General features: G+C 45.3%; 1 protein-coding gene across 1 annotated transcript; it reads right to left on the bottom strand.

Moving 5' to 3' along the window:
* Positions 1 to 24,990: 24,990 nt before the first annotated feature.
* Positions 24,991 to 55,080, bottom strand: LOC145403305 (uncharacterized). Its single transcript, XM_080275107.1, has 12 exons — positions 54,297 to 55,080; positions 53,895 to 53,957; positions 46,489 to 46,609; positions 44,046 to 44,170; positions 42,590 to 43,399; positions 40,000 to 40,266; positions 38,389 to 38,575; positions 37,785 to 37,909; positions 36,383 to 37,192; positions 31,831 to 31,952; positions 29,699 to 30,629; positions 24,991 to 25,082 (listed from the first exon to the last, which is right to left on the bottom strand). The coding sequence occupies exons 1-12, from the start codon at positions 55,078 to 55,080 to the stop codon at positions 24,991 to 24,993; spliced, it is 4,437 nt and encodes a 1,478-aa protein (XP_080131233.1).
* Between the last annotated feature and the right edge of the window lie 17,009 nt (positions 55,081 to 72,089).

Raw genomic sequence — 72,089 nt, 5'->3', positions numbered from 1 at the left:
GACGAGGGAAGCTTTGGTAACTGAATGAGCCCACCTTCTGGCAAATTGAGCGCAACTTATTGGCACCTACAACATCCCAGTGCTCCTGCCAACAGCACCAAACTCTGAAGGCAATAATTTAGCACATATCTGCAGCAGGCAGACGATACAGAGGGGACTGTGCAAGAGGGGGACGAGCCGCTGCCGCCTTGGCCAGCTGATCAGCTCGTTCATTCCCTGCCACTCCTACATGAGCTGGAACCCAACAGAAATCTACGCGACGTCCACGACGCCCTAAAAGGAAAAGCCACTCTAAAATGGATAAAACCAAAGGATGAGAGGGATTAAAAGACTCCATTGCAGAAAGAGCACTTCGTGAGTCACTAAAAACAGTAAAAGCAGTGTGGGGGAGAGTGAAGAGAATCTGAAGGGCAAATAAAATAGCAGTCAGCTCAGTCGTAAAAACAGAAGCAGTCACAGGGAGGCTCCCACCTCGATAGAAGGTGGGAAACACCACACCAAAGCCCACACCCGCATCAGACTTAGATACATCAGTATAAACTGGTATGGAGTCCCCATGAGAAGAGGCATGCTCTAAAAACAGAGAAAATAAAACCTGAGAAGGAAAAGAGGCCTTACTGGATGAGAAGAAACGACAAAATGTCACCCTGGGGAGAAGCCAGTTGCCCACCCTTGGGACACGGTGGGGAGTGATCGGCACAGAAGGAACAGAGAAGCTAGACATAATTGACTGCACCCTGAAACCAAAGGTCTTTGGGAAGGATGGCCGAGTGACAAAAATAGGTGACCGAGAATCTTAAGAGACCTTGAGAAAGGGCACGGAGTCTGCGAGACGAGATAAGCGATACCAACATCTCATCAAAAGGGAAGAGCGGAGCAAGTCTAGAGGAAGGACATCGGCATCAGCCAACAAACTCGAAATCGGGGAAGATCGGAATGCCCCAGTGGCGAGACGAACACCAGCATGATGTATGGAATCTAAAACACGAAGCCGGGCTTCTGAGGCAGAGGAATAAATTTCACATCCATAATGAAGTTTGGATAAAATAAGAGACTGATGCAAGAGGAGGAGGGTCTTGCGATCAGCTCCCCAGTATGTGTGCGCTAAAACTTTCAAGAGACCCAATGCTCTGAGACACTCAACTTTTACGTACCTCAAGTGAGGGACCCAATTCAATCGGCTGTCAAAAATCAGCCCTAAAAACCGGGTTTCCTTTAAACACGAAATACGACGCCCATCTAAAAAAAGGTTTGGGTCAGGGTGGACTCCAAGAATGCGGCAAAAATGCATGGCAACGGTCTTCTTGAAGGAAAATCGAAAACCTCGTTCATCAGCCCATCTAGAGACACGGTTGAGAGCCATCTGCATCCTCCTTTCTGCCATTGACATCCGTGAGGCAGTGACAGAGATTGATAAATCGTCAACATATAGGGAGCCACGAACACCATCAAGGAGCCCAGAAATAACGCTGTTAATTGCCACTGCGAAAAGGGTAACACTTAGTATGCTCCCTTGTGGCACACCATCCTCAAGGGGACGTGCAGTAGACAGGTCACTCCCAACCCAGACCCGAATAAAACGATTAGATAAAAACTCCCTGATAAAAGTGGGGAGTTGCCCACGGAGACCAAACTCATAAAGAGATTGCAATATACCATGACGCCAGGAAGTGTCGTACGCCTTCTCCAAATCAAAGAACACTGTGATATGATGCTGGTTAGTTGCAAAAGCCTGGCAGATGGAAGATTCTAAAGAAAGGAGAGCATCTGTGGTCGACCGCATCTTCCGAAACCCACACTGGACTGGAGACAAGTAACCACCCTTCTCTAAGTACCACACGAGCCGACTATTCACCATCTTTTCGAGGACCTTACAAAGGCAAGATGTCAGCGAGATAGGGCGATAATTAGTGGCCTGCAAGTGATCCTTACCCGGCTTAGGGATAGGGAGAACCACAGCAACACCCCATGAGGTCGGAAACCCACCATTGCACCAAATTCTGTTATACAGTGACAACAGAAAATGAAGGGCTGCATCAGGCAAGTGGTGTAACAAGGCATATGGGACATCATCCAAGGCTGGAGACGAGTCGCGACACTGCGACAATGCCGTCTGAAGTTCAGAAGTAGAAAAAGCAACATTATACGACTCCTCCGCAGTAGATGGAAAACTAATGCCCAAAGATTCCAGGTGCCGTCATCGGCGCGCCGATGGGGATGAGGTATCCTTCCTAGAGACATTAGCAAAATGAGCTGCAAATATCTCTGCAACAGATGAAGAATGAGCCACCACCACACCTGCATGACATAAAACAGGAGGAGAGGGAACAGGAAATTTCCCTGAAATCTTCCTCACCAGTTTCCACACTTTTGTGAGAGGAGTCTGTGAAGAAATTGAAGAAACAAATGATGCCCAAGACTTCCTCCTAGCCTCCTTCATAACCCGCCGGGCGTGAGCTCGGGCCCTCCTATATGCCGCTAAGTAACCAGGGTCACCTCGGTAACGACGAAGTCGGGAGAAAGCAGCACGTTTAGCCCAAACAGCAGAAGCACACTCATCAGTCCACCAGGGAACTGGACGGCAAGGAAAGTGACCAGCTGTTCTCGGAATACTCTGCAGTGCCGCCGAGTGTAGTAAGTCTGTGAAATACTCAACAGCAGCGTCAGTGCTGACAAAATCCTCGACACATCGGTTCGGGGAACACAGCTCCTCAAAAACCGGCCAGACAGCCCTATCCAAGCGCCAGCGGGGAAGACGACGCCGAGGCACACTCTGTGTCGATCTTAATAAAATAGGGAAGTGGTCACTGCCATGTAAGTCTGGTAACACAGCCCATGTAAAATTCAGGGCTATCCCTGCAGAGCACAGAGACAAATCAATAGAAGTAAAAATACCCGTTTGACTATGGAAGTAAGTAACTTCACCAGAATTTAAAATGTACAGGTCCACATCCTCCACAATGGAGGCTAACATAGTACCTCTAGCATCAGCTGTGGAGCCACCCCACAGGGGATGATGACTGTTCATGTCAGCCAGCAAGAAACAGGGTGAGGGAAGTGCCCGAATAAGATTTTCAAGATCAACCCTCTCAATAGTGGCACTAGGAGGGAGGTGCAAGGAGCACACAGTATAACGACGGGGAAGGAAAATCTGGAGAGCAACAGCCTGCAGTGGAGTGTTAAGATTCACAGCATTGAAAAGTATGTCACTGCATACTAGAATAGCCACACCCCCACCATGACCCTGTCCAGGAAGAGGATCTGAATAAAAAACCTGGTAACCAGGTGGACTGGGAGGCGCAGCATCTCCAACTATTGTCTCTTGTAGGCAAACACACACAGGTGAATACTCAGCCAGAAGCCAACGGAGTTCCTCCCAGTTGGCTCATAAACCACAGCAGTTCCATTGAATAATATTAGCCATTAAAACTATTGAAAAAAAAAAGGGCAGGGGAGAGGGACAAACAGAAAACCAAAAAAAAAATACTAAAAATATTAAAATGGAGGAACTATATACACAAAAGAAAGGGTCACTTAGTGGAAACCACTGAGCGACCCTGGGAGACAATCTTCTTGGGAATGCGGATACGCCCACTAACGGGCTTGCCACGGGCAGCAGCATGGCTAGAACGAGGGCCTGGGGTCTGCGAAGTGTTGGGAGACTTCACAGACACCTATCGCTGCCCAGCAGGAGAGGAAGAGCTACTCCGAACCCTGCCCGGGGCCCCCAGTGAACCAAGAGGTCGAGCAGGAGGGATTGGGGTCCTGGCCTCCAAACGTGGAGGGGGCAGGACAGGATCCTCAGAGGTAACCGGAGGAGGAACATCCGATTCCCCGGAGGAAGAGGTGCCAGACTGACCTGACACCCCAGAAGCCCCCGAAGACCCAGAAGCAGGGTCCGAGGGCTGTTGCACAGATGGACTAACTACAGAGGATGTGGACTCCACGACCGACACCTTGCTTGGAGGATCTTCAAGACTCAAAGACTCGAGGAACCACGATGACGTTTAGCAAATGAAGAATGTGCACCATGACTACTAGGGGATACCATAGATGTAGAGGTCGAGTCTTGAACTGTAGCGGCAACCGTCGCAAGTGCGGGAGATTGTTGCACTGGCATGGGATCGACAGATGAAGGCATAGGAGCTGAAACAACAGGAGGAACTCGAGTCTGCTTCTGGACAGGACGATGAGGACGGCTATGACCGGACAAAACTGAAGCATAAGACACTCCGTTACGGAAAACAGATGACATGGCTCTACTCCTGGCCTCAGGAAAGCTTATTTTATCCCTATTACGGATGAGGAGGATCTCTTTCTCTAAGCAAAACCGGGCACAGTCTTTAGATGAAGCAGGATGTGCCTCGCCACAGTGCAAACAACAAACAGGTCCAGGACAGTCCTGTCCTGCATGAGTGGATGCTCCACAACTGACACACACCACTGGGAGGCCCTGTTGCTAACGACGACAGGCTCGCCCAACATGCCCGTACATCTGACAGTGGTAGCAGCGTCGTGGGTTTGGTACAAAGGGTTTGACCCTAAGGGACAACCAAGCCACCTTGATGGATGAAGGGAGAACAGCACAGTCGAACGTCAGCAACAAGGATGGAGTTGGGGTAAGTACACCATCAACCTTCTTCCGAAACCTCTCCACTTTGACAACCCTGTGGACCTGTAGTTCTTCAAGAAGCTTCTCTTCACTGTAGCGAAGTAAGTCTTTGGAGAAAACAACACCTCGACACTGATTGGAAAAAGCATGAGGGACACAAGAAAACAGCGCATCCGGGTCCTTACACTGGGCAGCCAGCCGGGAACCCTCTTCAGGGGATGTAACCTCCACTAGTAGGCTACCATCCCCCTGAGGTGAAATCTTCGGCTCCCTCCCACAGATTGACATAATGCGCCGATGAACCGTAAAAATATCCAAATTCCCAATAGGTTGACCATCCAAAGTACGAATGGTGTAGTACCTTGTAAAATCAACCCTCTCAAAGACACCCGGCAGGACCTCACGGGCATGTCCACAAGATCTTGTTGTCTGTTGCCGGTTCTTCTTCTTTGTAGTAGCCACTGACCGGAAACCACTGGAACCAGGCAGGTATGGTTCCAGGGTGGCAATATGGGCCTCACCAGCCAGAGGCACATGAGGCGCACAGGAAGGAGACTCTGCAGGATGGTCAGGGGCGGAACCAGGGTCGTCAGCTGCAAAAATATTACAAGCCATAATAAAAAAGAACCACCTTCATTCCCCCACCCCTCCACCCACCATGGAGCCCAACAAGGGGAAGCCATATGCCAGGGAAAGCACCACTGGCGACCCCAGAGGTAGTGGGGAAATATACGCAGGTAACCACCAAGGGACCCTGACAAGGGTGACTCCAGGACGATAGGAGCCACCAGGTCCCCCAGTGCCCGCTTGACCCTAAAGCCACTAGGTGACTAGCCTGGATGGCTAGCCAGTGACCAGCCGATTGACCTGGTCGGGCCCAAACAGGCCACCCGTCTAGCCAGATTAAGGGACCAAAGAGGTGTATTGCTACCTGCAGGGCGCACCATGCAGCATCGCTCAACCACCAGAACTCCCGTCTCCCAGCATTACGGGATGCAACGCACGGCAAACACGTGGGGAGGCAACAGTCCCGCTTTAGATGACAGATGGGCAGGGACTGACATCACCGGAAGGCCTCCTCTACCAGTGATGTAGGGGGTGCTTGGTCCACAAGGCCGACAAATGCCAAACCCTACAAAAGTAGGCTTGCCTCCAAAGTAGGTGGCACTGCCAACCATGCTTCAAGCCCCACCACCACGTCAAGGTGACCCCCTACAGTGGGGTAACGTCATGTAATGTATGGCTACCATAACCAGGAATATCAGCAACTACACTGCTATAACCAAGTAAGATTGAAATAACATCAAGTTTAATAGACTCTGGCAAGTAACTTAGATGACTATGTTAGACCAAATTTCATAATTAAGAGGATTACAAGGAGACGGAATGTCTGCAGCTTCTCCATCCTCTACAGAACATTCTGCAGACATGCCAGAAGAATCCCCTTCAGGTACCACACAAGAAACAGGTTGACCATTGGTCGAGTCCTCCTGTAGTTTCCTGCAAACATATGGCTTCATTAAATTAATATGAACCAATTGAGTGTTCTAACGTCTGTCTGGAGTTTGAACAACATAATTACAGACACTTTATGGGAAACAATGTAGGGTCCTGTAAACTGACTCTTAAAAGGGTTTCCAGGTATTGGGAGGAACAACAGGACTTTTTCCCTAGGACTAAATCTACAGACTTTGGTTGTGGCATCATAGAATGATTTCATTTTCTGCTGACTAGCCGAAAGATCAGCCAGCGCTACTTTTCTTACTTCACCTAATTTAGATTTAAGGTTGTCCATGTACTGGGATACTGTACGCTGTGGATGAGATGATCTGTCTGCAAACCATTGCTCTGTTAATACCTTGAGAGGGCCCAGTATCTGTGCCATAAAGCAACTCGTAAGGGGAGTATCCCAGTGATTCTTGTGGACATTCCCTTAGAGCAAATAGTAAAAAGTTTATACTTTCATCCCAGTCTGACCCAGTTTCAAAGCAGTATTTCTTAATCATGGATTTGAATGTTTGGTGAAATCGTTCCAGACATCCCTGGGAATGCGGGTGGTAAGCCGATGACCACTGCTGAGTAATCCCCAGTCCCTTAACAACCTCCTCAAACAGATCACTTGTAAAGTTAGTACCCTGATCACACTGAATTTCTTTTGGAATCCCTACAGATGTGAACAAGTGGAGCAAGTGGATTTAGCAGAAATATTCTTAAGAGGGTATACTTCTGGATAACGTGTAGCTGTACACATCACCGTGAGAAGATACTGATTACTCTTTTTTGTTTTTGGTAAGGGTCCCACACAGTCGATTACAATTCTCTCGAATGGCACCGAATCTACAGTGATAGGTTGTAAAGGAGATGGGGGAATGGTTTGGTTTGGCTTGAATGTTTTGGTTTAGCTTGCCTACGATCTGCCAGACATGACAGGATTTTACAAAATTACTGACATCCTTCTTCATCCCTGGCCAAAGGAAATGCTGCAAAAGTCTTTTATAGGTCTTCTGAATTCCAAGATGCCCTGCTAAACCATCATGGGCTAACTCCATTAGGGAATGACGAACAGAACAAGGTATAACAACCTGGTGCACTTCTGCCCAGCTGTCCAAATCAGTAAGCTCTGGAGGACGATACATTCTCATCAGGAGCCCATCCTGATAATAAAAACAAGGCACCTTCTTACCCAAGAAGCTATCCCCGGCTATATGTCTGCACTTTGATGGTGAGACATCACAATCCTGAGCTATAATTAGATTATCTTCAGTTATCTTCCGCGAGATAAGGCTATCAAGAGGAAGAGCACTTGGAGTTTGCACAGAACTGTCTTTGTGATTCTGAGAACGGGTGACTGCACAAAGGGGAAAGATATGTGTATGCTCCTCATCTATCTCAGAGGTGGGACTAGACGACAGGGAAGTGTTAACCAAATGCAAGTCTGGCCAAACTACCTTTCCAGCCAAATCGTTCCCAAGGATTAAACCAACTCCTTCCACAGGAAGAGGTTTCTCTGTAACTCTCACAGTCACCTCTTCCGAATAAAAATCACATTTAAGGAATATCTAGGCAGGTAAGAAGACAGATCTTTAAGGAGCAAGGTCATTCACATGTACTTCTTGATGCCTGGTAGACAGGGCTCATATAAAATGCTTTGAGCAGCTCCTGTATCCCTAAAAACATTAACTGGATAGAATTTACCATTGACATCCAGTGAAACTGCACCCTTAAAAATAAAATCCTTGAAAGGATCATCCTGAGAGCCTGGACGGATCAGACTGGTAACAGGTTTCCCAGATTTTACACGAGAGGAGCTCACTGATGGTTTTGCAAACAGTTGATTTAAACTTGGTTTCTGATTTACACTGGATTTCTTACACTTTGGATCCTTACAACAATCTATACTGTGACCCGATTGTTTGCAATAGCTACAAGAGACTGGTTGCATATATTTGCTGGCGTTACCCCCGCTAGAACCAGGGCTTTGACTAGAGGAGGATTTTACAAAATTTGACCTGCCTCCACTTTCACCACTCAGCTGTGACCTCCTTAGAAGTGCAAATGAGTCTGCAATCTGTGCTGCTTTAGTTCAATCTTTTTCACCCATTTATTCAATATGTGTCAGAATGTCAAAGGGCAACTTTCGCTTAAACTCTTCAAATACAATCAGATTCTTCACTTGAGAAAAGGTCTTAGTTTCGGTTGCATCCAACCACTTATTAAACAACCTTCGTTTCTCTGTGGCAAATTCCAGGTAAGTGCTCTGGGTAGATTTAGTGAGGGATCTAAATTTCTGGCGATATCCATCAGGTGTAATTGCATAGGCGTCAAGGATCGACCGTTTGACTAGGTCATAATCACTGATGCAATCTAAATTAGAAAAAGTTATAGCAGCCTTACCGGTTAGCTTTGGTTGTAGAAGCCAAGTCCACTCAGAGCGGGGCCATTGTAAATGGTCAGCAGTCTTTTCAAAGGTACCGAAAAAGTTATCAGGGTCTTTTTCATTGAACTAGGGAACAAGGGACATAGTTTTAGCCAAGTTGAATGGTTTAACTGTAGCTTCATTCTTAGATTCTTTTTGTTGTTCAAGTTTAAACTTGGTCACCTCCAACTCATGTTTTAGTTTCTCAGTCTCTAACTCTCTCTCTCTCTCTCTCTCTCTCTCTCTCTCTCTCTCTCTCTCTCTCTCTCTCTCTCTCTCTCTCTTATAGCCAGTTCCCTCTCTTTTGTCTCTTTCATGAGTAATAGTTTCTCTCTCTCGAACTCAAGTCTTTCTGCTGACCACGAATCATCGACTGGTGATTTTATTCCAGCAGCATGGTTATCGTAATTAGAGCTTACTTCGCCGTTAGTGTCATTACGATCTTTGTCTTCTACTCCCAAGTTACATGAAGTCATAGGTGTTAGAGTGTCAATGGCTTCCGGAGGCAAAAGCATTGTTGGTGACTAAGGCTTCCACAACAGCACTTCTTTAGTGGCAGAGCTTGGATCTGAGATTTCAAACTACTGAGCTATAAAACGCCAGTTGTCTTTAGTTACTAGTCTAGTTAATTTATCAAGAGAAGGATTTTCACAGAAATCTCTGACATTAAATGATTCCATCTTAATCCACGTTAAAGTTACTCTTGAGAGAAAGTTACCATTCGACCTGCACCAAGTTCAGTTCCATATGGACACCATAGGCTATTTATTGCAGGTAATCAAAGTTAATGTTTGTCTTGGTTCTCTGGGACTAATGGCAAAATAATTTTGCCAGGTGAAGTAAACTTGGTCAGGTAAACATGAATTATTGAAGCAGACTATTGACAGCGAGATCAAACCCTCAGCACTTTGAGTCGCTTAATCCAACCAAGTTTACAGCACAACGATAATTCCTGCGGTTTATGAGTAATGAAAGAAAATGGGTATGGATCCATATAATCCCTTCACTTTCCCACAAACACGACTGCAGTAATTATGGGCTACCAATGAACATTAAAAAGGTAGATAATGAATGGTAGACTTTAAACTAACACAGGATAATCCGGATTAAGTTTAAATTCAGAAAAGAGTTTGGTATACTGACTAAGTGTATGCAGGGATACGGCATTAGTTTAACTCAGTAAGTAGGTCCGGGTAGCTCACTTAAACAGCAAGGGTACGGTACTGGTTAACTCACTAGGTAGATCCGGTCTCTCCCTCTGCATAATAGTACCGATATGACGCCGCCTGCCAGGGCGTAAACAATAAATGGGTCCCGACTGTATGGTTCACCCTGAAAAGATCCATTCCCATTACCTCAAGCTAACCAGGAGGCAAACTGCTTAATCACCTAACGGGAATACCGATCAGAATACACACGATAAAGTAGGCTGTAGTAAACCATTTAAGCAAGGTTAAGATAAACAGTTGCACAATCCTGATCAACCTACAATATTTATACACACCTCATGCACACAGTCAAACTATACTCCAGTGGTGTATTACTCACTAGAGCAGCAAGAAAATCCCGGACAGGCCCTCATTTTACGGTTTGTAGTTGGTAGTAATTATTAAGCTGTCTCTTTGGTCTAGGGATACGGAACTACAATACCGCAAAAGCAGTTCACTCCAATCATTGTACTTATTTCCCAGGTATGAAAGATTTCCTTGCGGATCTAAATAGCTTTTTCAGTTAAGTAAACACAAAAAAATACCTAAGTTTTAATTTACAAAAATATTACATAACTTTACATATTACACAAAACCAACCCATTAAATATCCCCAAAATTTGTACAGAACAAAAGCGGAACAAATCAAAGTTTCACACCACTGAATGAAGTTAACCTTTCTACATGATCAGTGTTCACGTCATATACATATCCGTATGGTGGTCCAGACGGAATCTCACACGAGATAAGCAGCACAGAATCAGTCCTAGTCTCTCCATACACAATACAAGGGGTACTTCAGGGTAATCACAGCTGAAGAGCATAGTAGAGTAAGGGCAGTCCAGACATCACTGATCAACTGCCCCCGGCAGGTTTCCCTGCTAATTTATGTCCCAAGCTACAGCTTCAAAGACGTTTTAATGAACCTTTGGATCACTTCAGAAAACCAGGTTTGAAGCACTCGAAAAGTTGATCAGGCTTCTTCTGAACTGTTTCAAACAGCTGTGAGGGATCTGAATTATTTCATAAGATTAAAACCAAATAAATAGCATGGAGGACAACAACAGACGTTACACCTCCCTCTCTAAGTCCTCCGTAGTACAGATAGGAGGACTACTGCTGGCCGACGTCCGTAGAGCTCTAGAAAGGGCATCAGCAACTAAGTTGTCCACCCCTTTGATGTGTTTCACCACAAGGGGGTATTGATGAATCAGAAGTGCCCATCTGAGAATTCGATGGTTCTGGTTACGCATCCGCCGAATAAAAATCAGGGGGTTGTGATCGGTGTAGACTGTCACAGGGTGACTATGCCCGTATAGGTAACAGTCAAATTTTCGCAGAGCCAGGATTAAGGAAAGAGTCTTCTTCTCCACAGTTGAATAATGTTGTTGATGACTTTTGAGCTTAGCTGAGAAGTACGAGAATGGATGCAACACCCCATCACCCGCATTCTCTTGGAGGAGAACCGCTGCTACCCCACTTCCACTTGCATCTATATGTAAAGTGAAAGGACGGGAATAGTTAGGAGTGCAAAGAACTAGTTTGGAGCATAGGAGCAGTTTGAGCTGGTGAAAGACCGCATCACAAGCAGAAATCCATCGATAGGGGCGTTTAGAACTTGTCAGGTCTGTAAGAGGTGCCGTGATGGCAGAGAAGTTGCTACAATACCGTCTGTAGAACGCAGCCATGCCCAGAAACCTCATGAGTGACTTCCTTTTAGTAGGGGTTGGGTATTCTAAGATGGCTTCAATGTTGCCTCGCTTGGGCCGAGTTCTTCTTTGTCCAACGACATGGCCCAGATAGGTCACGGTGGCACTGCCGAATGTAGACTTAGCAAGGTTGATTGTGAAGCCAGTCTCCCCTAGACATGAGAACAATGATTGAAGTCTGGTTACATGGTCTTCCCAGTTGTCTGCAACGACAAGTAAGTCATCTAAATAAGAAGACACACCTTCTAATCCCTGGATGGTATAGTTGATTGCCCTTTGAAAGGTTGATGGGACATTAGAAATGCCAAATGGCATAACATTGTACTGAAACACACCAAAAGGGGTTATAAATGCCGAAATAAGTTTGGCTTCATCAGTCAGTCCAGTTTGATAATAACCCTTTTGTAGATCTATCTTAGATAGGTACTGAGATTGGCCCACAGCATCAATCAAGTCATCAGTTAATGGAAGGGGGTAGGAATCTGGAATGGTTACATCATTAACTCTCCTATAGTCTGTGCAAAATCTACTGCTTCCATCAGGTTTTGGAATTAACAAACAAGGTGAAGCCCAAGGAGAGTTGGTTCAGCCAAACCATGTTCCAGCAGGAAGTCTACCTCTTTTTTCTCAATTGCCCTCTTCTCAGGACTTACTCTATAAGCACGTTGCCTAATTGGGCGTACATCAGAGCCAAGCAATTTAACGTCATAGTAAAGTATGGCTACCATAACCAGTAATATCAGCAACTACACTGCTATAACCAAGTAAGATTGAAATAACATCAAGTTTATTAGACTCTGGCAAGTAACTTAGATGACTCTCTATGTTAGACCAAATTTCATGATTAAGAGGATTACAAGGAGACGGATTGTCTGCAGCTTCTCCATCCTCTATAGAACATTCTGCAGACATGCCAGAAGAATCCCCTTCAGGTACCACACAAGAAACAGGTTGACCATTGGTCGAGTCCTCCTGTAGTTTCCTGCAAACATATGTCTTCATTAAATTAATATGAACCAATTGAGTGTTCTACCGTCTGTCTGTAGTTTGAACAACATAATTACAGACACTTTATGGGAAACAATGTAGGGTCCTGTAAACTGACTCTTAAGAGGGTTTCCAGGTATTGGGAGGAACAACAGGACTTTTTCCCTGGGAGTAAAGCTACGGACTTTGGTTGTGGCATCATAGAGGGATTTCATTTTCTGCTGACTAGCCGAAAGATCAGCCAGCGCTACTTTTCTTACTTCACCTAATTTTGATTTAAGGTTCTCCATGTACTGGGACACTGTACGCTGTGGATGAGATGATCTGTCTGCAAACCATTGCTCTGTTAATACCTTGAGAAGGCCCCGTATCTGTGCCATAAAGCAACTCGTAAGGGGAGTATCCCAGTGATTCTTGTGGACATTCCCTTAGAGCAAATAGTAAAAAGTTTATACTTTCATCCCAGTCTGACCCAGTTTCAAAGCAGTATTTCTTAATCATGGATTTGAATGTTTGGTGAAATCGTTCCAGACATCCCTGGGAATGCGGGTGGTAAGCCGATGACCACTGCTGAGTAATCCCCAGTCCCTTAACAACCTCCTCAAACAGATCACTTGTAAAGTTAGTACCCTGATCACACTGAATTTCTTTTGGAATCCCTACAGATGTGAACAAGTGGAGCAAACATCCAACTATGGATTTAGCAGAAATATTCTTAAGAGGGTATACTTCTGGATAACGTGTAGCTGTACACATCACCGTAAGAAGATACTGATTACTCTTTTTTTTTTTGGTAAGGGCCCCACACCGTCGATTACTATTCTCTCGAATGGCACCGAATCTACAGTGATAGGTTGTAAAGGAGATGGGGGAATGGTTTGGTTTGGCTTGAATGTTTTGGTTTAGCTTGCCTACGATCTGTGAGACATGATAGGATTTTACAAAATTACTGACATCCTTCTTCATCTCTGGCCAAAAGAAATGCTGCAAAAGTCTTTTATAGGTCTTCTGAATTCCAAGATGCCCTGCTAAATCATCATGGGCTAACTCCATTAGGGAATGACGAACAGAACAAGGTATAACAACCTGGTGCACTTCTACCCAGCTGTCCTAATCAGTAAGCTCTGGATCACGATACATTCTCATCAGGAGTCCATCCTGATAATAAAAACAAGGCACCTTTTGACCCAAGAAGCTATCCCCGGCTATATGTCTGCACTTTGCTGGTGAGACATCACAATCCTGAGCTATAATTAGATTATCTTCATTTATCTTCCGCGAGATAAGGCTATCAAGAGAAAGAGCACTTGGAGTTTGCACAGAACTGTCTTTGTGATTCTGTGAACGGGTGACTGCACAAAGGGGAAAGATATGTGGATGCTCCTCATCTATCTCAGAGGTGGGACTAGACGACAGGGGAGTGTTAACCAAATGCAAGACTTGCCAAACTACCTTTGCAGCCAAATCGTTCCCAAGGATTAAGCCAACTCCTTCCACAGGAAGAGGTTTCTCTGTAACTCTCACAGTCACTTCTTCCGAAAAAAAATCACATTTAAGGAATATCTAGGCAGGTAAGAAGACAGATCTTTAAGGAGCAAGGTCATTCACATGTACTTCTTGATGCCTGGTAGACAGGGCTCATATAAAATGCTTTGAACAGCTCCTGTATCCCTAAAAACATTAACTGGATAGAATTTACCATTGGCATCCAGTGAAACTGCACCCTTAAATTTAAAATCTTTGAAAGGATCATCCTGAGAGCCTGGATGGATCAGACTGGTAACAGGTTTCCCAGATTTTACACAAGAGGAGCTCACTGATGGTTTAGCAAACAGTTGATTTAAACTTGATTTCTGATTTACACTGGATTTCTTACACTTTGGATCCTTACAACAATCTATACTGTGACCCGATTGTTTGCAATAGCTACAAGAGACTGGTTGCATATATTTGCTGGCGTTACCCCCGCTAGAACCAGGGCTTTGACTAGAGGAGGATTTTACAAAATTTGACCTGCCCCCACTTTCACCACTCAGCTGTGACCTCCTTAGAAGTGCAAATGAGTCTGCAATCTGTGCTGCTTTAGTTCAATCTTTTTCACCCCTTTCTTCAATATGTGTCAGAATGTCAAAGGGCAACTTTCGCTTAAACTCTTCAAATTCAATCAGATTCTTCACTTGAGAAAAGGTCTTAGTTTCGGTTGCATCCAACCACTTACTAAACAACCTTCGTTTCTCTGTGGCAAATTCCAGGTAAGTGCTCTGGGTAGATTTAGTGAGGGATCTAAATTTCTGGCGATATCCATCAGGTGTAATTGCATAGGCGTCAAGGATCGACCGTTTGACTAGGTCATAATCACTGACGCAATCTAAATTAGAAAAAGTTATAGCAGCCTTACCGGTTAGCTTTGGTTGTAGAAGCCAAGTCCACTCAGAGCGGGGCCATTGTAAATGGTCAGCAGTCTTTTCAAAGGTACCGAAAAAGTTATCAGGGTCTTTCTCATTGAACTGGGGAACAAGGGACACAGTTTTAGCCAAGTTGAATGGTTTAACTGTAGCTTCATTCTTAGATTCTTCTTGTTGTTCAAGTTTAAACTTGGTCAGCTCCAACTCATGTTTTAGTTTCTCAGTCTCTAACTCTCTCTCTCTCTCTCTCTCTCTCTCTCTCTCTCTCTCTCTCTCTCTCTCTCTCTCTTATAGCCAGTTCCCTCTCTTTTGTCTCTTTCATGAGTAATAGTTTCTCTCTCTCGAACTCAAGTCTTTCTGCTGACCACGAATCATCGACTGGTGATTTTATTCCACCAGCATGGTTATCGTTATCAGAGCTTACTTCGCCGTTAGTGTCATCACGATCTTTGTCTTCTACTCCCAAGTTACATGAAGTCATAGGTGTTAGAGTGTCAATGGCTTCCGGAGGCAAAAGCATTGTTGGTGACTAAGGCTTCCACAACAGCACTTCTTTAGTGGCAGAGCTTGGATATGAGATTTCAAACTACTGAGCTATGAAACGCCAGTTGTCTTTAGGTACTAGTCTAGTTAATTTATCAAGAGAACGATTTTCACAGAATTCTCTGACATTAAATGATTCCATCTTAATCCACGTTAAAGTTACTCTTGAGAGAAAGTTACCATTCGACCTGCACCAAGTTCAGTTCCATATGGACACCATAGGCTATTTATTGCAGGTAATCAAAGTTAATGTTTGTCTTGGTTGTCTGGGACTAATAGCAAAATAATTTTGCCAGGTGAAGTAAACTTGGTCAGGTAAACATGAATTATTGAAGCAGACTATTGACAGCGAGATCAAACCCTCAGCACTTTCAGTCGCTTAATCCAACCAAGTTTACAGCACAACGATAATTCCTGCGGTTTATGAGTAATGAAAGAAAATGAGTATGGATCCATATAATCCCTTCACTTTCCCACAAACACGACTGCAGTAATTATGGGCTACCAATGAACATTAAAAAGGTAGATAATGAATGGTAGACTTTAAACTAACACAGGATAATCCGGATTAAGTTTAAATTCAGAAAAGAGTTTGGTATACTGACTAAGTGTAGGCAGGGATACGGCATTAGTTTAACTCAGTAAGTAGGTCCGGGTAGCTCTCTTAAATAGCAAGGGTACGGTACTGGTTAACTCACTAGGTAGATCCGGTCTCTCCCTCTGCATAATAGTACCGATATGACGCCGGCTGCCAGGGCGTAAACAATAAATGGGTCCCGACTGTATGGTTCACCCTGAAAAGATCCATTCCCATTACCTCAAGCTAACTAGGAGGCAAACTGCTTAATCACCTAACGGGAATACCGATGAGAATACACACGATAAAGTGGGCTGTAGTAAACCATTTAAGCAAGGTTAAGATAAACAGTTGCACAATCCTGATCAACCTACAATAATTATACACACCTCATGCACACAGTCAAACTATACTCCAGTGGTGTATTACTCACTAGAGCAGCAAGAAAATCCCGGACAGGCCCTCATTTTACGGTTTGTAGTTGGTAGTAATTATTAAGCTGTCTCTTTGGTCTAGGGATACGGAACTACAATACCGCAAAAGCAGTTCACTCCAATCATTGTACTTATTTCCCAGGTATGAAAGATTTCCTTGCGGATCTAAATAGCTTTTCCAGTTAAGTAAACACAAAAAAATATCTAAGTTTTAATTTACAAAAATATTACATAACTTTACATATTACACAAAACCAACCCATTAAATATCCCCAAAAGTTGTACAGAACAAAAGCGGAACAAATCAAAGTTTCACACCACTGAATGAAGTTAACCTGTCTACATGATCAGTGTTCACATCATATACATATCCGTATGGTGGTCCAGACGGAATCTCACACGAGATAAGCAGCACAGAATCAGTCCCAGTCTCTCCATACACAATACAAGTGGTACTTCAGGGTAATCACAGCTGAGGAGCAAAGTAGAGTAAGGGCAGTCCAGACATCACTGATCAACTGCCCCCGGCAGGTTTCCCGGCAAATTTATGTCCCAAGCTGTAGCTTCAAAGACGTATTAATGAAGCTTTGGATCCCTTCAGAAAACCAGATTTGAAGCACTCGAAAAGTTGATCAGGCTTCTTCTGAACTGTTTCAAACAGCTGTGAGGCATCTGAATTATTTCATAAGATTAAAACCAAATAAATAGCATGGAGGACAACAACAGCCGTTACACATCCCCCTCTAAGTCCTCCATAGTACAGATAGGAGGACTACTGCTGGCCGACGTCCGTAGAGCTCTAGAAAGGGCATCAGCAACTAAGTTGTCCACCCCTTTGATGTGTTTCACCACAAGGGGGTATTGCTGAATCAGAAGTGCCCATCTGAGAATTCGCTGGTTCTGGTTACGCATCCGCCGAATAAAAATCCGTTGGTTGTGATCGGTGTAGACTATCACAGGGTGACTATGCCCGTGTAGGTAACAGTCAAATTTTCGCAGAGCCAGGATTAAGGAAAGAGTCTCCTTCTCCACAGTTGAATAATGTTGTTGATGACTTTTGAGCTTAGCTGAGAAGTACGAGACTGGATGCAACACCCCATCACCCGCATTCTCTTGGAGGAGAACTGCTCCTACACCACTTCCACTTGCATCTATATGTAAAGTGAAAGGACGAGAATAGTTAGGAGTGCAAAGAACTAGTTTGGAGGACAGGAGCAGTTTCAGCTGATAAAAGGCCGCATCACAAGCAGAAATCCACCGATAGGGGCGTTTAGAACTTGTCAGGTCTGTAAGAGGTGCCGCGATGGCAGAGATGTTGCTACAAAACCGTCTGTAGAGCCTAGCCATGCCCAGAAACCTCATGAGTGACTTCCTTTTAGTAGGGGTTGGGTATTCTAAGATGGCTTCAATGTTGGCTTGCTTGGGCCGAGTTCTTCTTTGTCCAACGACATGGCCCAGATAGGTCACGGTAGCACTGCAGAATGTAGACTTAGCAAGGTTGATTGTGAAGCCAGACTCGCCTAGACATGAGAACAATGATCGAAGTCGGGTTACATGGTCTTCCCAGTTGTCTTCAACGACAAGTAAGTCATCTAAATAAGAAGACACACCTTCTAATCCCTGGATGGTATTGTTGATTGCCCTTTGAAAGGTTGCTGGGACGTTAGACATGCCAAATGGCATAACATTGTACTGAAACAAACCAAAAGGGGTTATAAATACCGAAATAAAGTTTGGCTTCATCAGTCAGTCCAATTTGATGATAACCCTTTTGTAGATCTATCTTAGATATGTACTGAGATTGGCCCACAGCATCAATCAAGTCATCAGTTAATGGAAGGGGGTAGGAATCTGGAATGGTTACATCATTAACTCTCCTATAGTCCGTGCAAAATCTACTGCTTCCATCATGTTTTGGAATTAACAAACAAGGTGAAGCCCAAGGATTGATTGATTGACTGAAAGTAATTAAAAACTGGCGGCGCAACTGCCAGGGTCATATGCCGCCGGACACCAAAGTAAAAGGTGCAGCTAAATAAAAAAAAATGCATTTTCAAAATAAAGTTAAAATTTGTTAGTTGAAATAAAACACTGAAAATAATAAAAGCATAATTTATAAAATGTAAAATATCAATTACTTATAAAAGTGGAAGGAGGCCCGCCTCTTGAAGAAAACTAAAAACATCACTAAAATTGCTAGAGGCTTCACCGAGCATTGAGGACAAACAGTAGGCACCATCTGCCCCCTTATGCCTTTGGAGGAATCTCTGACGCAGGTCCCCCAGACTCGGACACTCGACCAGCAAGTGACGGACAGTAAGGGGAACAAGGCAGTCATCACAGTATGGTTGAGTCTCACCATCCATGAGGAACCCATGTGTAAGCCGAGAATGCCCAATGCGAAGTCTAGCAAGAGCCACCTCCAATCGCCGAGACATGGAAGGAAGAGCTCTTGGCACAACCACTCTCTGAAAGATTTTTTTCAGTTTATTATGAGAAACAAAATCCCAGTGCCTCTGCCAACACGTACCAACTGCGTACCGCAGGTAAGGTGTTACATCTGAAGCAGGAAGGGGGTAGTCGGTTGGGGGCTGTTGAGAAGACGCAGCTTTAGCTAAAATATCTGCCCTCTCATTGCCCACCACACCTACATGTGCGGGAACCCAACAGAAGTTCACATGGCGGCCACGACGGCCAAGAAGAAAAAGCCACTCTAAAATTGATAAAATCAATGGATGGGATGCATTAAAAGACTCCAGTGCAGACAGAGCACTACGTGAGTCACTATAAATCACAAAAGCGGATTCGGGGAGAGTAAAAATGATTTTAAGAGCATATAAAATTGCAGTCAGCTCTACCGTATACACTGAAGTAATGCCAGGAAGACTACCGCCCCTACTAAAGGAGGGGAAAACAACACCAAATCCTACTCCAGTATCAGTCTTAGACCTGTCAGTATAGACGGGGACAGAACCCTCATGAATAGAGGCATGTTCTAAAAAGAGAGAGAGGGACACCTGAGAGGGAAGCGAGTCCTTTTTTTCCACAACAGACCTACAAAACGTCACACGAGGGAGTAGCCAGGAACCCACCCTAGGGATCCGATGTGGACAAATTGCCAGTCTCGGGACAGAGAGGGCTTGCATAACAGACCGGACCCTGTAACCAAATGGCTTCGGGAGATTAGGACGGGTGTCATAAGCAGAAGATTGGGAATCCTGGGAGACAATGGCACAAGAAATTGAGTCTGGAATGCGGTGAAGACGATACCAGCACCTCATCATTAGCAACTGGCGTCGCAAATCCAAGGGGAGTACACCAGCGTCTACTAACAAACTTGTAATCAGGGATGATCTGAATGCCCCAGTTGCCAGACGTACACCAGCATGATGCACGGAATTTAACAACTGGAGACGGGCATCTGTTGCAGAGGAGTAAACCTCACATCCATATTCAAGTTTAGCAAGAATAAGAGACCTATGCAAGAGGAGCAGGGTCTGACGGTCAGCACCCCAAGAGGTATGAGCTAAAACCTTCAAAAGATTCATAGCTTTAAGACAAGCCACCTTAACAGAGCGAATATGAGAAACCCAGGTTAGTCGTCTATCAAATAAAAGGCCCAGAAACCGTGTCTCTTCCACACAGGATATTCTCCTACCATAGAGATACAAGTCTGGGTCTGGGTGAACCCCACGAAGACGACAAAAATGCATAGCCACTTTCTTTGTTAAAGAAAACCGGAAACCGCAAGACTCTGCCCAGTCAGAAATTCTATTAAGAGCAAGCTGCAACTTCCTCTCTATCAGAGACATTCTAGATGCGGTGAAGGATATTGAGAGGTCATCGACATATAATGATCCTCGTACACCGTCAGGAAGTACACTGATTACACTGTTAACGGCTACAGCAAACAGAGTAACACTTAGGATACTCCCTTGTGGTACTCCATCTTCTAGTTCACGGGCATTAGAAAGCACTCCTCCCACTCTCACCCTTAAAAAACGGTTAGATAAAAACTGTTGGATAAAAATAGGCAAGCGCCCACGAAAACCAAACTCATGAAGGGAAAGTAAAATGCCATGATGCCAAGCAGTGTCATATGCCTTCTCCAGATCAAAGAAAACTGTGACCTGGTGTTGGTTAGTGGAGAAAGCCTCACAAACAGAAGATTCCAAGGTCAGCAGTGCATCAGAGGTAGATCGCATTTTTCGAAAACCATATTGGGCAGGGGATAATAAGTCACCTCTCTCCAAAAACCACACAAGCCTAACATTGACCATCTTTTCCAAAACTTTACATATACATGACGTTAGAGAAATAGGCCGATAATTCGTTGCCTGTAGGTGGTCCTTACCTGGTTTGGGGATGGGGATAACCACAGCAACATTCCAACAAGCCGGAAACTCCCCAGAACACCAGATCTTATTACACAGTGAAAGCAAAAACAAAAGGGACTCATCAGACAGGTGATGTAGAAAGGCATAAGGAATATCATCATAACCAGGAGAAGAATCATGGCACTGCGACAGAGCTGTCTGGAGTTCAGAAATTGAAAATGGAACATTGTAAGGTTCTCCCCCAGCAGAGGCAAAACTGAGACCACGAGACTCTAGGCGCCGACGGTGGCAAGCCGAAGACGTATCTGCATTCCTCTGTGACACACTGGCAAAATGTTCAGCAAGCAACTCTGCAACAGCAAAAGGATCAGCAACAGTTCCACCTGCTCCAGATAAAACGGGAGGAGATGGAACAGTAAATTTCCCTGAAATTTTCCTTACCCGGTTCCACACCTGGGTGATGGAAGTCCTTGAATTGATGGAGGAAACATATCTCTTCCAGGATGAACGCCTGGCCGCCTTCAAAACCCGCCTCATATGAGCTCGTGCCCTCCGATACGCTATCATATACTGAAGATCCCCACGGTGATGACGAAGTCGAGAGAAGGCGACTCGTTTGGCTCTCACTGCGGAACTGCACTCAAGAGTTCCACCAAGGAACCGGGCGTTTAGGAAACTGACCCTTCGTTTTTGGAATAGATAATCGGGCTGCTGAGTGCAACACTTTATTGAAGTATGACACTGCCTCAGTAAGACAGCCATATTCATTCACAGAAAGGGAAATGGAACTTAATTCCCTGAAACGTGGCCAGTCAGCCTTATCCAGAAGCCAGCGAGGAAGACGTGGCTGAGGTCCACCTGCACTAGCAGTTAAAAGTAAAGGAAAATGGTCGCTGCCATACAGGTCTGGCAACACATCCCAGTTAAAATCTAAAACGGCATCAGCTGAACATAAGGACAAATCAATGGCAGTAAAAGTTCCTGTCTGGCTATGGAAATAAGTCATTTTATTGGAGTTTAAAATGCCCAACTCCTCATGTTCCACTACAGAGGCCAGCATTACACCCCGTGGGTTGGCCTCACTGTTACCCCATAGTGGATGGTGTCCATTCATATCTCCTAGTAATAGAAAGGGAGAAGGAAGGCCATGAATAAGGCATTCCAGATCTGCCCTTTCAACAGTAGCGCTGGGAGGAAGATAAAGACTTCAAACTGTATACTGCCGACGTAAAAACATCCGGACAGCAACTGCCTGCAGGGGACCAGAAATATCCAGATGACTATGTGGAATATCCTGGCGGAGGAAGATAGCAGTCCCTCCATGACGACCTTGGCTTGGCACAGGATCAGAATAAAATGCATTGTACCCAGAAGGACCGGGAGGAACAGCCTCACCAACCATGGTCTCCTGGATACACATGCATAAAGGAGTAAATTGAGAAACTAGATGACACAGTTCCTCATAGCTGGCACGTAAACCTCGACAATTCCACTGGATGATAGAACCCATTGTGAAAGGGAAAATTATGATCAAGTGCGGGACTGTACACCTCCTGACATACGAGCGGGTTTGGAATGATGCTTAGGAGGGCCCTTGGGAAGAGACTGCCCAGCACCAGGAACCTGCACCTTATGTTGAGCATCCGTGGACAAACGTGAGGACGAGGAAGAGGGAAATTTTCCAACACTCTTCCTCTGAGGTGGAGTGGGCATACCAGTTTGTTTGGAAAGTGGCTTGGAGGCCGCCTTGGGTGATATGGGACGGCCAGTGCCTCTGTTAGAAGCCTCAGAAGTGGAATGAGTGTCAACGGGATTCGAACCCTGTGAGGATGACTTTGTACTTTTCAGAACTAAAGCACCAACGGTTTCTCCAACACCATCTCCAGGCGGGGACTTGACCACAGGTGAACCACCAGCTGCATCTTCCACCTGGCTAGACCCCTCAGCCTCTGAGGCAGAGGGAACAAGAGAGAGGGCAATACAAGGTTCGACAACAGAGACCTTGGGTGGCCGGTTGTCAAGCTCTGAGGACTCTGACGAGTTACGGTGACGTTTACTGGGTACAGAAGGAGCCTTGTGAATACTGGACAAGACAGGAGAAGGAGTTACATCAGCGTGTACATCCGCCACCACCACAGAAGTGTGCAAACTGTCAGCTTCTGAAGTGGAGGTAGGAACTGCAAGTTTAGCAGTGGGTGGGCGTGAAACATTCTCACATATACTAGTAATTTCAGGAGTAATATCCGTCAAGTCAGTAGTTGGGAAAGTGGTCACTGTAAAGGGTCGTGGCAACTTCTGGGTCACAGTACGATGTACAGGTGCCCCTGAAAGGGCAGAAGCATAAGTAACTCCAGGCTGAAAGAAGAGAGTCTGGGCCCTCCTCTTTGCTTCTGGAAAAGAAACCTTCTCACGTGTGCGAATGCTCAGAACCTCCTTTTCCAGGCAGTAGCGAGGACAGTTTTTTGAGGATACAGCATGAGGACCCCCACAGTGATAGCATTTAAGGGGTCCTGGACAATCACCGATATGACTCGATTCACCACAGGAGATACAGACACCAGGAAGACCAGCCAGTGCACGCCGACAAAATTTGCTTACATGTCCATACCCCTGACAGTGGAAACACCGCCTTGGGTTCGGAACATAAGGCTTCAGAGGCAGAGAAAGCCAAGCAAGTTTCACGGAAGCAGGCAAAGTCAAGCGTTCAAAAATCAGAAACAGTGTCGGAGTTGGGGTCAGAACACCATCGATCTTCTTCTGTACCCGGTCAACCTTAATGACACCATAAGACCGTAGTTCTTCATGTAACTGTGATTCAGGGTATCGGAGGAGGTCCCGGGAGTAAATGACCCCCTTACACTGGTTAAAAGTGCCGTGAGGTGTACAGGATACACTATGACCAGAAACGGAGGTCAGAGTCTGGAGACGTGAGCTCTCTTCTGGGGAGGAAACCTCAATTAGGAGGCTACCATCCCCTTGGGTGGATATCACTGGTTCACGGCCACAGGCAGATACAATGGCACGGTACAGGTTAAATATGTCCATATTCAGCACTGAGCCACCTGCAGAGGATTTCAGCACTAGATACTTCTTGAAATTTTCCTTTACTGCTTCCTCTGGGCCAAATCTTGGAGTCCAAGCAACCCTACGAGACCTCCTCCCAGTCCCAGTTGAACGCTGGGGCAGAGGACGGAACGTCCCCAGGGGCCTGAAAAGGCTCCAGAGTGGCAATAAGGGGCGCAGAGTCTGAGAAATGGCCGGGGACATATCCATCGTCGTCAACAGTTTGATTTAACTGTGCCATGTGATATAAAAAGACTTCATTCCCCCACCCCTCCACCCACCATGGAGCCCAACAAGGGGAGGTCGTATGCCAGGAACAACACCACAGGCAACCCCAGAGGTAGTGGGAGAGTATACGCAGGTAACCACCCGGGGGCCTGGACAAGGGTGACTCCAGGACGATAGGAGCCACCAGGCCTCCCAGTGCCCACTTGACCATAGCCAACGCATGACCAGCCGATTGACCTGGTCGGGCCCAACCAGGCCGCCCGTCTAGCCAGAATAAGGGACCAAAGAGGTGTATTGCTAGCTGGAGGGCGCACCGTGCAGCATCGCTCAACCTCCAGGACTCCCGTCTCCCAGCATTACGGGACGCCACGCACGGCAAACACGTGGGGAGGCAACAGTCCCGCCCAAATGGCAAGTGAGCAGGGACTAGCATCACCAGCAAGCCCCCTCCACCAGTGATGTAGGGGGTGCTTGGTCCACGACACTGACAAATGCCGAACCCTACAAAGGTAGGCATGCCTCCAAAGTAGGTGGCACGGCCAGCCACGCTTCAAGCCCCGCCACCACGTCAAGGTGACCCCCCTCAGCGGGGCTAGTCCGTGCAAAATCTACTGCTTCCATCAGGTTTTGGAATTAACAAACAAGGTGAAGCCCAAGGAGAGTTGGTTCAGCCAAACCATGTTCCAGTAGGAAGTCTACCTCTTTTTTCACAATTGCCCTCTTCTCAGGACTTACTCTATAAGCAGGTTGCCTAATTGGGCGTACATCAGAGCCAAGCAATTTAACGTCACGTAATGTATGGCTACTATAACCAGGAATATCAGCAAATACACTGATATAATCAAGTAAGATTGAAATAACATCAAGTTTATTAGACTCTGGCAAGTAACTTAGATGACTCTCTATGTTAGACCAAATTTCATGATTAAGAGGATTACAAGGAGACGGAATGTCTGCAGCTTCTCCATCGTCTACAGAACATTCTGAAGACATGCCAGAAGAATCCCCTTCAGGTACCACACAAGAAACAGGTTGACCATTGGTCCAGTATTCCTGTAGTTCCCTGCAAACATATGGCTTCATTAAATTAATATGAACCAATTGAGTGTTCTTAGGTCTGTCTGGAGTTTGAACAACATAATTACAGACACTTTATGGGAAACAACGTAGGGTCCTGTAAACTGACTCTTAAGAGGGTTTCCAGGTATTGGGAGGAACAACAGGACTTTTTCCCCAGGACTAAAGCCACGGACTTTAGTTGTGGCATCATAGCGGAATTTCATTTTCTGCTGACTAGCCGAAAGATCAGCCAGCGCTACTTTTCTTACTTCACTTAATTTAGATTTAAGATTGTCCATGTACTGGGATACTGTCCGCTTTGGATGAGATGATCTGTCTGCAAACCATTCCTCTGTTAATACCTTGAGAGGGCCCCGTATCTGCCTGCCATAAAGCTACTCGTAAGGGGAGTATCCCAGTGATTCTTGCGGACATTCCCTTAGAGCAAATAGTAAAAAGTTTATACTTTCATCCCAGTCTGACCCAGTTTCAAAGCAGTATTTCTTAATCATGGATTTGAATGTTTGGTGAAATCGTTCGAGACATCCCTGGGATTGCGGGTGGTAAGCCGATGACCACTGCTGAGTAATCCCCAGTCCCTTAACAACCTCCTGAAACAGGTCACTTGTAAAGTTAGTACCCTGATCACACTGAATTTCTTTTGGAATCCCTACAGATGTGAACAAGTGGAGCAAACATCTAATTATGGATTTAGCAGAAATATTCTTAAGAGGGTATACTTCTGGATAACGTGTAGCTGTACACATCACCGTGAGAAGATACTGATTACCCTTTTTTGTTTTTGGTAAGGGTCCCACACAGTCGATTACTATTCTCTCGAATGGCTCCGAATCTACAGTGATAGGTTGTAAAGGAGATGGGGGAATGGTTTGGTTTGGCTTGCCTACGATCTGCCAGACATGACAGGATTTTACAAAATTACTGACATCCTTCTTCATCCCTGGCCAACAGTAATGCTGCAAAAGTCTTTTATAGGTCTTCTGAATTCCAAGATGCCCTGCTAAACCATCATGGGCTAACTCCATTAGGGAATGACGAACAGAACAAGGTATAACAACCTGGTGCACTTCCGCCCAGCTATCCAAATCAGCAAGCTCTGGAGGACGATACATTCTCATCAGGAGTCCATCCTGATAATAAAAACAAGGCACCTTTTAACCCAAGAAGCTATCCCCGGCAATATGTCTACTCTTTGCTGGTGAGACATCACAATCCTGAGCTATAATTAGATTATCTTTAGTTATCTTCTGCGAGATAAGGCTATCAAGAGGAAGAACACTTGGAGTTTGCTTAGAACTGTCTTTGTGATTCTGAGAACGGTTGACTGCACAAAGAGGAAAGATATGTGGACGCTCATCATCTACCTTTCCAGCCAAATCGTTCCCAAGGAATAAGCCAACTCCTTCCACAGGAAGAGGTTTCTCTGTAACTCTCACAGTCACTTCTTCCGACAAAAAATCACATTTAAGGAATATCTAGGCAGGTAACAAGACGGATCTTTAAGGAGCAAGGTCTTTCCCATATACTTCTTGATCCCTGGTAGACAGGGCTCATATAAAATGCTTTGAGCAACTCCTGTGTCCCTAAGAAGATTAACTGAATAGAATTTACCACTGACATCCAGTGAAACTGCACCCCTAAATTTAAAATCCTTGAAAGGATCATCCCCAGAGCCTGGATGGATCAGACTGGTAACAGGTTTCCCAGATTTTACAGAAGAGGAGCTCACTGATGGTTTTGCAAACAGTTGATTTAAACTTGATTTCTGATTTACACTGGATTTCTTACACTTTGGATCCTTACAACAATCTATACTGTGACCCGATTGTTTGCAATAGCTACAAGAGACTGGTTGCATATATTTGCTGGCGTTACCCCCGCTAGAACCAGGGCTTTGACTAGAGGAGGACTTTTCAAAATTTGACCTGCCCCCACTTTCACCACTCAGCTGTGACCTCCTTAGAAGTGCAAATGAGTCTGCAATCTGTGCTGCTTTACTTCAATCTTTTTCACCCCTTTCTTCAATATGTGTCAGAATGTCAAAGGGCAACTTTCGCTTAAACTCTTCAAATACAATCAGATTCTTCACTTGAGAAAAGGTCTTAGTTTCGATTGCATCCAACCACTTATTTAACAACCTTCGTTTCTCTGTGGCAAATTCCAGGTAAGTGCTCTGGGTAGATTTAGTGAGGGATCAAAATTTCTGGCGATATCCATCAGGTGTAATTGCATAGGCGTCAAGGATCGACCGTTTGACTAGGTCATAATCACTGATGCAATCTAAATTAGAAAAAGTTATAGCAGCCTTACCGGTTAGCTTTGGTTGTAGAAGCCAAGTCCGCTCAGAGCGGGGCCATTGTAAATGGTCAGCAGTCTTTTCAAAGGTACCGAAAAAGTTATCAGGGTCTTCCTCATTGAACTGGGGAACAAGGGACATAGTTTTAGCCAAGTTGAATGGTTTAACTGTAGGTTCATTCTTAGATTCTTTTTGTTCTTCAAGTTTAAACTTGGACACCTCCAACTCATGTTTTAGTTTCTCAGTCTCTAACTCTCTCTCTCTATTAAAGCCAGTTCCCTCTCTTTTGTCTCTTTCATGAGTAGTAGTTTCTCTCTCTCGAACTCAAGTCTTTCTGCTGACCACGAATCATCGACTGGGGATTTTATTCCAGCAGCATGGTTATCGTAATCAGAGCTTACTTCGCCATTAGTGTCATTACGATCTTTGTCTTCTACTCTCAAGTTACATGAAGTCATAGGTGTTAGAGTGTCAATGGCTTCTGGAGGCAAAAGCATTTTTGGTGACTAAGGCTTCCACAACAGTATTCTTTAGCACTTCTTTAGTGGCAGAGCTGGGATAAGAGATTTCAAAATACTGAGCTACGAAACGCCAGTTGTCTTTAGTTACTAGTCTAGTTAATTTGTCAAGAGAAGGATTTTCACAGAAATCTCTGACATTAAATGATTCCATCTTAATCGACGTTAAAGTTACTCTTGAGAGAAAGTTACCATTCGACCTGCACCAAGTTCAGTTCCATATGGACACCATAGGCTATTTATTGCAGGTAATCAAAGTTAATGTTTGCCTGGGTTCTCTAGGACTAATGGCAAAATACTTTTGCCAGGTGAAGTAAACTTGGTCAGGTAAACATGAATTATTGAAGCAGACTATTGACAGCGAGATCAAACCCTGAGAACTTTGAGTCGCTTAATCAAACCAAGTCTACAGCACAACGATAATTCCTGTTGTTTATGAGTAATGAAAGAAAATGGGTATGGATCCATATAATCCCTTCACTTTACCACAAACACGACTGCAGTAATTATGGGCTACCTATGAACATTACAAAGGTGGATAATGAATGGTAGACTTTAAACTACCACGGGATAATCCGGATTAAGTTTAAATTCAGAAAAGAGTTTGGTATACTGACTAAGTGTATGCAGGGATACGGCATTAGGTTAACTCAGTAAGTAGGTCCGGGTAGCTCACTTAAACAGCAAGGGTACGGCACTGGTTAACTCACTAGGTAGATCCGGTTTCTCCCTCTGCATAATAGTACCGATATGACGCCGCCTGCCAGAGCGTAAACAATAAATGGGTCCCGACTGTATGGTTCACCCTGAAAAGATCCATTCCCATTACCTCAAGCTAACCAGGAGGCAAACTGCTTAATCACCTAACGGGAATACCGATCAGAATACACACGATAAAGTAGGCTGTAGTAAACCACTTAAGCAAGGTTAAGATAAACAGTTGCACAATTCTGATCAACCTGCAATAATTATACACACCTCATGCACACAGGGAAACTATACTCCAGTGGTGTATTACTCACTAGAGCAGCAAGAAAATCCCGGACAAGCCCTCATTTTACTGTTTGTAGTTGGTAGTAATTATTAAGCTGTCTCTTTGGTCTAGGGATACGGAACTATAATACCGCAAAAGCAGTTCACTCCAATCATTGTACTTATTTCCCTGGTATGAAAGATTTCCTTGCGGATCTAAATAGCTTTTCCAGTTAAGTAAACACAAAAAAAATATCTAAGTTTTAATTTACAAAAATATTACATAACTTTACATATTACACAAAACCAACCCAATAAATATCCCCAAAAGTTGTACAGAACAAAAGCGGAACAAATCAAAGTTTCACACCACTGAATGAAGTTAACCTGTCTACATGATCAGTGTTCACATCATATACATATCCGTATGGTGGTCCAGACGTAATCTCACACGAGATAAGCAGCACAGAATCAGTCCCAGTCTCTCCATACACAATACAAGTGGTACTTCAGGGTAATCACAGCTGAGGAGCAAAGTAGAGTAAGGGCAGTCAAGACATCACTGATCAACTGCCCCCGGCAGGTTTCCCGGCAAATTTATGTCCCAAGCTGTACCTTCAAAGACGTATTAATGAAGCTTTGGATCCCTTCAGAAAACCAGATTTGAAGCACTCGAAAAGTTGATCAGGCTTCTTCTAAACTGTTTCAAACAGCTGTGAGGCATCTGAATTATTTCATAAGATTAAAACCAAATAAATAGCATAGAGGACAGCAACAGCCGTAACACCTCCCCCTCTAAGTCCTCCGTAGTACAGATAGGAGGACTACTGCTGTCCGACGTCCGTAGAGCTCTAGAAAGGGCATCAGCAACTAAGTTGTCCACCACTTTGATGTGTTTCACCACAAGGGGGTATTGCTGAATCAGAAGTGCCCATCTGAGAATTCGCTGGTTCTGGTTACGCATCCGCCGAATAAAAATCCGTTGGTTGTGATCGGTGTAGACTGTCACAGGGTGACTATGCCCGTGTAGGTAACAGTCAAATTTTCGCAGAGCCAGGATTAAGGAAAGACTCTCCTTCTCCTCAGTTGAATAATGTTGTTGATGCCTTTTGAGCTTAGCTGAGAAGTACGAGACTGGATGCAACACCCCATCACCGGCATTCTCTTGGAGAAGAACTGCTCCTACCCCACTTCCATTTGCATCTATATGTAAAGTGAAAGGACGGAAATAGTTAGGAGTGCAAAGAACTGGTTTGGAGGACAGGAGCAGTTTCAGCTGGTGAAAGGCCGCATCACAAGCAGAAGTCCATCGATAGGGGCGTTTAGAACTTGTCAGGTCTGTAAGAGGTGCCGTGATGGCAGAGAAGTTGCTACAAAACCGTCTGTAGAACCCAGCCATGCCCAGAAACCTCATGAGTGACTTCCTTGTAGTAGGGGTTGGGTATTCTAAGATGGCTTCAATGTTGGCTTGCTTGGGCCGAGTTCTTCTTTGTCCAACGACATGGCCCAGATAGGTCACGGTGGCACTGCCGAATGTAGACTTAGCAAGGTTGATTGTGAAGCCAGACTCCCCTAGACATGAGAACAATGATCGAAGTCGGGTTACATGGTCTTCCCAGTTGTCTGCAACGACAAGTAAGTCATCTAAATAAGAGGACACACCCTCTAATCCCTGGATGGTATAGTTGATTGCCCTTTGAAAGGTTGCTGGGACATTAGACATGCCAAATGGCATAACATTGTACTGAAACAAACCAAAAGGGGTTATAACTGCCGAAATAAGTTTGGCTTCATCAGTCAGTCCAATTTGATAATAACCCTTTTGTAGATCTATCTTAGTTATGTACTGAGATTGGCCCACAGCATCAATCAAGTCATCAGTTAATGGAGGGGGGTAGGAATCTGGAACGGTTACATCATTAACTCTCCTATAGTCCGTGCAAAATCTACTGCTTCCATCAGGTTTTGGAATTAACAAACAAGGTGAAGCCCAAGGAGAGTTGGTTCAGCCAAACCATGTTCCAGTAGGAAGTCTACCTCTTTTTTCACAATTGCCCTCTTCTCAGGACTTACTCTAGAAGCAGGTTGCCTAATTGGGCGTACATCAGAGCCAAGCAATTTAACGTCATGTAATGTATGGCTACTATAACCAGGAATATCAGCAACTACACTGTTATAACCAAGTAAGATTGAAATAACATCAAGTTTATTGGACTCTGGCAAGTAACTTAGATGACTCTCTATGTTAGACCAAATTTCATGATTAAGAGGATTACAAGGAGACGGAATGTCTGCAGCTTCTCCATCGTCTACAGAACATTCTGCAGACATGCCAGAAGAATCCCCTTTAGGTACCACACAAGAAACAGGTTGACCATTGGTCCACTCCTCCTGTAGTTCCCTGCAAACATATGGCTTCATTAAATTAATATGAACCAATTGAGTGTTCTTACGTCTGTCTGGAGTTTGAACAACATAATTACAGACACTTTATGGGAAACAATGTAGGGTCCTGTAAACTGATTCTTAAGAGGGTTTCCAGGTATTGGGAGGAACAACAGGACTTTATCCCCAGGACTAAAGCCACGGACTTTGGTTGTGGCATCATAGAGGAATTTCATTTTCTGCTGACTAGCCGAAAGATCAGCCAGCGCTACTTTTCTTACTTCACCTAATTTTGATTTAAGATTTTCCATGTACTGGGATACTGTATGCTTTGGATGAGATGATCTGTCTGCAAACTATTGCTCTGTTAATACCGTGAGAGGGCCCCGTATCTACCTGCCATAAAGCAACTCGTAAGGGGAGTATCCCAGTGATTCTTGCGGACATTCCCTTAGGGCAAATAGTAAAAAGTTTATACTTTCATCCCAGTCTGACCCAGTTTCAAAGCAGTATTTCTTAATCATGGATTTAAATGTTTGGTGAAATCGTTCGAGACATACCTGGGATTGCGGGTGGTAAGCCGATGACCACTGCTGAGTAATCCCCAGTCCCTTAACAACCTCCTCAAACAGATCACTTGTAAAGTTAGTACCCTGATCACACCGAATTTCTTTTGGAATCCCTACAGATGTGAACAAGTGGAGCAGACATCAAACTATGGATTTAGCAGAAATATTCATAAGAGGGTATACTTCTGGATAACATGTAGCTGTACACATCACCGTGAGAAGATACTGATTACCCTTTTTTGTTTTTGGTAAGGGTCCCACACAGTCGATTACAATTCTCTCGAATGGCTCCGAATCTACAGTGATAGGTTGTAAAGGAGATGGGGGAATGGTTTGGTTTGGCTTGCCTACGATCTGCCAGACATGACAGGATTTTACAAAATTACTGACATCCTTCTTCATCCCTGGCCAAAGAAATGCTGGAAAAGTCTTTTATAGGTCCTCTGAATCCCAAGATGCCCTGTTAAACCATCATGGGCTAACTCCATTAGGGAATGACGAACAGAACAAGGTATAACAACCTGGTGCACTTCTACCCAGCTGTCCAAATCAGCAAGCTCTGGAGGACGATACATTCTCATCAGGAGTCAATCCTGATAATAAAAACAAGGCACCTTTTGACCCAAGAAGCTATCCCGGGCTATATGTCTGCACTTTGCTGGTGAGACATCACAATCCTGAGCTATTATTAGATTATCTTTAGTTATCTTCTGGGAGATAAGGCTATCAAGAGGAAGAGCACTTGGAGTTTGCACAGAACTGTCTTTGTGATTCTGAGAACGGGTGACTGCACAAAGGGGAAAGATATGTGGATGCTCCTCATCTATCTCAGAGGTGGGACTAAACGACAGGGGAGTGTTAACCTAATGCAAGTCTGGGCAAACTACCTTTCCAGCCAATTCGTTCCCAAGGAATAAGCCAACTCCTTCCACAGGAAGAGGTTTCTCTGTAACTCTCACAGTCACTTCTTCCGACAAAAAATCACATTTAAGGATTATCTAGGAAGGTAAAAAGACAGATCTTTAAGGAGCAAGGTCTTTCCCATATACTTCTTGATCCCTGGTAGACAGGGCTCATATAAAATGCTTTGAGCAGCTCCTTTATCCATAAGAACATTAACTGGATAGAATTTACCATTGACATCCAGTGAAAATGCACCCTTAAATTTAAAATCCTTGAAAGGATCATCCCGAGAGCCTGGATGGATCAGACTGGTAACAGGTTTCCCAGATTTTACACAAGAGGAGCTCACTGATGGTTTTGCAAACAGTTGATTTAAACTTGATTTCTTATTTACACTGGATTTCTTACACTTTGGATCCTTACAACAATCTATAGTGTGACCCGATTGTTTGCAATAGCTACAAGAGACTGGTTGCATATATTTGCTGGCGTTACCCCTGCTAGAACCAGGGCTTTGACTAGAGGAGGACTTTACAAAATTTGCCCTGCCCCCACTTTCACCACTCAGCTGTGACCTCCTTAGAAGTGCAAATGAGTCTGCAATCTGTGCTGCTTTAGTTCAATCTTTTTCACCCCTTTCTTCAATATGTGTCAGAATGTCAAAGGGCAACTTTCACTTAAACTCTTCAAACTTTCACTTAAACTCTTCAAACACAATCAGATTCTTCACTTGAGAAAAGGTCTTTAGTTTCGTTTTTTTTTTTTTTTTTTTTTTTTTTTTTATGTGACCGACTCCGGGCATAGGTTTCACAGCCTGCTTTCAAGGCCCAGTAGTTCTCCTACGTACCGGACACCTCTACATGTCACCACTTCGGCGCTAACACCCACCGTCCATATTGAATACATGCTAGGGCTGTCTGATACAAGACTGGTGTATTGGTATTAGCGGGGATATTTTTACGACATGTCGGCGGGCCTTCTGGTAGATTAGTAAAGTCTGATTTTTGTGAAATTCAAATCCTTAAACTATTCCCTGCCTCAGCGGGATTTCAACCCGGGTCCATCAGGACTGCAGACCAACTCTTTACCGATTGAGCCATCACACCCAACCACTTATTAAACAACCTTCGCTTCTCTGTGGCAAATTCCAGGTAAGTGCTCTGGGTAGATTTACTGAGGGATCAAAATTTCTGGCGATATCCATCAGGTGTAATTGCATAGGCGTCAAGGATCGACCGTTTGACTAGATCATAATCACTGATGCAATCTAAATTAGAAAAAGTTATAGCAGCCTTACCGGTTAGCTTTGGTTGTAGAAGCCAAGTCCACTCAGAGCGGGGCCATTGTAAATGGTCAGCAGTCTTTTCAAAGGTACCGAAAAAGTTATCAGGGTCTTCCTCATTGAACTGGGGAACAAGGGACATAGTTTTAGCTAAGTTGAATGGTTTAACTGTAGCTTCATTCTTAGATTCTTTTTGTTGTTCAAGTTTAAACTTGGACACCTCCAACTCATGTTTTAGTTTCTCAGTCTCTAACTCTCTCTCTCTCTCTCTCTCTCTCTCTCTCTCTCTCTCTCTCTCTCTCTCTCTCTCTCTCTCTCTCTCTCTCTCTATTAAAGCCAGTTCCCTCTCTTTTGTCTCTTTCATGAGTAGTAGTTTCTCTCTCTCGAACTCAAGTCTTTCTGCTGACCACGAATCATCGACTGGGGATTTTATTCCAGCAGCATGGTTATCGTAATCAGAGCTTACTTCGCCATTAGTGTCATTACGATCTTTGTCTTCTACTCTCAAGTTACATGAAGTCATAGGTGTTAGAGTGTCAATGGCTTCCGGAGGCAAAAGCATTGTTGGTGACTAAGGCTTCCACAACACCACTTCCTTAGTGGCAGAGCTGGGATAAGAGATTTCAAACTACTGAGCTATGAAACGCCAGTTGTCTTTAGTTACTAGTCTAGTTAATTTATCAAGAGAAGGATTTTCACAGAAATCTCTGACATTAAATCATTCCATCTTAATCCACGTTAAAGTTACTCTTGAGAGAAAGTTACCATTCGACCTGCACCAAGTTCAGTTCCATATGGACACCATAGGCTATTTATTGCAGGTAATCAAAGTTAATGTTTGCCTTGGTTCTCTAGGACTAATGGCAAAATACTTTTGCCAGGTGAAGTAAACTTGGTCAGGTAAACATGAATTATTGAAGCAGACTATTGACAGCGAGATCAAACCCTGAGAACTTTGAGTCGCTTAATCAAACCAAGTCTACAACACAACGATAATTCCTGTTGTTTATGAGTAATGAAAGAAAATGGGTATGGATCCATATAATCCCTTCACTTTACCACAAACACGACTGCAGTAATTATGGGCTACCTATGAACATTACAAAGGTAGATAATCAATGGTAGACTTTAAACTACCACGGGATATTCCGGATTAAGTTTAAATTCAGAAAAGAGTTTGGTATACTGACTAAGTGTATGCAGGGATACGGCATTAGGTTAACTCAGTAAGTAGGTCCGGGTAGCTCACTTAAACAGCAAGGGTACGGCACTGGTTAACTCACTACGTAGATCCGGTTTCTCCCTCTGCATAATAGTACCGATATGACGCCGCCTGCCAGAGCGTAAACAATAAATGGGTCCCGACTGTATGGTTCACCCTGAAAAGATCCATTCCCATTACCTCAAGCTGACCAGGAGGCAAACTGCTTAATCACCTAACGGGAATACCGATCAGAATACACACGATAAAGTAGGCTGTAGTAAACCATTTAAGCAAGGTTAAGATAAACAGTTGCACAATCCTGATCAACCTGTAATAATTATACACACCTCATGCACACAGGGAAACTATACTCCAGTGGTGTATTACTCACTAGAGCAGCAAGAAAATCCCGGACAAGCCCTCATTTTACTGTTTGTAGTTGGTAGTAATTATTAAGCTGTCTCTTTGGTCTAGGGATACGGAACTACAATACCGCAAAAGCAGTTCACTCCAATCATTGTATTTATTTCCCAGGTATGAAAGATTTCCTTGCGGATCTAAATAGCTTTTCCAGTTAAGTAAACACAAAAAAAATATCTAAGTTTTAATTTACAAAAATATTACATAACTTTACATATTACACAAAACCAACTCAATAAATATCCCCAAAAGTTGTACAGAACAAAAGCGGAACAAATCAAAGTTTCACACCACTGAATGAAGTTAACCTGTCTACATGATCAGTGTTCACATCATATACATATCCGTATGGTGGTCCAGACGTAATCTCACACGAGATAAGCAGCACAGAATCAGTCCCAGTCTCTCCATACACAATGCAAGTGGTACTTCAGGGTAATCACAGCTGAGGAGCAAAGTAGAGTAAGGGCAGTCAAGACATCACTGGTCAACTGCCCCCGGCAGGTTTCCCGGCAAATTTATGTCCCAAGCTGTACCTTCAAAGACGTATTAATTAAGCTTTGGATCCCTTCAGAAAACCAGATTTGAAGCACTCGAAAAGTTGATCAGGCTTCTTCTAAACTGTTTCAAACAGCTGTGAGGCATCTGAATTATTTCATAAGATTAAAACCAAATAAATAGCATAGAGGACAACAACAGCCGTAACACCTCCCCCTCTAAGTCCTCCGTAGTACAGATAGGAGAACTACTGCTGTCCGACGTCCGTAGAGCTCTAGAAAGGGCATCAGCAACTAAGTTGTCCACCACTTTGATGTCTTTCACCACAAGGGGGTATTGCTGAATCAGAAGTGCCCATCTGAGAATTCGCTGGTTCTGGTTACGCATCCGCCGAATAAAAATCCGTTGGTTGTGATCGGTGTAGACTATCACAGGGTGACTATGCCCGTGTAGGTAACAGTCAAATTTTCGCAGAGCCAGGATTAAGGAAAGAGTCTCCTTCTCCACAGTTGAATAATGTTGTTGATGCCTTTTGAGCTTAGCTGAGAAGTACGAGACTGGATGCAACACCCCATCACCCGAATTCTCTTGGAGGAGAACTGCTCCTACCCCACTTCCACTTGCATCTATATGTAAAGTGAAAGGACGGGAATAGTTAGGAGTGCAAAGAACTGGTTTGGAGGACAGGAGCAGTTTCAGCTGGTGAAAGGCCGCATCACAAGCAGAAATCCACCGATAGGGGCGTTTAGAACTTGTCAGGTCTGTAGGAGGTGCCGCGATGGCAGAGAAGTTGCTACAAAACCGTCTGTAGAACCCAGCCATGCCCAGAAACCTCATGAGTGACTTCCTTTTAGTAGGGGTTGGGTATTCTAAAATGGCTTCAATGTTGGCTTGCTTGGGCCGAGTTCTTCTTTGTCCAACGACATTGCCCAGATACGTCACGGTGGCACTGCCGATTGTAAACTTAGCAAGGTTGATTGTGAAGCCAGACTCCCCTAGACATGAGAACAATGATCGAAGTCGGGTTACATGGTCTTCCCATTTGTCTGCAACGACAAGTAAGTCATCTAAATAAGAAGACACACCTTCTAATCCCTGGATGGTATAGTTGTAGTGAAACAAACCAAAAGGGGTTATAAATGCCGAAATAAGTTTGGCTTCATCAGTCAGTCCAATTTGATGATAACCCTTTTGTAGATCTATCTTATCTGAGATTGGCCCACACCATCAATCAAGTCATCAGTTAATGGAGGGGGGTAGGAATCTGAAACGGTTACATCATTAACTCTCCTATAGTCCGTGCAAAATCTACTGCTTCCATCAGGTTTTGGAATTAACGAACAAGGTGAAGCCCAAGGAGAGATGGTTCAGCCAAACCATGTTCCAGTAGGAAGTCTACCTCTTTTTTCACAATTGCCCTCTTCTCAGGACTTACTCACTAAGCAGGTTGCCTAATTGGGCGTACTTCAGAGCCAAGCAATTTAACGTCATGTAATGTATGGCTTCTATAACCAGGAATATCAGCAACTACACTGCTATAACCAAGTAAGATTGAAATAACATCAAGTTTATTGGACTCTGGCAAGTAACTTAGATGACTCTCTATGTTAGACCAAATTTCATGATTAAGAGGATTACAAGGAGATGGAATGTCTGCAGCTTCTCCATCGTCTACAGAACATTCTGCAGACATGCCAGAAGAATCCCCTTTAGGTACCACACAAGAAACAGGTTGACCATTGGTCCAGTCCTCCTGTAGTTCCCTGCAAACATATGGCTTCATTAAATTAATATGAACCAATTGAGTGTTCTTACGTCTGTTTGGAGTTTGAACAACATAATTACAGACACTTTATGGGAAACAATGTAGGGTCCTGTAAACTGACTCTTAAGAAGGTTTCCATGTATTGGGAGGAACAACAGGACTTTATCCCCAGGACTAAAGCCACGGACTTTGGTTGTGGCATCATAGAGGGTTTTCATTTTCTGCTGACTAGCCGAAAGATCAGCCAGCACTACTTTTCTTACTTCATCTAATTTAGATTTAAGATTTTCCATGTACTGGGATACTGTATGCTTTGGATGAGATGATCTGTCTGCAAACTATTGCTCTGTTAATACCGTGAGAGGGCCCCGTATCTACCTGCCATAAAGCAACTCGTAAGGGGAGTATCCCAGTGATTCTTGCGGACATTCCCTTAGGGCAAATAGTAAAAAGTTTATACTTTCATCCCAGTCTGACCCAGTTTCAAAGCAGTATTTCTTAATCATGGATTTAAATGTTTGGTGAAATCGTTCGAGACATACCTGGGATTGCGGGTGGTAAGCCGATGACCACTGCTGAGTAATCCTCAGTCCCTTAACAACCTCCTCAAACAGATCACTTGTAAAGTTAGTACCCTGATCACACCGAATTTCTTTTGGAATCCCTACAGATGTGAACAAGTGGAGCAAACATCAAACTATGGATTTAGCAGAAATATTCATAAGAGGGTATACTTCTGGATAACGTGTAGCTGTACACATCACCGTGAGAAGATACTGATTACCTTTTTTTGTTTTTGGTAAGGGTCCCACACAGTCGATTACAATTCTCTCGAATGGCTCCGAATTTACAGTGATAGGTTGTAAAGGAGATGGGGGAATGGTTTGGTTTGGCTTGCCTACGATCTGCCAGACATGACAGGATTTTACAAAATTACTGACATCCTTCTTCATCCCTGGCCAAAAGAAATGCTGCAAAAGTCTTTTATAGGTCCTCTGAATCCCAAGATGCCCTGTTAAACCAACATGGGCTAACTTCATTAGGGAATGACGAACAGAACAAGGTATAACAACCTGGTGCACTATTACCCAGCTGTCCAAATCAGCAAGCTCTGGAGGACGGTACATTCTCATCAGGAGTCCATCCTGATAATAAAAACAAGGCACCTTTTGACCCAAGAAGCTATCCCGGGCTATATGTCTGCACTTTGCTGGTGAGACATCACAATCCTGAGCTATAATTAGATTATCTTTAGTTATCTTCTGGGAGATAAGGCTATCAAGAGGAAGAGCACTTGGAGTTTGCACAGAACTGTCTTTGTGATTCTGAGAACGGGTGACTGCACAAAGGGGAAAGATATGTGGATGCTCCTCATCTATCTCAGAGGTGGGACTAAACGACAGGGGAGTGTTAACCTAATGCAAGTCTGGGCAAACTACCTTTCCAGCCAATTCGTTCCCAAGGAATAAGCCAACTCCTTCCACAGGAAGAGGTTTCTCTGTAACTCTCACAGTCACTTCTTCCGACAAAAAATCACATTTAAGGAATATCTAGGAAGGTAAAAAGACAGATCTTTAAGGAGCAAGGTCTTTCCCATATACTTCTTGATCCCTGGTAGACAGGGCTCATATAAAATGCTTTGAGCAGCTCCTTTATCCATAAGAACATTAACTGGATAGAATTTACCATTGACATTCAGTGAAACTGCACCCTTAAATTTAAAATCCTTGAAAGGATCATCCCGAGAGCCTGGATGGATCAGACTGGTAACAGGTTTCCCAGATTTTACACAAGAGGAGCTCACTGATGGTTTTGCAAACAGTTGATTTAAACTTGATTTCTGATTTACACTGGATTTCTTACACTTTGGATCCTTACAACAATCTATACTGTGACCCGATTGTTTGCAATAGCTACAAAAGACTGGTTGCATATATTTGCTGGCGTTACCCCTGCTAGAACCAGGGCTTTGACTAGAGGAGGACTTTACAAAATTTGACCTGCCCCCACTTTCACCACTCAGCTGTGACCTCCTTAGAAGTGCAAATGAGTCTGCAATCTGTGCTGCTTTACTTCAATCTTTTTCACCCCTTTCTTCAATATGTGTCAGAATGTCAAAGGGCAACTTTCGCTTAAACTCTTCAAATACAATCAGATTCTTCACTTGAGAAAAGGTCTTAGTTTCGGTTGCATCCAACCACTTATTAAACAACCTTCGTTTCTCTGTGGCAAATTCCAGGTAAGTGCTCTGGGTAGATTTAGTGAGGGATCTAAATTTCTGGCGATATCCATCAGGTGTAATTGCATAGGCGTCAAGGATCGACCGTTTGACTAGGTCATAATCACTGATGCAATCTAAATTAGAAAAAGTTATAGCAGCGTTACCGGTTAGCTTTGGTTGTAGAAGCCAAGTCCACTCAGACCGGGGCCATTGTAAATGGTCAGCAGTCTTTTCAAAGGTACCGAAAAAGTTATCAGGGTCTTCCTCATTGAACTGGGGAACAAGGGACATAGTTTTAGCCAAGTTGAATGGTTTAACTGTAGCTTCATTCTTAGATTTGTTTTGTTGTTCTAGTTTAAACTTGGCAACCTCCAACTCATGTTTTAGTTTCTCAGTCTCAAACTCACTCACTCTCTCTCTTAAAGCCAGTTCCCTCTCTTTTGTCTCTTTCATGAGTAATAGTTTCTCTCTCTCGAACTCAAGTCTTTCTGCTGACCACGAATCATCGACTGGGGATTTTATTCCAGCAGCATGGTTATCGTAATCAGAGCTTACTTCGCCGTTAGTGTCATTACGATCTTTGTCTTCCACTCTCAAGTTACATGAAGTCATAGGTGTTACAGCGCTAATGGCTTCCGGAGGCAAAAGCATTTTTGGTGACTAAGGCTTCCACAACAGTTTTCTTTAGCACTTCTTTAGTGGCAGAACTGGGATAAGACATTTCAAAATACTGAGCTATGAAACGCCAGTAGTCTTTAGTTACAAGTCTAGTTAATTTATCAAGGGAAGGATTTTCACAGAAATCTCTGACATTAAATCATTCCATCTTAATCCACGTTAAAGTTACTCTTGAGAGAAAGTTACCATTCGACCTGCACCAAGTTCAGTTCCATATGGACACCATAGGCTATTTATTGCAGGTAATCAAAGTTAATGTTTGCCTTGGTTCTCTAGGACTAATGGCAAAATACTTTTGCCAGGTGAAATAAACTTGGTCAGGTAAACATGAATTATTGAAGCAGACTATTGACAGCGAGATCAAACCCTGAGAACTTTGAGTCGCTTAATCAAACCAAGTTTACAGCACAACGATAATTGCTGCTGTTTATGAGTAATGAAAGAAAATGGGTATGGATCCATATAATCCCTTCACTTTACCACAATCACGACTGCAGTAATCATGGTCTACCTATGAACATTACAAAGGTAGATAATGAATGGTAGACTTTAAACTACCACGGGATAATCCGGATTAAGTTTAAATTCAGAAAAGAGTTTGGTATACTGACTAAATGTATGCAGGGATACGGCATTAGGTTAACTCAGTAAGTAGGTCCGGGTAGCTCACTTAAACAACAAGGGTACGGCACTGGTTAACTCACTAGGTAGATCCGGTTTCTCCCTCTGCATAATAGTACCGATATGACGCCGCCTGCCAGAGCGTAAACAATAAATGGGTCCCGACTGTATGGTTCACCCTGAAAAGATCCATTCCCATTACCTCAAGCTAACCAGGAGGCAAACTGCTTAATCAACTAACGGGAATACCGATCAGAATACACACGATAAAGTAGGCTGTAGTAAACCATTTAAGCATGGTTAAGATAAACAGTTGCACAATCCTGATCAACCTGCAATAATTATACACACCTCATGCACACAGGGAAACTATACTCCAGTGGTGTATTACTCACTAGAGCAGCAAGAAAATCCCGGACAAGCCCTCATTTTACTGTTTGTAGTTGGTAGTAATTATTAAGCTGTCTCTTTGGTCTAGGGATACGGAACTACAATACCGCAAAAGCAGTTCACTAAAATCATTGTACTTATTTCCCAGGTATGAAAGATTTCCTTGCGGATCTAAATAGCTTTTCAAGTTAAGTAAACACAAAAAAAATATCTAAGTTTTAATTTACAAAAATATTACATAACTTTACATATTACACAAAACCAACCCCAAAAATATCCCCAAAAGTTGTACAGAACAAAATCGGAACAAATCAAAGTTTCACACCACTGAATGAAGTTAACCTGTCTACATGATCAGTGTTCACATCATATACATATCCGTATGGTGGTCCAGACGTAATCTCACACGAGATAAGCAGCACAGAATCAGTCCCAGTCTCTCCATACACAATACAAGTGGTACTTCAGGGTAATCACAGCTGAGGAGCAAAGTAGAGTAAGGGCAGTCAAGACATCACTGATCAACTGCCCCCGGCAGGTTTCCCGGCAAATTTATGTCCCAAGCTGTACCTTCAAAGACGTATTAATGAAGCTTTGGATCCCTTCAGAAAACCAGATTTGAAGCACTCGAAAAGTTGATCAGGCTTCTTCTAAACTGTTTCAAACAGCTGTGAGGCATCTGAATTATTTCATAAGATTAAAACCAAATAAATAGCATAGAGGACAACAACAGCCGTAACACCTCCCCCTCTAAGTCCTCCGTAGTACAGATAGGAGAACTACTGCTGTCCGACGTCCGTAGAGCTCTAGAAAGGGCATCAGCAACTAAGTTGTCCACCCCTTTGATGTGTTTCACCACAAGGGGGTATTGCTGAATCAGAAGTGCCCATCTGAGAATTCGCTGGTTCTGGTTACGCATCCGCCGAATAAAAATCCGTTGGTTGTGATCAGTGTAGACTATCACATGGTGACTATGCCCGTGTAGGTAACAGTCAAATTTTCGCAGAGCCAGGATTAAGGAAAGAGTCTCCTTCTCCACAGTTGAATAATGTTGCTGATTCGTTTTGAGCTTAGCTGAGAAGTACGAGACTGGATGCAACACCCCATCACCCGAATTCTCTTGGAGGAGAACTGCTCCTACCCCACTTCCACTTGCATCTATATGTAAAGTGAAAGGACGGGAATAGTTAGGAGTGCAAAGAACTGGTTTGGAGGACAGGAGCAGGTTCAGCTGGTGAAAGGCCGCATCACAAGCAGAAATCCACCGATAGGGGCGTTTAGAACTTGTCAGGTCTGTAGGAGGTGCCGCGATGGCAGAGAAGTTGCTACAAAACCGTCTGTAGAACCCAGCCATGCCCAGAAACCTCATGAGTGACTTCCTTTTAGTAGGGGTTGGGTATTCTAAAATGGCTTCAATGTTGGCTTGCTTGGGCCGAGTTCTTCTTTGTCCAACGACATTGCCCAGATACGTCACGGTGGCACTGCCGATTGTAGACTTAGCAAGGTTGATTGTGAAGCCAGACTCCCCTAGACATGAGAACAATGATCGAAGTCGGGTTACATGGTCTTCCCAGTTGTCTGCAACGACAAGTAAGTCATCTAAATAAGAAGACACACCTTCTAATCCCTGGATGGTATAGTTGATTGCCCTTTGAATGGTTGCTGGGACATTAGACATGCCAAATGGCATAACATTGTAGTGAAACAAACCAAAAGGGGTTATAAATGCCGAAATAAGTTTGGCTTCATCAGTCAGTCCAATTTGATGATAACCCTTTTGTAGATCTATCTTATCTGAGATTGGCCCACACCATCAATCAAGTCATCAGTTAATGGAGGGGGGTAGGAATCTGGAACGGTTACATCATTAACTATCCTATAGTCCGTGCAAAATCTACTGCTTCCATCAGGTTTTGGAATTAACAAACAAGGTGAAGCCCAAGGAGAGTTGGTTCAGGCAAACCATGTTCCAGTAGGAAGTCTACCTCTTTTTTCACAATTGCCCTCTTCTCAGGACTTACTCTATAAGCAGGTTGCCTAATTGGGCGTACATCAGAGCCAAGCAATTTAACGTCATGTAATGTATGGCTACTATAACCAGGAATATCAGCAACTACACTGCTATAACCAAGAAAGATTGAAATAACATCAAGTTTATTGGACTCTGGCAAGTAACTTAGATGACTCTCTATGTTAGACCAAATTTCATGATTAAGAGGATTACAAGGAGACGGAATGTCTGCAGCTTCTCCATCGTCTACAGAACATTCTGCAGACATGCCAGAAGAAATCCCTTTAGGTACCACACAAGAAACAGGTTGACCATTGGTCCAGTCCTCCTGTAGTTCCCTGCAAACATATGGCTTCATTAAATTAATATGAACTAATTGAGTGTTCTTACGTCTGTTTGGAGTTTGAACAACATAATTACAGACACTTTATAGGAAACAATGTAGGGTCCTGTAAACTGACTCTTAAGAGGGTTTCCAGGTATTGGGAGGAACAACAGGACTTTATCCCCAGGACTAAAGCCACGGACTTTGGTTGTGGCATCATAGAGGGATTTAAACTTCTGCTGACTAGCCGAAAGATCAGCCAGCGCTACTTTTCTTACTTCACCTAATTTAGATTTAAGGTTGTCCATGTACTGGGATACTGTACGCTTTGGATGAGATGATCTGTCTGCAAACCATTGCTCTGTTAACCCCTACACCGCGGGCTTGTTTACTAATGACTTGAGTGTCCCGCGGGGTTATTTGGGCTCCGACAGACTCTCAAAAAATATTTGCCAAAAATCAGTTATATAGTCCTAGAATAATAAAATTACATATGCTTATGGCACATACCTTCAGCTTTCTCCCGGAATGATTGTTGAGCCTTCGTCGGTTACCGTAGGACTTGTGGAGACCTCTGAAGTAGGGTAACGAAGTCTCCACTTTACACTTCCCGACAACCCGTAATATGATTACCACAGCCAGATACAAACACTATAAACACTATTCTACAATTTTCAAGTAGTTTGGGATCCATACAAAAAAAAAAAAAAAACACTGTGAAAGCAATGGAAATTACGAGCGCGTCTGATCGTCGCACTGGCACTAGTTCGCTCTTGGTACTCTGTCATTTATAATTCATAAAACCCCTCACACTTTATATTTCTATTACTATATAACACTTATATATATCTATAAGTTTCCTTCAGTAGTATTAGTTTATTGTCACTGTAGGGATTCAATTTCTTTCAGTAAAATACGTAGCATTCACTTTCTCGTCCTGTATACTAGCATTGAGAGTGAATGTCACTTTCATCTTCACTCTCATAACTCATAGCATTCAGACATGCTAGAGTGAAACTTTCACTTTCATTACTCCTAGGGTATATACTCGTATTCTTATAATACTACTCATTTACATTTCTATTTACGTTCTCTATTTTATTTACGTCATTTACATTTCTATTTTATTTACACTGTGTTATGCACTGTCACTTGAAGTAACTTATAAAACTATTTTTCATTGCTCACGTATATTTACATTCATTACTTTCACTTGCTGTTTACATATTATTTACACATTATTTACAATTCCACTTGCACTGTTTTACTCAATAGAAAGATCGTAGTCACTCTTTTATCAATTGTCAGCCCTTTACCTCTTTCCACACGAGGTTTAGTAGGGGGTAAAGGTCACAGGGCCCTTTGCATGGGGGTGAAAAAGTCCTTGAAGTCAGCAAGAAGAAACATACGTACCCTCACTTCGGAAGATGAGAGTAAACTGATAACGGAGGGCCGGGGTGGAGGCCTACTTAGGGGATATTCAGAGCTACCAATGTTAGCTCTTGAAACAGCTATGTCTAGCACTGAAATGATTGGCAGGAAATCTAGACAATACATTATAAATTAGGTAGTTCCAGGTGAATGTAAATATCACTTAGGCTTCTCCCTTCCCTCCTTACATGTATATTTATTACGAAAATAGATTGTACGGCATATTTCAAGGGGAAAAAAAACAGCGAAAATTAGCGAACGAGTGCACGTGAGGTGTTGTCAGGTGATAATTAGCCAATTCCAGGTGTATGGCACTCTCACTTACCTTATTTCTTTCTTGTATATATTATTTGGTATAAGAATAGGGCATAGGGCTTATTTCAATGGATGAAATCAGTGAAAAATTCCAGGGAAGATTTACTTAGCGTAGCACGGCCGGGCAGGCGAGAGGATAGGGTAATGGAGTGGGGGGTAGGGAGGGGAGTCAAGAACGGGGAGAAATGGCTAAATTGTCAACAATGGATGGGAGTACAGATGAGATTAGGAGTGCTGACTAGTGTTGGACATTGGCAGTACTGATAGATGATACAAGCCCCCACTTGGAAGCCCGGGTGAATTCAAAATAACACAGAATCACAAAAGCGACGCCCCGCGGCATGATCCCTTGCTCCCAAGCATCACGAAAGTGACGCCCCGCGGTTAAGGGGTTAATACCGTGAGAGGGCCCCGTATCTACCTGCCATAAAGCAACTCGTAAGGGGAGTATCCCAGTGATTCTTGCGGACATTCCCTTAAGGCAAATAGTAAAAAGTTTATACTTTCATCCCAGTCTGACCCAGTTTCAAAGCAGTATTTCCTAATCATGGATTTAAATGTTTGGTGAAATCGTTCGAGACATACCTGGGATTGCGGGTGGTAAGCCGATACCACTGCTGAGTAATCCCCAGTCCCTTAACAACCTCCTGAAACAGGTCACTTGTAAAGTTAGTACCCTGATCACACTGAATTTCTTTTGGAATCCCTACAGATGTGAACAAGTGGAGCAAACATCCAACTATGGATTTAGCAGAAATATTCATAAGAGGGTATACTTCTGGATAACGTGTAGCTGTACACATCACCGTGAGAAGATTCTGATTACCCTTTTTTGTTTTTGGTAAGGGTCCCACACAGTCGATTACAATTCTCTCGAATGGCTCCGAATCTACAGTGATAGGTTGTAAAGTAGATGGGGGAATGGTTTGGTTTGGCTTGCCTACGATCTGCCAGACATGACAGGATTTTACAAAATTATTGACATCCTTTTTCATCCCTGGCCAAAAGAAATGCTGCAAAAGTCTTTTATAGGTCCTCTGAATCCCAAGATGCCCTGTTAAACCATCATGGGCTAACTCCATTAGGGAATGACGAACAGAACAAGGTATAACAACCTGGTGCACTTCTACCCAGCTGTCCAAATCAGCAAGCTCTGGAGGACGATACATTCTCATCAGGAGTCCATCCTGATAATAAAAACAAGGCACCTTTTAACCCAAGAAGCTATCCCGGGCTATATGTCTACACTTTGCTGGTGAGACATCACAATCCTGAGCTATAATTATTATTATTATTATTTTTTTTTTCATAATAATCATGGCGGCGCAACTGCCAGGGTCATATACCGCCGTATAACAAAGAAGTAAAAAGCAAAAAACTAAAAATAGGGGATAAGCCACACAATAAAAAAAGGAGAATTTCTAAATATCTTTAAGAAGTCCTGCCTCCTTCACAAAGGAGAGGGTTGCCCCTCCCAAGGCACAGGCATCCTCCCCAAGCACGGAGGAAAGATGATACACACCTCCATCCGTTTGGTGGTCAGAGAGGAACCGACGCCGTAAATCCTCAAGACTAGGACACTCCACCAACAGGTGCCGAACAGTCAAGGGAACCAGACAGTCATCACAGAATGGAGGAGGAGCCCTTTCCATTAAAAAACCGTGAGAGAAACGGGTGTGACCAATGCGGAGGCGGCACAAAGCAGTCTCCCATTGACGAGGGAAGCCCTGGTAACTGAATGAGCCCACCTTCTGGCAAATCGAGCGCAACTTATTGGCACCCACAGCATCCCAATGCTCCTGCCAACAGCACCAAACCCTGAAGGCAATAAAGGAGCGCATATCTGTAGCAGGCAGACGATACAGAGGGGACTGTGCAAGAGGGGGACGAGCCGCTGCCGCCTTGGCCAGCTGATCAGCTCGTTCATTCCCTGCCACTCCTACATGAGCTGGAACCCAACAGAAATCTACACGACGTCCACGACGCCCTAAAAGGAAAAGCCACTCTAAAATGGATAAAACCAAAGGATGAGAGGGATTAAAAGACTCCATTACAGAAAGAGCACTTCGTGAGTCACTAAAAACAGTAAAAGCAGTGTGGGGGAGAGTGAAGAGAATCTGAAGGGCAAATAAAATAGCAGTCAGCTCAGCCGTAAAAACAGAAGCAGTCACAGGGAGGCTCCCACCTCGACAGAAGGTGGGAAACACCACACCAAAGCCCACACCCACATCAGACTTAGATCCATCAGTATAAACTGGTATGGAGTCCCCATGAGAAGAGGCATGCTCTAAAAACAGAGAAAAACAAACCTGAGAAGGAAGGGAGGCCTTACTGGATGAGAAGAAACGACAAAATGTCACCCTGGGGAGAAGCCAGTAGCCCACCCTCGGGACACGATGGGGAGTGATCGGCACAGAAGGAACAGAGATGCTAGACATAATCGACTGCACCCTGAAACCAAAGGGCTTTGGAAAGGATGGCCGAGTGGGAAAAATAGGTGACCGAGAATCTTGAGAGGCCTTGAGAAAGGGCACAGAGGCTGGGAGACGAGATAAGCGATACCAACATCTCATCAAAAGGGAAGAGCGGAGCAAGTCTAGAGGAAGGACACCAGCATCAGCCAACAAACTCGAAATCGGGGAAGATCGGAATGCCCCAGTGGCGAGACGAACACCAGCATGATGTATGGAATCTAAAATACGAAGCCTGGCTTCTGAGGCAGAGGAATAAACTTCACATCCATAATGAAGTTTGGATAAAATCAGAGACTGATGCAAGAGGAGGAGGGTCTTGCGATCAGCTCCCCAGTATGTGTGCGCTAAAACTTTCAAGAGACCCAATGCTCTGAGACACTCAGCTTTTACGTACATCAAGTGAGGGACCCAAGTCAACCGGCTGTCAAAAATCAGCCCGAAAAACCGGGTTTCCTTTTAACACGAAATACGACGCCCATCTAAAAAAAGGTTTGGGTCAGGGTGGACTCCACGAATGCGACAAAAATGCATGGCAACGGTCTTCTTGAAGGAAAATCGAAAACCTCGTTCATCAGCCCATCTAGAGACACGGTTGAGAGCCATCTGCATCCTCCTTTCTGCCATTGACATCCGTGAGGCAGTGACAGAGATTGATAAATCGTCAACATAGAGAGAGCCACGAACACAATCAGGGAGCACAGAAATAACGCTGTTAATTGCCACTGCGAAAAGGGTAACACTTAGTATGCTCCCTTTTGGCACACCATCCTCAAGGGGACGTGCAGTAGACAGCTCACTCCCGACTCGGACCCGAATAAAACGATTAGATAAAAATTCCCGGATAAAAGTGGGGAGTTGCCCACGGAGACCAAACTCATAAAGAGATTGCAATATTCCATGACGCCAGGAAGTGTCGTACGCCTTCTCCAAATCAAAGAACACTGTGATATGATGCTCGTTAGTTGCAAAAGCCTGGCAGATGGAATATTGTAAAGAAAAGAAGAGCATCTGTGGTCGACCGCATCTTCCGAAACCCACACTGGACTGGAGACAAGTAACCACCCTTCTCTAAGTACCACATGAGCCGACTATTCACCATCTTTTTGAGGAACTTACAAAGGCAAGATGTCAGCGAGATAGGGCGATAATTAGTGGCCTGCAAGTGATCCTTACCCAGCTTAGGGATGGGGAGAACCACAGCAACACCCCATGAGGTCGGAAACCCATCATTGCACCAAATTCTATTATACAGTGACAACAGAAAATGAAGGGCTGCATCAGGCAAGTGGTGTAAGAAGGCATATGGGACATCATCCATGCCTGGAGACGAGTCACGACACTGCGACAATGCCATCTGAAGTTCAGAAGCAGAAAAAGCAACATTATACGACTCCTCCGCAGTAGATGGAAAACTAATGCCCAAAGATTCCAGGTGCCGTCGGCGGCGTGCCGACGGGGTTGAGGTGTCCTTCCTAGAGACATTAGCAAAATGAGCTGCAAATATCTCGGCAACAGACGAAGAATGAGCCACCACCACACCTGCATGAGATAAAACAGGAGGAGAGGGAACAGGGAATTTCCCTGAAATCTTCCTCACCCATTTCCGCACTTTTGTGAGAGGAGTCTGTGAAGAAATTGAAGAAACAAATGATGCCCAAGACTTCCTCCTAGCCTCCTTCATAACCCGCCGGGCATGAGCTCGGGCCGTCCTATATGCCGCTAAGTAACCAGGGTCACCTCGGTGACGACGAAGTTGGGAGAAAGCAGCACGTTTAGCCCTAACAGCAGAAGCACACTCATCAGTCCATCAGGGAACTGGACGGCAAGGAAAGTGACCAGCTGTTCTCGGAATACTCTGCAGTGCCGCTGAGTGTAGTAAGTTTGTGAAATACTCAACAGCAGCATCAGTGCTGACAAAATCCTCCACACATCGGTTCGGGGAACACAGCTCCTCAAAAACCGGCCAGACCGCCCTATCCAAGCGCCAGCGGGGAAGACGACGCCGAGGCGCACTCTGTGTCGATCTTAATAAAATAGGGAAGTGGTCACTGCCATGTAAGTCTGGTAACACAGTCCATGTAAAATTCAGGGCTACCCCTGCAGAGCACAGAGACAAATCAATAGAAGTAAAAATACCCGTTTGACTATGGAAGTAAGTAACTTCACCAGAATTTAAAATGTACAGGTCCACATCCTCCACAATGGAGGCTAATATAGTACCTCTAGCATCAGCTGTGGAGCCACCCCACAGGGGATGATGACTGTTCATGTCACCCAGCAAGAAATAGGGTGAGGGAAGTGCCTGAATAAGATTTTCAAGATCATCCCTCTCAATAGTGACACTAGGAGGGAGGTACAAAGAGCACACAGTATAACGACGGGGAAGGAAAATCTGGAGAGCAACAGCCTGCAGTGGAGTGTTAAGATTCACAGCAGTGAAAGGTATGTCACTGCGTACTAGAATAGCCACACCCCCACCATGACCTTGTCCAGGAAGAGGATCTGAATAAAAAACCTGGTAACCAGGTGGACTGTGAGGCGCAGCATCACCAACCATTGTCTCTTGTAGGCAAACACACACAGGTGAATACTCAGCCAGAAGCCAACGGAGTTCCTCCCAGTTGGTTCGTAAACCACGGCAATTCCATTGAATAATATTAGCCATTAAAACTACTGAAATAAAAAGGGGCAGGGGAGAGGGACAAACAGAAGACCATAAAAAAAAAATACTAAAAATATTAAAATGGAGGAACTATATACACAAAAGAAAGGGTCATTTAGTGGAAACCACTGAGCGACCCTGGGAGACAATCTTCTTGGGAATGCGGATACGCCCTGTAAGGGGCTTGCCACGGGCAGCAGCATGGCTAGAACAAGGGGCTTGGGGTCTGCTAAGTGTTGGGAGACTTCACAGACACCCGTCGCTGCCCAGCAGGAGAGGAAGAGCTACTCCGAACCCTGCCCGGGGCCCCCAGTGAACCAAGAGGTCGAGCAGGAGGGATTGGGGTCCTGGCCTCCAAACGTGGAGGGGGCAGGACAGGATCCTCAGAGGTAACCGGAGGAGGAACATCCGATTCCCCGGAGGAAGAGGTGCCAGACTGACCTGACACCCCAGAAGCCCCCGAAGACCCAGAAGTAGGGTCTGAGGGCTGTTGCACAGATGGACTAACTACAGAGGATGTGGACTCCACGACCGACACCTTGCTTGGAGGATCTTCAAGACTCAAAGACTCTGAGGAACCACGATGACGTTTAGCAAATGACGAATGTGCACCATGACTACCAGGGGATACCATTGATGTAGAGGTCGAGTCTTGAACTGTAGTGGCAACCGTCTCAAGTGCAGGAGATTGTTGCACTGACATGGAATCAACAGATGAAGGCATAGGAGCTGACACAACAGGAGGAACTCGGGTCTGCTGCTGGACAGGACGACGAGGACGGCTATGACCGGACAAAACTGATGCATAAGACACTCCGTTACGGAAAACAGATGACATGGCTCTACTCCTGGCCTCAGGAAAGCTTATTTTATCCCGATTACGGATGAGGAGGATCTCCTTCTCCAAGCAAAACCGGGCACAGTCTTTAGATGAAGCAGGATGTGCCTCACCACAGTGCAAACAACAAACAGGTCCAGGACAGTCCTGTCCTGCATGAGTAGATGCTCCACAACTGACACACACCACTGGGAGGCCCTGTTGCAAACGACGACAGACTCGACCAACATGCCCGTACATCTGACAGTGGTAGCAGCGTCGTGGATTTGGGACAAAGGGTTTGACCCTAAGGGACAACCAAGCCACCTTGATAGATAAAGGTAGAACAGTACAGTCGAACGTCAGCAACAAGGATGGAGTTGGGGTAAGAATACCATCAACCTACTTCTGAAATCTCTCCACTTTAACGACCCTGTGGACCTGGAGTTCTTCAAGTAGCTTCTCTTCACTGTAGTGAAGTAAGTCTTTGGAGAAAACAACACCTCGACACTGATTGAAAAAAGCATGAGGGACACAAGATAACAGCGCATCCGGGTACTTACACTGGGCAGCCAGCCGGGAACCCTCTTCAGGCTACCATCCCCCTGAGGTGAAATCTTCGGCTCCCTCCCACAGATTGACATAATTCGCCGATGAACAGTAAAAATATCCAAATTCCCAATAGGTTGACCATCCAAAGTACGAATGGTGTAGTACCTTGCAAAATCAACCCTCTCAAAGACACCCGGCAGGACCTCACTGGCATGCCCACTATATGTTGTTGTCTGTGTCCGGCTCTTCTTTGTAGTGGCCGCTGACCTTAAACCACTGGAACCAGGTAGGTATGGATTCAGGGTGGCAATATGGGCCTCACCAGACAGAGGCACAAGAGGCGCACAGGAGGGAGATTGTAAAGGGTGGTCAGGGACAGAACCAGGGTCGTCAGCAGATGAAAATGTATTCGTGGCCATATTATAAAAAAAAAACTACCTTCATTCCCCCACCCCTCCACCCACCATGGAGCCCAACAAGGGGAGGCCATATGCCAGGGAAAGCACCACTGGCGACCCCAGAGGTAGTGGGAAAGTATACGCAGGTAACCACCAAGGGACCCTGACAAGGGTGACTCCAGGACGATAGGAGCCACCAGGTCCCCCAGTGCCCGCTTGACCCTAAAGCCACTAGGTGACTAGCCTGGATGGCTAGCCAGTGACCAGCCGATTGACCTGGTCGGGCCCAACCAGGCCACCCGCCTAGCCAGAATAAGGGACCAAAGATGTGTATTGCTAGCTGCAGGGCGCACCATGCAGCATCACTCAACCTACAGGACTCCAGTCTCCCAGCAATACGGGACGCCACGCACGGCAAACACGTGGGGAGGCAACAGTCCCGCCCTAGATGGGAAATGGGCAGGGACTGACATCACCAGTAGGCCTCCTCTACCAGTGATGTAGGGGGTGCTTGGTCCACGACACTGACAAATGCCGAACCCTACAAAGGTAGGCATGCCTCCAAAGTAGGTGGCACTGCCAGCCACGCTTCAAGCCCCGCCACCACGTCAAGGTGACCCCCCTCAGCGGGGTGAGCTATAATTAGATTATCTTTAGTTATCTTCTGGGAGATAAGGCTATCAAGAGGAAGAGCGCTTGGAGTTTGCACAGAACTGTCTTTGTGATTCTGAGAACGGGTGACTGCACAAAGGGGAAAGATATGTGGATGCTCCTCATCTATCTCAGAGGTGGGACTAGACGACAGGGGAGTGTTAACCAAATGCAAGTCTGGGCAAACTACCTTTCCAGTCAATTCGTTCCCAAGGAATAAGCCAACTCCTTCCACAGGAAGAGGTTTCTCTGTAACTCTCACAGTCACTTCTTCCGACAAAAAATCACATTTAAGGAATATCTAGCCAGGTAAAAAGACAGATCTTTAAGGAGCAAGGTCTTTCCCATATACTTCTTGATCCCTGGTAGACAGGGCTCATATAAAATGCTTTGACCAGCTCCTTTATCCCTAAGAACATTAACTGGATAGAATTTACCATTGACATCCAGTGAAACTGCACCCTTAAATTTAAAATCCTTGAAAGGATCATCCTGAGAGCCTGGATGGATCAGACTGGTAACAGGTTTCCCAGATTTTACACAAGAGGAGCTCACTGATGGTTTTGCAAACAGTTGATTTAAACTTGATTTCTGATTTACACTGGATTTCTTACACTTTGGATCCTTACAACAATCTATAGTGTGACCCGATTGTTTGCAATAGCTACAAGAGACTGGTTGCATATATTTGCTGGCGTTACCCCTGCTAGAACCAGGGCTTTAACTAGAGGAGGACTTTACAAAATTTGACCTGCCCCCACTTTCACCACTCAGCTGTGACCTCCTTAGAAGTGCAAATGAGTCTGCAATCTGTGCTGCTTTACTTCAATCTTTTTCACCCCTTTCTTCAATATGTGTCAGAATGTCAAAGGGCAACTTTCGCTTAAACTCTTCAAATACAATCAGATTCTTCACTTGAGAAAAGGTCTTAGTTTCGGTTGCATCCAACCACTTATTAAACAACCTTCGTTTCTCTGTGGCAAATTCCAGGTAAGTGCTCTGGGTAGATTTAGTGAGGGATCTAAATTTCTGGCGATATCCATCAGGTGTAATTGCATAGGCGTCAAGGATCGACCGTTTGACTAGGTCATAATCACTGATGCAATCTAAATTAGAAAAAGTTATAGCAGCCTTACCGGTTAGCTTTGGTTGTAGAAGCCGAATCCACTCAGAGCGGGGCCATTGTAAATGGTCAGCAGTCTTTTCAAAGGTACCGAAAAAGTTATCAGGGTCTTCCTCATTGAACTGGGGAACAAGGGACATAGTTTTAGCCAAGTTGAATGGTTTAACTGTAGCTTCATTCTTAAATTCGTTTTGTTGTTCTAGTTTAAACTTGGCAACCTCCAACTCATGTTTTAGTTTCTCAGTCTCAAACTCACTCACTCCCTCTCTTAAAGTCAGTTCCCTCTGTTTTGTCTCTTTCATGAGTAATAGTTTCTCTCTCTCGAACTCAAGTCTGTCTGCTGACCACGAATCATCGACTGGGGATTTTATTCCAGCAGCATGGTTATCGTAAGCAGAGCTTACTTCGCCGTTAGTGTCATTACGATCTTTGTCTTCTACTCTCAAGTTACATGAAGTCATAGGTGTTACAGTGTTAATGGCTTCCGGAGGCAAAAGCATTTTTGGTGACTAAGGCTTCCACAACAGTATTCTTTAGCACTTCTTTAGTGGCAGAACTGGGATAAGACATTTCAAAATACTGAGCTATGAAACGCCAGTGGTCTTTAGTTACTAGTCTAGTTAATTTATCAAGAGAAGGATTTTCACAGAAATCTCTGACATTAAATGATTCCATCTTAATCCAAGTTAGTGTTACTCTTGAGAGAAAGTTACCATTCGACCTGCACCAAGTTCAGTTCCATATGGACACCATAGGCTATTTATTGCAGGTAATCAAAGTTAATGTTTGCCTTGGTTCTCTAGGACTAATGGCAAAATACTTTTGCCAGGTGAAGTAAACTTGGTCAGGTAAACATGAATTATTGAAGCAAACTATTGACAGCGAGATCAAACCCTCAGCACTTTGTGTCGCTTAATCGAACCAAGTTTACAACACAACAATAAATCCTCCGGTTTATGAGTAATGAAAGAAAATGGGTATGGATCCATATAATCCCTTCACTTTACCATAAACACGACTGCAGTAATTATGGTCTACCTATGAACATTACAAAGGTAGATAATGAATGGTAGACTTTAAACTAACACGGGATAATCAGGATTAAGTTTAAAATCAGGAAAGAGTTTGGTATACTGACTAAGTGTATGCAGGGATACGGCATTAGTTTAACTCAGTAAGTAGGTCCGGGTAGCTCACTTAAACAGCAAGGGTACGGTACTGGTTAACTCACTAGGTAGATCCGGTTTCTCCCTCTGCATAATAGTACCGATATGACGCCGCCTGCCAGAGCGTAAACAATAAATGGGTCCCGACTGTATGGTTCACCCTGAAAAGATCCATTCCCATTACCTCAAGCTAACCAGGAGGCAAACTGCTTAATCACCTAACGGGAATACCGATCAGAATACACACGATAAAGTAGGCTGTAGTAAACCATTTAAGCAAGGTTAACCCCACTGTAGGGGGTCACCTTGACGTGGTGGTGGGGCTTGAAGCATGGTTGGCAGTGCCACCAACTTGGGAGGCAAGCCTACCTTTGTAGGGTTTGGCATTTGTCGGCCTTGTGGACCAAGCACCCCCTACATCACTGGTAGAGGAGGTCTACTGGTGATGTCAGTTCCTGCCCATCTGTCATCTAGGGCGGGACTGTTGCCTCCCCACGTGTTTGCCGTGCGTGGCGTCCCGTAATGCTGGGAGACGGGAGTCCTGGTGGTTGAACGATGGTGCATGGTGCGCCCTGCAGCTAGCAATACACCTCTTTTGTCCCTTATTCTGGCTAGACTGGTGGCCAGGTTGGGCCCGACCAGGTCAATCGGCTGGTCACTGGCCAACCATCCAGGATAGTCACTTAGTGGCTTTAGGGTCAAGCGGGCACTGGGGGACCTGGTGGCTCCTATCGTCCTGGAGTCACCCTTGTCAGGGTCCCTTAGTGGTTACCTGCGTATACTTCCCCACTACCTCTGGGGTCGCCAGTGGTGCTTTCCCTGGCATATGGCCTCCCCTTGTTGGGCTCCATGGTGGGTGGAAGGGTGGGGGAATGAAGGTGGTTTATTTTGAATATGGCCTTGTTTAAATCTTTTACAGCTGACGACCCTGGTTCCGTCACTGACCATCCATTACAGTCTTCCTCCTGTGTGTCTCCTGTGCCTCTGGCTGGTGAGGCCTATATTGCCACCCTGGAACCATACCTTCCTGGTTCCAGTGGTTTACGGTCAGTGGCCACTACAAAGAAGAGCCGGCAACAGACAACATATTGTGGACATGCCCGTGAGGTCCTGCCGGGTGTCTTTGAGAGGGTTGATTTTACAAGGCACTACACCATTCGTACTTTGGATGGTCAACCTATTGGGAATTTGGATATTTTTACGGTTCATTGGCGCATTATGTCAATCTGTGGGAGGGAGCCGAAGATTTCACCTCAGGGGGATGGTAGCCTACTAGTGGAGGTTACATCCCCTGAAGAGGGTTCCCGGCTGGCTGCCCAGTGTAAGGACCCGGATGCGCTGTTTTCTTGTGTCCCTCATGCTTTTTTCAATCAGTGTCGAGGTGTTGTTTTCTCCAAAGACTTACTTCGCTGCAGTGAAGAGAAGCTTCTTGAAGAACTACAGGTCCACAGGGTTGTCAAAGTGGAGAGGTTTCGGAAGAAGGTTGATGGTGTACTCACCCCAACTCCAACCTTCTTGCTGACGTTCGACTGTACTGTTCTCCCTTCATCCATCAAGGTGGCTTGGTTGTCCCTTAGGGTCAAACTCTTTGTACCAAACCCACGACGCTGCTACCACTGTCAGATGTACGGGCATGTTGGGCGAGCCTGTCGTCGTTTGCAACAGGGCCTCCCAGTGGTGTGTGTCAGTTGTGGAGCATCCACTCATGCAGGACAGGACTGTCCTGGACCTGTTTGTTGTTTGCACTGTGGCGAGGCACATCCTGCTTCATCTAAAGACTGTGCCCGGTTTTGCTTAGAGAAAGAGATCCTCCTCATCCGTAATAGGGATAAAAAAAGCTTTCCTGAGGCCAGGAGTAGAGCCATGTCATCTGTTTTCCGTAACGGAGTGTCTTATGCGTCAGTTTTGTCTGGTCATAGCCGTCCTCATCGTCCTGTCCAGCAGCAGACTCGAGTTCCTCCTGTTGTTTCAGCTCCTATGCCTTCATCTGTCGATCCCATGCCAGTGCAACAATCTCCCGCACTTGCGACGGTTGCCGCTACAGTTCAAGACTCGACCTTTACATCTATGGTATCCCCTAGTAGTCATGGTGCACATTCTTCATTTGCTAAACGTCATCGTGGTTCCTCAGAGTCGTTGAGTCTTGAAGATCCTCCAAGCAAGGTGTCGGTCGTGGAGTCCACATCCTCTGTAGTTAGTCCATCTGTGCAACAGCCCTCGGACCCTGCTTCTGGGTCTTCGGGGGCTTCTGAGGTGTCAGGTCAGTCTGGCACCTCTTCCTCCGGGGAATCGGATGTTCCTCCTCTGGTTACCTCTGAGGATCCTGTCCTGCCCCCTCCACGTTTGGAGGCCAGGACCCCAATCCCTCCTGCTCGACCTCTTGGTTCACTGGGGGCCCCGGGCAGGGTTCGGAGTAGCTCTTCCTCTCCTGCTGGGCAGCGACGGGTGTCTGTGAAGTCTCCCAACACTTCGCAGACCCCAGGCCCTCGTTCTAGCCATGCTGCTGCCCGTGGCAAGCCCCTTAGTGGGCGTATCCGCATTCCCAAGAAGATTGTCTCCCAGGGTCGCTCAGTGGTTTCCACTAAGTGACCCTTTCTTTTGTGTATATAGTTCCTCCATTTTAATATTTTTAGTAGTTTTTTTATATGGTCTTCTGTTTGTCCCTCTCCCCTGCCCCTTTTTATTTCAGTAGTTTTAATGGCTAATATTATTCAATGGAACTGCCGTGGTTTACGAGCCAACTGGGAGGAACTCCGTTGGCTTCTGGCTGAGTATTCACCTGTGTGTGTTTGCCTACAAGAGACAATGGTTGGAGATGCTGCGCCTCCCAGTCCACCTGGTTACCAGGTTTTTTATTCAGATCCTCTTCCTGGACAGGGTCATGGTGGGGGTGTGGCTATTCTAGTACGCAGTGACATACCTTTCACTGCTGTGAATCTTAACACTCCACTGCAAGCTGTTGCTCTCCAGATTTTCCTTCCCCGTCGTTATACTGTGTGCTCCTTGTACCTCCCTCCTAGTGCCACTATTGAGAGGGTTGATCTTGAAAATCTTATTCGGGCACTTCCCTCACCCTGTTTCTTGCGGGCTGACATGAACAGTCATCATCCCCTTTGGGGTGGCTCCACAGCTGATGCTAGAGGTACTATGTTAGCCTCCATTGTGGAGGATGTGGACCTGTACATTTTAAATTCTGGTGAAGTTACTTACTTCCATAGTCAAACGGGTATTTTTACTTCTATTGATTTGTCTCTGTGCTCTGCAGGGATAGCCCTGAATTTTACATGGGCTGTGTTACCAGACTTACATGGCAGTGACCACTTCCCTATTTTATTAAGATTGACACAGAGTGTGCCTCGGCGTCGTCTTCCCCGCTGGCGCTTGGATAGGGCGGTCTGGCCGGTTTTTGAGGAGCTGTGTTCCCCGAACCGATGTGTGGAGGATTATGTCAGCACTGACGCTGCTGTTGAGTATTTCACAGACTTACTACACTCGGCAGCACTGCAGAGTATTCCGAGAACAGCTGGTCACTTTCCTTGCCGTCCAGTTCTCTGGTGGACTGATGAGTGTGCTTCTGCTGTTCGGGCTAAACGTGCTGCTTTCTCCCGACTTCGTCATCACCGAGGTGACCCTGGTTACTTAGCGGCATATAGGAGGGCCCGAGCTCATGCCCGGCGGGTTATGAAGGAGGCTAGGAGGAAGTCTTGGGCATCATTTGTTTCTTCAATTTCTTCACAGACTTCTCTCACAAAAGTGTCAAACGGGTGAGGAAGATTTCAGGGAAATTTCCCATTCCCTCTCCTCCTGTTTTATCTCATGCAGGTGTGGTGGTGGCTCATTCTTCGTCTGTTGCCGAGATATTTGCAGCTCATTTTACTAATGTCTCTAGGAAGGACACCTCAACCCCGTCGGCACGCCGCCGACGGCACCTGGAATCTTTGGCCATTAGTTTTCCATCTACTGCGGAGGAGTCATATAATGTTGCTTTTTCTGCTTCTGAACTTCAGATGACATTGTCGCAGTGTCGCGACTCGTCTCCAGGCTTGGATCATGTCCCATATGCCTTCTTACACCACCTGCCTGATGCAGCCCTTCATTTTCTGTTGTCACTGTATAACAGAATTTGGTGCAATGGTGGGTTTCCGACCTCATGGGGTGTTGCTGTGGTTCTTCCCATCCCTAACCCAGGTAAGGATCACTTGCAGGCCACTAATTATCGCCCTATCTCGCTGACATCTTGCCTTTGTAAGGTCCTCGAAAAGATGGTGAATAGTCGGCTCGTGTGGTACTTAGAGAAGGGTGGTTTCTTGTCTCCAGTCCAGTGTGGGTTTCGGAAGATGCGGTCGACCACAGATGCTCTCCTTTCTTTAGAATCTTCCATCTGCCAGGCTTTTGCAACTAACCAGCATCATATCACAGTTTTCTTTGATTTGGAGAAGGCGTACGACACTTCCTGGCGTCATGGTATATTCCAATCTCTTTATGAGTTTGGTCTCCGTGGGCAACTCCCCACTTTTATCCGGGAATTTTTATCTAATCGTTTTATTCGGGTCCGAGTCGGGAGTGAGCTGTCTACTGCACGTCCCCTTGAGGATGGTGTGCCACAAGGGAGCATACTAAGTGTTACCCTTTTCGCAGTGGCAATTAACAGCGTTATTTCTGGGCTCCCTGATGGTGTTAGTGGCTCTCTCTATGTTGACGATTTATCAATCTCTGTCACTGCCTCACGGATGTCAATGGCAGAAAGGAGGATGCAGATGGCTCTCAACCGTGTCTCTAGATGGGCTGATGAACGAGGATTTCGATTTTCCTTCAAGAAGACCGTTGCCATGCATTTTTGCGGCGTTCGTGGAGTCCACCCTGACCCAAACCTTTTTTTAGATGGGCGTCGTATTTCGTGTTTAAAGGAAACCCGGTTTTGGGGGCTGAATTTTGACAGCCAGTTGACTTGGGTCCCTCACTTGAGGTATGTAAAAGCTGAGTGTCTCAGAGCATTGGGTCTCTTGAAAGTTTTAGCGCACACATACTGGGGAGCTGATTGCAAGAATCTCCTCCTCTTGCATCAGTCTCTGATTTTATCCAAACTTCATTATGGATGTGAAGTTTATTCCTCTGCCTCAGAAGCCCGGCTTCGTATTTTAGATTCCATACATCATGCTGGTGTTCGTCTCGCCACTGGGGCATTCCGATCTTCCCCGATTTCGAGTTTGTTGGCTGATGCTGGTGTCCTTCCTTTAGACTTGCTCCGCTCTTCCCTTTTGAAGAGATGTTGGTATCGCTTATCTCGTCTCCCAGACTCTGTGCCCTTTGTCAAGGTCTCTCAAGATTCTCGGTCACCTATTTTTGCCACTTGGCCATCCTTTCCAAAGCCCTTTGGTTTCAGGGTGCAGTCAATTATGTCTACCTTCTCTGTTCCTTCTGTGCTGATCACTCCCCATCGTGTCCCGAGGGTGGGCTACTGGCTTCTCCCCAGGGTGACATTTTGTCGTTTCTTCTCATCCAGTAAGGCCTCCCTTCCTTCTCAGGTTTTATTTTCTCTGTTTTTAGAGCATGCCTCTTCTCATGGGGACTCCTTACCAGTTTATACTGATGGATCTAAGTCTGATGTGGGTGTGGGCTTTGGTGTGGTGTTTCCCACCTACTGTCGAGGTGGGAGCCTCCCTGTGACTGCTTCTGTTTTTACGGCTGAGCTGACTGCTATTTTATTTGCCCTTCAGATTCTCTTCACTCTCCCCCACACTGCTTTTACTGTTTTTAGTGACTCACGAAGTGCTCTTTCTGCAAAGGAGTCTTTTAATCCCTCTCATCCTTTGGTTTTATCCATTTTAGAGTGGCTTTTCCTTTTAGGGCGTCGTGGACGTCGTGTAGATTTCTGTTGGGTTCCAGCTCATGTAGGAGTGGCAGGGAATGAACGAGCTGATCAGCTGGCCAAGGCGGCAGCGGCTCGTCCCCCTCTTGCACAGTCCCCTCTGTATCGTCTGCCTGCTGCAGATATGCGCTCCTTTATTGTCTTCAGGGTTTGGTGCTGTTGGCAGGACCATTGGGATGCTGTGGGTGCCAATAAGTTGCGCTCGATTTGCCAGAAGGTGGGCTCATTCAGTTACCAGGGCTTCCATCGTCAATGGGAGACTGCTTTGTGCCGCCTCCGCATTGGCCACACCCGTTTCTCTCACGGTTTTTTAATGGAGAGGGCTCCTCCTCCATTCTGTGATGACTGTCTGGTTCCCTTGACTGTTCGGCACCTGTTGGTGGAGTGTCCTAGTCTTGAGGATTTGCGGCGTCAGTTCCTCTCTGACCACGAATCGGATGGTGGTGTGTATCATCTTTCCTCCGTGCTTGGGGAGGATGCCTGTGTCTTGGCAGGGGCAACCCTCTCCTTTCTAAAGGAGGCAGGACTTCTTAAGGATATTTAGAATTTCTCCTTTTTGATTGTGTGGCTTATCCCCTATTTTTTTGTTTTTTGTTTTTTACTTCTTTGTTATACGGCGGCATATGACCCTGGCAGTTGCGCCGCCATGATCATTATTTAAAAAAAAAAAAAAAAAAAAAATAAGCAGGTTGCCTAATTGGGCGTACATCAGAGCCAAGCAATTTAACGTCATGTAATGTATGGCTACTATAACCAGGAATACCAGCAACTACACTGCTATAATCATGTAAGATTGAAATAACATCAAGTTTATTAGACTCTGGCAAGTAACTTAGATGACTCTCTATGTTAGACCAAATTTCATGATTAAGAGGATTACAAGGAGACGGAATGTCTGCAGCTTCACCATTGTCTACACAACATTCTGCAGACATGCCAGAAGAATCCCCTTCAGGTACCACACAAGAAACAGGTTGACCATTGGTCCACTCCTCCTGTAGTTCCCTGCAAACATATGGCTTCATTAAATTAATATGAACCAATTGAGTGTTCTTACGTCTGTCTGGAGTTTGCACAACATAATTACAGACACTTTATGGGAAACAATGTAGGGTCCTGTAAACTGACTCTTAAGAGAGTTTCCAGGTATTGGGAGGAACAACAGGACTTTTTCCCCAGGACTAAAGCCACGGACTTTGGTTGTGGCATCATAGCGGGATTTCATTTTCTGCTGACTAGCCGAAAGATCAGCCAGCGCTACTTTTCTTACTTCACCTAATTTAGATTTAAGGTTGTCCATGTTCTGGGATACTGTACGCTTTGGATGAGATGATCTTTCTGCAAACCATTGCTCTGTTAATACCTTGAGAGGGCCCCGTATCTGCCTGCCATAAAGCAACTCGTAAGGGGTGTATCCCAGTGATTCTTGCGGACATTCCCTTAGAGCAAATACTAAAAAGTTTATACTTTCATCCCAGTCTGACCCAGTTTCAAAGCAGTATTTCTTAATCATGGATTTGAATGTTTGGTGAAATCGTTCGAGACATCCCTGGGATTGCGGGTGGTAAGCCGATGACCACTGCTGAGTAATCCCCAGTCCCTTAACAACCTCCTGAAACAGGTCACTTGTAAAGTTAGTACCCTGATCACACCGAATTTCTTTTGGAATCCCTACAGATGTGAACAAGTGAAGCAAACATGTAACTATGGATTTAGCAGAAATATTCTTAAGAGGGTATACTTCTGGATAACGTGTAGCTGTAAACATCACCGTGAGAAGATACAGATTACCCTTTTTTGTTTTTGGTAAGGGTCCCACACAGTCGATTACTATTCTCTCGAATGGCTCCGAATCTACAGTGATAGGTTGTAAAGAAGATGGGGGAAAGGTTTGGTTTGGTTTGCCTACGATCTGCCAGACATGACAGGATTTTACAAAATTACTGACATCCTTCTTCATCCCTGGCCAAAAATAGTGCTGCAAAAGTCTTTTATAGGTCTTCTAAATTCCAAGATGCCCTGCTAAACCATCATGGGCTAACTCCATTAGGGAATGACGAACAGAACAAGGTATAACAAAATGGTGCACTTCTGCCTAGCTGTCCAAATCAGTAAGCTCTGGAGGACGATACATTCTCATCAGGAGTCCATCCTGATAATAAAAACAAGGCACCTTTTGACCCAAGAAGCTATCCCCGGCTATATGTCTGCACTTTGCTGGTGAGACATCACAATCTTGAGTTTTAATTAGATTATCTTTAGTTATCTTTTGCGAGATAAGGCTATCAAGAGGAAGAGCACTTGGAGTTTGCACAGAACTGTCTTTGTGATTCTGAGAACGGGTGACTGCACAAAGGGGAAAGATATGTGGTTGATTGATTGATTGATTGAAAATAATTACAATCTGGCGGCGCAACTGCCAGGGTCATATGCCGCCGGATGACAAAGTAGAAGGCACAGCAAAATAAAAAGTGTCTATTCAAAATAAAGTTAATATCTGTTAGTAGGAATAAAACACTAACAATAATAAAAGAATAATTTATAAAATAATTACTTATAAAAGTGGAAGGAGGCCCGCCTCCTGAAGAAAACTAAAAACATCAGTAAAATCGTTAGAGGCCTCACCAAGCATCGAGGATAAACAGTAGGCACCATCTGCTCCCCCATGCCTATGAAGGAACCTCTGACGCAGGCCCCCCAGACTCGGACACGCGACCAGCAAGTGACGGACAGTAAGGGGAACGAGGCAGTCATCACAGTACGGTTGAGTTTCACCACACATGAGGAACCCATGTGTAAACCGAGAATGCCCAATGCAAAGCCTAGCAAGAGCCACCTCCAGTCGCCGAGACATAGAGGGAAGAACCCTTGGCACAACCACTCTCTGAAAGATTTCTTTTAGTTTATTTTGAGACACACCATCCCAGTGTCTCTGCCAACACGTACGAATTACATACCGCAAGTAAGGTGTTACATCAGAAACAGGTAGTGAGTAGTCAGCTGGGGGCTGTTGAGAAGACGCAGCTTTAGCTAAAGTATCTGCCCTCTCATTGCCCACCACACCAACATGTGCAGGAACCCAACAGAAGTCTACACGGCGGCCACGGCGGCCAAGAAGAAAAAGCCACTCTAAAATTGATAAAACCAATGGATGGGATGCATTAAAAGACTCCAGTGCAGACAAAGCACTACGTGAGTCACTATAAATCACAAAAACGGATTGGCGGAGAGTAAAAATGATTTTAAGAGCATACAAAATTGCAGTCAGTTCTGCTGTATACACTGAAGTAACGCCAGGAAGGCTACCGCCCCTACTAAAGGAAGGGAAGACAACACCAAATCCTACTCCAGTATCAGTCTTAGACCCGTCAGTATAGACGGGGACAGAACCCTCATGAATGGAGGCATGTTCTAAAAAGAGAGAGAGGGACATCTGAGAGGGAAGCGAGCCCTTTTTTCCAACAACGGACCTACAGAATGTCACGCGAGGGAGTGGCCAAGAACCCACCCTTGGGATCCGATGTGGACAAATTGCCAGTCTCGGGAGAGAGAGGGCTAGCATAACAGACCGGACCCTGTAACCAAATGGCTTTGGGAAATTGGGACGGGTCTCAAAAACAGAAGATCGGGAATCCTGTGAGACAATGGCACAAGGAATTGAGTCTGGAATGCGGTGAAGACGATACCAACACCTCATCATTAGCAACTGGCGCCGCAAGTCCAAGGGGAGTACACCAGCATCTACCAACAAACTTGGAATTGGGGATGATTTGAATGCCCCGGTTGCCAGACGAACACCAGCATGATGCACAGAATTTAACAACCGGAGGCAGGCATCTGTTGCAGAGGAGTAGACCTCACACCCATATTCAACTTTAGGAAGAATAAGAGACCTATGGAAGAGGAGGAGGGTCTGACGGTCAGCACCCCAAGAGGTATGAGCTAAAACCCTCAAAAGACTCAAAGCTTTAAGACAAGCCACCTTAACAGAACGAATATGAGGAACCCAGGTTAATCTTTTATCAAACAGAAGACCCAGAAACCGCGTCTCTTCCACACAGGATATTCTTCTACCATAGAGATACAAGTCAGGGTCTGGGTGGACTCCTTGAAGACGACAAAAATGTATAGCCACTGTCTCTGCTGCAGAAAAATGGAAACTGCGTGCTTCTGCCCAGTCAGAAATTCTATTGAGAGCCAGCTGCAACTTCCTCTCTATCAGAGACATTCTAGACGCAGTGAAGGAAATCGAGAGGTCATCAACATATAGTGATCCTCGTACACCATCAGGAAGTACACTGATGACGCTGTTAATGGCTACAGCGAACAGAGTAACACTAAGGATACTCCCCTGTGGTACTCCATCTTCTAGTGCTCGGGCATCAGAAAGCACTCCTCCCACTCGCACCCTTAAAATTCGATTAGATAAAAACTGTTGAATAAAAACAGGTAAGCGCCCACGAAGACCAAACTCATGAAGAGAGAGTAAAATACCATGACGCCATGCAGTGTCATATGCCTTTTCCAGATCAAAGAAGACCGTGACCTGGTGTTGGTTAGTGGAAAAAGCCTCACAGACAGAAGATTCCAAGGACAGTAATGCATCAGAGGTAGATCGCATTTTTCGAAAACCATACTGGGCAGGGGATAAGAAGTCACCTCTCTCTAAAAACCACATAAGCCTAACATTAACCATCTTTTCCAAAACTTTACATATACAAGACGTCAAAGAAATAGGCCGATAATTCGTCGCCTGTAGGTGATCCTTACCTGGTTTGGGGATGGGGATAACTACAGCAACACCCCAACAAGCCGGAAACTCCCCAGAACACCAGATCTTATTAAACAGTGAAAGCAAAAACAACAGGGACTCATCAGACAGGTGGCGTAAAAAGGCATAAGGAATATCATCAAAACCAGGAGAGGAGTCATGGCACTGCGACAGAGCTGACTGGAGTTCAAAAATTGAAAATGGAACATTGTAAGGCTCTCCCCCAACAGAGGCAAAGCTGAGACCACGAGATTCTAGGCGCCGACGGTGGCAAGCCAAAGGTGTATCTGCATCCTTCTTTGACACACTGGCAAAATGGTCAGCAAGCAATTCTGCAACAGCAAATGGATCAGCGACAGTTCCACCTGGTGCAGATAAAACAGGAGGGGATGGAACAGTAAATTTACCAGAAATTTTCTTTACCCGGTTCCACACCTGGGTGATGGAAGTCCTCGAATTGATGGAGGAAACATAACCCTTCCAGGACGAACGCCTAGCCTCCTTTAAGACCCGCCTCATATGAGCTCGTGCCCTCTGATACGCCACCAAATACTGAGGATCCCCACGATGATGACGAAGTCGTGAGAAGGCGATTCGTTTGGCTCTCACTGCGGAACTACACTCCGAGTTCCACCAAGGAACTGGACGTTTAGGAAACTGACCCTTTGTTTTTGGAATAGATAATAGGGCTGCTGAGTGCAGCACGGTATTGAAATATGACACAGCCTCCGTAAGACAGCCAAACTCATTGACAGAAAGGGAAATGGAACTTAATTCCCTGAAATATGGCCAGTCAGCCTTATCCAGAAGCCAGCGAGGAAGACGTGGCTGAGGTCCACCTGCACTAGCAGTTAAGAGTAACGGAAAATGGTCGCTGCCATACAGGTCTGGCAACACATCCCAGTTAAAATCTAAAAGAGCATCAGCTGAACATAAGGACAAATCAATGGCAGTAAAAGTTCCTGTCTGGCTATGGAAATAAGTCATTATATTGGAGTTTAAAATGCCTAAATCCTCATCTTCCACTAAAGAGGCCAGCATAACACCCCGAGGGTTGGCCTCACTGTTTCCCCATAGTGGATGGTGACCATTCATATCGCCTAGTAACAGAAAGGGAGAAGGAAGGTCATGAATAAGGCGTTCCTGATCCGCCCTTTCAACAGTTGCACTAGGAGGTAGATAAAGACTGCAAACTGTATACTGCCGACGTAAAAACATCCGGACAGCAACTGCCTGCAAGGGACTGGAAATATCCAGATGACTACATGGAATATCCTGGCGAAGGAAGATAGCAGCACCTCCATGACGTCCTTGGCCCAGCACAGGATCAGAATAAAAAGCATTGTAGCCAGAAGGACCAGAAGGAGCAGTATCACCAACCATGGTCTCCTGGATACACATGCATAGCGGAGTAAATTGAGAAACTAGATGACACAGTTCCTCATAGTTAGCACGTAAACCCCGACAATTCCACTGGATGATAGAACCTATAGTGGAGGGGAAAATGATTAAGTGCATAACTGTACACCTCCTGACATGCGAACGGGTTTGGAATGATGCTTAGGAAGGCCTTTGGTAAGAGACTGTCCAGCACCAGGAACCTGCGCTTTATGTCGAACATCCGTAGGCAAACGTGAGGACGTGGAAGAGGAAAGTTTTACAACACTCTTCCTTTGAGGTGGCATAACATTCGGTTCGGATAGATGCTTGGAGGCCGCCTTGGGTAATATGGGACGGCCAGTGCTACCAGTTGAAGCTCCAGAAGTGGAAACAGAGTTGACAGGATTAGAACCCTGTAAGGTTGACATTGTACTTTTCAGAACGGACGTATCAGCAGTCTGTCCAACACCATCCCCAGGTGGGGACCTGACTACAGGTGAACCACCACCAGCAGCTTCCATTTGGCTAGACCTCTCAGCCTCTGAGGCAGAGGGAACAGTAGAGAGGTTGATACAAGGTTCGACAACAGAAACCTTAGGTGGCCGGCTTTCAGGCTCTGAGGACTCTGACGAATTACGATGACGTTTGCCGGATACAGAAGGAGCCTCGTTCATACTGGACAAGGGGGGATGAGTCTCGTCAGTGTGTACATCTGCCACCACCACAGAAGTACGCGAACCGTCAGCCACTGAGGTGGAGGCAGAGACAGTTGGAGCAGTGGGTGGATGAGCATCAGTCACACACTTATCAGTAATTCCAGGGTTAACAACATCCGTCAAATCAGTAGTTGGGGAAGTGGTCACTGTAAAGGGTCGTGGCAACTTATGGGACACAGAACGACGTACAGGTGCCCCAGAAAGGACAGAAGCATAAGTAACTCCAGGCCGAAAGAAGAGAGTCTGGGCCCTCCTCTTTGCTTCTGGAAAGGAAACCTTCTCACGTGCACGAATGCTCAAAACTTCCTTTTCAAGGCAGTAGCGAGGACAGTTTTTGGAAAATACAGCATGAGGACCCCCACAGTGATAGCATTTAAGGGGTCCTGGACAATCACTGGTATGACTCATATCGCCACAGGAAACACAAACACCAGGAAGGCCAGCCAGTGCATGTCGGCAAAATTTACTAACATGCCCATACCCCTGACAGTGAAAACACCGCTTTGGGTTTGGAACATAAGGCTTCACAGGCAGAGAGAGCCAGGCAAGTTTCACGGAAGCAGGCAACGTCAAGCGGTCAAAGGTCAGAAACAGCGTCGGAGTCGGGGTCAGAACACCATCGATCATCTTCTGTACCCGGTCAACCTTTATAACACCATAAGAGCGTAGTTCTTCCAACAACTGTGACTCAGGGTACCGCAGGAGGTCTCGAGAGTAAATAACCCCCTTACTTTGGTTGAAGGTGCCATGGGGTACACAGGACATACTATTGCCAGCTATGGAGGTCAAATTCCGGAGACGGGAGCTTTCTCCTGGAGAGGACACCTCAATAAGTAGGCTACCATCCCCCTGGGTTGAGATCGCCGGTTCACGGCCACAAGCAGAAACAATGGCTCGGTGTAGTTCAAAAATATCTATATCCAGCACGGAACCACCAGCAGAGGGTTTCAGTACTAGATACTTATTGAAGGTCTCAGGCTCATTCTCTTCCGGATTGAACCCCGGAGCCAAACCAACCCGACGTGACCTCCTCCTATTCCCAGTTGAACGCTGGGTCAGAGGAGGATAGTCCTTTGGGGCCTGGAAAGGCTCTAACATGGCAATCGAAGAGGATGCTTCCGCAGAATTATCAGGGACAGATGATGTGTCGTCAACAGTATTTTTAGGTAAATTATCCATTAATATACAACAGAAACTTCATTCCCCCACCCCTCCACCCACCATGGAGCCCAACAAGGGGAGGTCATATCCCAGGGATAACACCACTGGCGACCCCAGAGGTAGCAGGAGAGTATACGCGGGTAACCACCAGGGGACCTGGGCAAGGGTGACTCCAGGACGATAGGAGCCACCAGGCCCCCCAGTGCCCACTTGACCCTAGCCAACGCATGACCAGCCGATTGACCTGGTCGGGCCCAACCAGGCCACCCGTCTAGCCAGAATAAGGGACCAAAGAGGTGTATTGCTAGCTGCAGGGCGCATCGTGCAGCATCGCTCAACCTCCAGGACTCCCGTCTCCCAGCATTATGGGACGCCACGCACGGCAAACACGTGGGGAGGCAAGAGTCCCGCCCTAGATGGCAAAAGGGCAGGGAATAACATCACCAGCAGGCCCCCTCCACCAGTGATGTAGGGGGTGCTTGGTCCACGACACTGACAAATGCCGAACCCTACAAAGGTAGGCATGCCTCCAAAGTAGGTGGCACTGCCAGCCACGCTTCAAGCCCCGCCACCACGTCAAGGTGACCCCCCTCAGTGGGGGAAAGATATGTGGATGCTCCTCATCTATCTCAGAGGTGGGACTAGACGATTGATTGATCAATTGATTTAAATAAGGCGCCGCAACAGCACAGGTCATATGGCGTCCGTTAAAACAATACGGTAAAATCAGAAGCACAGAATGATAAAAATACTAAAAAGAGCCAACTAAAAGAACAGAAAAGAAGAAGCTACAACTTACTCAACAACCCAGCCTCCTCCACAAACAGGAGGACCTCATGTCCCGGGGAGAGAGCCCTCTCTCCAAGTATCAACGACATCTCATAAGTACCATGAACACCCCGACAATGAAATAGAAATCGCTCACGCAGTTCCACCAGGCTGGGACGCTCCACTAAAAAGTGGCGCACAGTAAGGGGAATCAAACATTCATCACAAAATGGCCGTGGCCCCCTGGGACATGAGATAACCATTTGTGAGACGCGAGTGACCCGTACGAAGACGGGCCAGTGCAGTCTCTGAACGGCGTCCCCGCACATGGACATACGTCCACGGATGGTATGTCGTAGAGGTTACCTCCCCCATCTTGGTTGTAGCAACCAAAGCCTCCCACTGTCCCTGCCAACTAGCAAGAACTGCCACCCGAATGAAGGAGTACAGGTCACGAAAAGGAACTGGGAAGGAAGGAGCAGCCCGGGTCGACGCCTCCTTAGCCAGCCTGTCTGCCCGTTCATTTCCCAGAACACCAACATGCGCTGGGACCCAGCAAAACCCAACACTGTAACCCCTACGTTGGAGAAGATAAAACCACTCGAGGGCAGACAAAACAAGGGGATGAAGGGAAGAAGGACCAAAATGCTGAAGAGCAGAAAGAGCACTGCGAGAGTCGCTAAAAATGGTAAAAGACGAGATGGGAAGAGTAAAAATTAACTTGAAAGCTAAAATAATGGCAGACAGCTCTGCCGTAAAGACAGAGGCAACACCGGGGAGGCACCCACCTCTACAAAAGGAAGGGAAGACAACAGCATACCCAACCCCCGCACCAGACTTTGACCCATCGGTGAAAACAGGGATAGAGTCAGCGTGTATGTTATAGTGTTCTAGGAACAATGCATGGGACTCTGAATCAAGTAACAAATTCCTATTTGAAACAACAGGATTACAGACAGGAACAACCGGGAATTGTCAGTAACCAAACCTAGGTAACCGATGGGGACATACAGATAGAGATGGCAAATGGAAAGACTCCATTGCAGATGCAACCCTAAAACCAAAAGGCTTAGGGAAACTCGGGCGAAACACATAAAGATGGGAACGTGCATCATCAGACACAGACACACAAGAAGCAGACTCGGGAAGACGATGTAGGCGACACCAGCACCTCAATAAGGAGGACTGGCGACGCAAAGCCAGCGGAAGGATCCCAGCATCCACCAACAAGCTAGGAACTGGGGACGAGCGGAACGCACCAGTTGCCAAGCGAACACCAGCATGGTGCACAGAGTCCAACACACGAAGCTGAGCCTCGGTAGCAGATGAGTAGACTTCGCTACCATACTCTAACTTCGAAAGAATAAGAGTCCGGTGCAAGAGGAGGAGAGTCTGTCGGTCGGCGCCCCAAGAAGTATGAGCCAAAACCCGAAGGAGCAACAATGTCCTCATACAAGCCACCTTAACATGACGAAGATGAGGTACCCATGTCAGGCGGCTGTCAAATATAAGTCCCAGGAAGAGAGTCTCCTCCACACAAGAGATTTGTCTATCATAGATATACAAGTCAGGATCAGGGTGACCACCACAGAGGCGGCAAAAGTGAACAGCCACAGTCTTGGAAGCCGAGAAACGAAATCCCCGAGTAGAAGCCCACCGAGAGATCCTATTAATTGCC

The sequence above is a fragment of the Coenobita brevimanus genome, chromosome 60 (genome assembly GCF_032717465.1).
Source record: "Coenobita brevimanus isolate Jiangsu-jjx chromosome 60, ASM3271746v2, whole genome shotgun sequence".
NCBI classification, from domain to species: Eukaryota; Metazoa; Arthropoda; class Malacostraca; order Decapoda; family Coenobitidae; genus Coenobita; species Coenobita brevimanus.
This window is presented reverse-complemented; position numbering and strand designations above follow the sequence as displayed.

Excerpts from the sequence above, each read along its gene's own strand:
- LOC145403305 (XM_080275107.1), bottom strand. The coding sequence starts at position 55,080 with ATGCTTTTGCCTCCGGAAGCCATTAACACTGTAACACCTATGACTTCA. Across the intron at positions 37,193-37,784 it reads TGCAGACATTCCATCTCCTT|ACAAATGGGAAGACCATGTA; the intron begins GTAATCCTCTTA and ends TTGTCGTTGCAG. Across the intron at positions 25,083-29,698 it reads CAGCAGTAGTCCTCCTATCT|GGAACTACAGGAATACTGGA; the intron begins GTACTACGGAGG and ends ATATGTTTGCAG.